This window comes from Pelophylax lessonae, assembly GCF_965119305.1.
Source record: "Pelophylax lessonae genome assembly, chromosome: 1".
Taxonomy (NCBI): Eukaryota; Metazoa; Chordata; class Amphibia; order Anura; family Ranidae; genus Pelophylax; species Pelophylax lessonae.
In genome coordinates, this window is record NC_138768.1 from 186,079,128 (window position 1) to 186,151,216 (window position 72,089).

At 44.0% G+C, this 72,089-nt stretch overlaps 1 protein-coding gene across 1 annotated transcript; it reads right to left on the minus strand.

The window, feature by feature from the left end:
• Window positions 1–13,914: 13,914 nt before the first annotated feature.
• CDO1 (cysteine dioxygenase type 1) lies at window positions 13,915–59,042 on the minus strand. Its single transcript, XM_082243015.1, has 5 exons — window positions 58,829–59,042; window positions 34,515–34,592; window positions 28,843–29,000; window positions 16,459–16,628; window positions 13,915–14,142 (listed from the first exon to the last, which is right to left on the minus strand). The coding sequence occupies exons 1-5, from the start codon at window positions 58,996–58,998 to the stop codon at window positions 14,113–14,115; spliced, it is 606 nt and encodes a 201-aa protein (XP_082099141.1). The 5' UTR covers window positions 58,999–59,042; the 3' UTR covers window positions 13,915–14,112.
• Between the last annotated feature and the right edge of the window lie 13,047 nt (window positions 59,043–72,089).

Consider the following 72,089-nt stretch of genomic DNA (forward strand, 5'->3'; position numbering starts at 1 on the left):
CCAATATACCCCAAAAAATACAGTAAGGCTCCTTTCACACGGCCGCTCCGTGTGAAAGGTCCGCTGCGGGACTTTTTTTTTTTTTACCACGGAGCGGATGACATTTCTGTCATCCGCTCCATGTGCCCGCATATCATCCCATCCGTTTGCGGATGATATGCGGACATAATGTATGTCTATGGCACTGCGGATGTCAGCGGATGACACCGCTGACATCCGATTTTCCTTCCTTTCCGTGTTTTACACGGAAGAAAAAATGGGTTCTGTTCCATTTGTAAAAACGGAACAGAACTGAATGGAGGAAAATCGGGTGTCAGCGGGTGGTATTCCGCTGACACCCGCAGTGCCATTCACTTACATTATGTCCGCAAATCATCCGCAAACGGATTGGATGATTTGCGGACACACGGAGCGGCCGTGTGAAAGGAGCCTAAATGAAAACCCCAAAATATTATCACTTGAAACACAAGACCACCTTTTATAGGAAATTCTGGCTGCAAAAAGGGAGTTTAACTTTAAGTAAAGGCCGGCCGTATAAAAAAACTAATAATAATAAACAATATTAAATAAATATAAGTATTATGTTATATATATATATATAATATTAATATTATTATAAACAATGTACCCCCGAAATGAATGAAAACACCAAAATTCACCCCTGAAACAGAGGATAGACTTGCAGCAAAAGAAAAGGCTGGAACAAGCCCAGATCCCCAGCTCCACCCTCCTTAAATTTGGATACGCATGAAGCACTCCGTCAGTAGGAGGAGCAACCCTTAAAGGGACCTCTACCTACATCCACCTGCCTACATTCACTACAGTGCCCTAAAATCATGCTTTTACGCAGAGAGGCTCTAAATTTTTGTTAAATGAAAGCAGATTTTATTAAAAAATCAAAGGAAAAATTTCTGTCTTTTTGGAGTGGACTTTGAGTGCAAAAACAAACTTAATACATTTATCAAAGGATTTGAACAGGATGGAGAAAAGCTAAAGCCAACAAATGCATTTACAGCTGGGATTTGCTTTATAGCCTTTTGCATTTTGATACAAATGTACAGAACAATTCAATCAATAAAGAAATGTTATTATTATTATTTTATTATTATTAAAAGATATTTATTGTAAGGAATATAAAAAAACACCAATGAAGGCAGTTACATATTAACATGAAATTCTAGACAAAAGGTTAAATCTCCCATTCCTTTCTATGATACTACTAATCGCCTTTTGTATTTTTAACCTTTCCTATTTATTCCTGTGTAATTCAAAATTTTTGTATTTTCTCCAGTTTAATTCTGCTCTCGGCCTGACAACATTATGATTGTTGCAGCGAAATACCGCTGCTGAACGCTACTTCCTATCAGTGTAGTCAGACCCTGCGTTTTTAACCAGAATGAGAATGCACAGGTATCCTGATTTATGACAGAGTTTCAAAATTGTAAACATCTCCCCAACAACATCACTTCCAGTGGTGACGCAAGCACCAAAAAGGTAGACATCCACTGGCCTCTCAGTGTTGCACTGTGTATAGAAATTGCAGTTACTATATATGACCGTGTGATAAACATTAATAAAAAGCATATGAAAATGTTTCATTTGGATAGTTAAAAAAGAAGAGAGATTCAGTTACATGCCAGTGGTCAGTTTCACATATTAAAGTGTTACTAAACCCACAACAGTAAAATAAATCTGTATCGGCAGTAAGTCCCGGTTCAGTGCGATCAGAGACATCACATGTGATTCAGAGCGCACTGCTCTGAAAATCACATGCGATGTCTGTGCGATGTGAATTTAGCCATACAGATTGTATGGCTAAATTCCCATCGCATTCGGACACAACACGCACAGGACCCTTTTTTGGGTCTGCAGCAGAATCGGATCGCATGGTGGTTCACCCCTATGCGATCCGATTCATGTCCGAACTGACAGTTTGCACTGCAATATGTGAACTGATCTGGGGGTGTCATTAACTTTGTATTGACACCTCCAGCAATTTGCATATGGCAGTGTGAACTGCCTGCGATTTGAATGCGGTGCGGAAACCCACATCACATATATGTGAACCGGCACTAAAGCATGGTTGTTATACTCACTGTGGAACCTAAGGGGTTAATCCTCCGCATTGTGTAAAAAGACTGTTTGATCTTGTCTTCTCTGATCCTCCCCTTCTTCCACAGTCCCCAATCCATCTACTGATAGCACAGAGCCCTGGAGTCAGTCTGTTCAGTTTGGTGTGTATTGCTAGAGAGTTGTTTTTTTTTTTTTTGGGGGGGGGGGGGGAGGGTGCATGTGATCAGCACATGACCAATCAACACTGTCCAGACAGAGGGTCAGAAGTCCTGCAGCCTTACAGGACAGTCAGAGGAGAATGAAAACTCCTACAAGCTTTAACCAGTGCTTGGCTGGACACTGATAGAAGTCACAAGACTGCTATATACTGCTGATGAGAAAAGACTGCTATATGCTGCTGATGAGAAAAGGTATTTAGCAGTTTATATTTACTAAAATAATTGCATTTCCATGTTCTGTGTACTGTGATATAGTGAATGCAGGGTCCTGGGTTTAGTAACACTTTAAGGCTTTTCAACTATTTTAATTAACGCACAATTAAAAGTATTTACTTTGTATATGTCCACCTTCACAGTTTGTTCTTTAACTTCTAAGTCTGTTGTCTTCCATTCGTTAAATTTTTAAACCGCACAACGCAAGTCCATTGCTATGTAATTATATAACATATGGAAATGTTATGCAATGAGAGTTTTGATTTTTTTCTCTCTCTAAACTGGGTTTGTGTCCTTTCTGATATTTTTTTCCAACAACGTTGCCAAACATATGTGTTTGATTTTACTTCTGAGCCATACTGAGAACATATAATTGCAGACTGCTGTAAAATTCTTTAAGATGTATGATACTAGTATAAGAAATGAAGACAAAAACTGAAAGAAGCAAAACCAACCAATCCCACCTGGCTTTTAATACTAAAGACAGATATAAAAAACAAAAAACAAATAAAATTATTATTTTAAAATGTACTAAAATATTTAAAAAGCAAACAGGGCAAGGACATGGTAGTAGCACTCTTGCAATTCCTCATATAGCAGCAGAGGGGAAGGGGCAGGGGACATCCTAAATCATTTAATGTGAAAATGGCTTAATGTAGCTTAAAGTGTAATAAAGTAACTAGACCTTAATCAATTGCCCTGAAACTTGCACAACCTACATTTTTAACTTTCCTAATCAATCCTAGAAGTTTTATGCATTTTGGTCTTCCACGGGGCAAACTAGGGACATTACGCTTGTTTTTGGGGAGCTTAATGTGGCTTAACGTACAAAAAAGATCTTAGATGTTAACCAATTTCCCCCAAACTTCACATAATAGAAGACTCTATCTATGCTAACGGATTATGAAAATTTCAGATCATTTGGTAAATCACCAATATCACCAAAATCAGCCAATATCATTGACATGGCCATATTGTGTCAAAATCCAAAATCATTGACGTGGCCATATTAGATCCATAGCCAATATAATTGACGTGGCCATATTTGTTCAAAAGCCAATGTCATTGACATGCTCATATTAGATCAATAGCCAATATCATTGGCATGGCCATTTTAGGTCAATAGCCAATATCATTAACATGGCCATAATAGGTGAAATAAATATGGGGTGGTTTATTTATTAAAACATGTATTATCTTGTCTATTCCTATGATGGTCTAAAAAAGCTCTAATAAGGTTAATGGAGGGTACAATAACAATGCTTGCTATAAAAATAAACACACTGCTTAAATAAGAAAGGATCTAATTTATTATTAACCACTTCTGGACCAGAAGGATTTGCCCCCTTAATGACCAGGCCATTTTTTGCGATTTGGCACTGCGTTACTTTAACGGACAATTGTGCAGTCGTGCGACGCTATACCTAAATAAACTTGGATGTCCTTTTTTCCCCACAAATAGAACTTTCTTTTGGTGATATTTGATCACCTCTGCGATTTTTATTTTTTGCGATATAAACAAAAAAAAGCGACAATTCTGAAGAAAAAAAAATATTTTTCCCATTCTGCTATATAACATACCCCCAAAAAAATTTAAAAAATCAAAATTTTTTAACATTTCAGGCCATATGTTTGGTAAAAAAAAAAAAAAAAAAAAAAAAAATCGCAATAAGCGTATTTTGATTGGTTTGTGCAAAAGTTATCACGTCTATTAACCGCGGGAAAGATTTATGTCATTTTTATTGGTTTTTTTTTTTTTTACTAGTAATGGCAGCGATCTGCGATTTTTAGCCAATATCATTGACATGGCCATAATAGGTCAATAGCCAATATCATTGAACTGGCCATAATAGGTCAATTGCCAATATCATTGACATAGCCATATTAGGTCAATAGCCAATATCATTGACATAGCCATGTTAGGTCAAAAGCCAATATCATTGATGTGGCCATATTTGTTCAATAGCCAATGTCATTGACATGGCCATATAAGGCGTTCTCGCAGTGCATTGATTGCTGATGATTGGCCAAAGCATGCACCTGACCTGTATGCTTTGGCCAATCACAGCACAATGTACTGTGAGAGCCATGATTGGCCAAAGTCAGGGTGATTTTGGCCAATCATGGCTCAGGGTCTATGTCCAAGCCCCACACTATGTAAGGCTGCTTACATGGCAGCCCTGTGTTGTGTGTTAGCTGTGTGTTGAGATTAGGCAGGGTAGTTCGTGGATTGTGTGTTCAGTGAGTTTAGTCAGTCAGGGGCTATGTCCACGCCAGGTGATCTGCTCCAGCCTGCCTCTGATTGCCAATGGGGCAATCTGACCGTCCCGAACCTGATGACCCTACTGACCTTGCTGAGCCTCTGCCTGCTGCCCAGCCTGATGTGCCTCTGCCTGCTGCCCAGCTTGATGTGCCTCTGCCTGCTGCCCAGCCTCTGCCTTCTGCCCAGCCTGATGTGCTTCTGCCTGCTGCCTAGCCTGATGTGCCTCAACCTGATGTGCATCTGCCTGCTGCCCAGCCTGATGTGCCTCTGCCTGCTGTCCAGCCTCTACTTGCTGCCCAGCCTGATGTGCCTCTGCCTGCTGCCCAGCCTGATGTGCCTCTGCTTGCTGCCCAGCCTGATATGCCTCTGCCTGCTGCGCTTCTGCCTGCTGCAGGTGTCCCTGCATCCTAATCCTGGACCCTGATCCCGACCCTGCAGGCTGATCCCTTCCTACCTGCTTACTCCATCTCCTGTTACCCTCTCCCTGTCCTGTCTTGTTCCCAGCTTCCTCTGCTTGATCTCCCATGTATGACCCTGGCTCTGTTACAATTATGATTTGTTTATCCTGTTTTCTGTATATACTTGGTTTGGGCAGTTGTTTGTTGTGTGCCACTATTGTTTGGTTATCTGATTTACACAGTTTAAAAGCCGGTTCACACAGGCGCGACCCGACTTGCGGGGGCGACCTGTGAAGTCGCGGTGCGCAGCTCGCACCGCGACCTCGGAGCGGCCGGCACGGACTTCATATCATTGAAATCAATGCAGGTCGCTCCCGGTCGCCCGAAAGAAGCTCAGGACCCTTTTTCTAAGTCGGAGCGACTTCTGTCGCTCCTATTAGAACGGGTCCTGTGCTACTCTGGCAGGCGACCCACGGCGCCTTACAAGTCGCCCCAGTGTGAACGGGGTCTTAGTTTATTGGAGGTGCGTTTTCATTTGTGTTATTCACCTATTTTTTAAATAAATTATATTATTCTACACTTTACTTGTGCCTGATATTCTCTGTGGAAGTCCTCACATTTCTGGTCACACCTGTTACTGACAAGTGGTTTTCTTTTTTATTTTTTGTTTTTTGGCGCAGCAACACTAATAATATTTAGGGCATAATTGCTGTCCAACCTTCTGCATCACAGGTGTTCCTCTTTCTGCGTCAGCAGTGGTTTCTTTTTTTTTTTTTTCAAAGCAGCACTAAAAATATTTTGGACATAATTGCTCTTCCTCAATTCTGCATTGCATGCATTCCTCTCCTGCATCAGCAGTGGTTCCCCCTTTTTTTTGGCTTTAATTTTTTTTACGTTTACGTTTTACATCCTCTGCAGGTGGGGCATGCTTGTTCTTTTTTTCCGGTGCTGGCGGTGTTATTGAGCCACAACATGCAGAAGAGTTGGTGGAGTGGATAGCTAAGCTGTCCTCATCCTCTGTCACCCAGGCTCATACTAGTTTGCCTTCCTCCGCAACTTCCAAAGCAGCCTATTCCACAGGCTCCTTGTCGACAGCTACTCCTTCCATAGCCCCACCATCATGCATGGAGGAGCCACCTGACTTATTCGATCATAGTGTCAGTTACATGCTTCTGGAGGATGCGCAGCAATTTGAGTGATTCAATGTTAGTTCTGAGGTTGAAGAAGGGAGTAACATGAGCCTAGAGAGAGGGGGTGCCAATGACAGACAAGGAACTAGCAGTCATGTTCCCCCACCTGCAACATACTGCCAAGTTTGCTCCAGTGACGAGGAGGGAGGGGATGATGAGGTCATTGGCTGTACTTGGGTGCCTGAGAGAACAGAGGAGGAAAGTAATGAGGCACAACTTCAACGAGGCAGGAGGTCATGCAGTAGCTGGCTTATGGGCAGCCCCTCTATTGCATCACACCACAGAGCTCCACAGGTGCAGGTCGCTGCTGAATCCCTGCTGACTTCCAAATATTCATTGGTGTGGGCTTTTTTTCAACACATGTGCAGCAGACCGCAGCATTGATATATGCAATCTCTGTCGGATCAAGTGTGGCCAGAACAGCAGCAGCTTGGGCACCACATGCTTGACAAGACAGAGGAAGACCTGCCATGCATTCTGTTGGCAATTGCACCTAAAACCCACATCATAAAATTCAGACTTCTCCTTGCTCCTCATCTGTGATCTCTACCTCTAATAGATCCTCAAGTCTTCTCAAAAACTTGCACTGAGAGGGATGATGGTATAGCAATGGGTGCCACATGTACTTTCACCCAATCTGCTAGCAGTACACCACCTGTTAAATTCACCAGGCAAATTTGGCTACCCCAGTTGCTGAACCGTAAAAACAAAAACTGTCCCAGCCATTCACAGGCTCAGCATCTAAATGCTAGCTTGACCAAATTGCTAGCACTACAACTGCTGCTTTTTCATCTGGTAGACTCTGTCCCCAGTTGTGAATTTGCAGAATGTGCTGTACCACAGTGGCAGCTTCCAAAAAGAAATGTATTTTCACATAAGGCCATTCCAGCTCTGTATCATCATGGACAAGGCAATGTTTTGGCCTTGTTGGACAGAGTGGTCAGCAGCAAGTTTCAAATTACTGCTGACTCATGGTCCAGTTTTCAGCAAAAAGCAGTCTAAAGTCCGCTCTCTGCTGACGTCACAGATCTTGGTCCAGGCACCAGGCCATCATGACCATGGAGTCGGGATCCACCAGGTGCCTGGACCGACACCAGGCTCATACTCTCAGCGAGCCACTGAGAGCCTGAGCTGGCGGCTCCCCACCTCTCCACAGCCCACCCCTCCAATGAGTGAGGAAGGGACATAAAGACAGTCAGCAGCACTGTGCTCGGGGAGGTGTCAGAACCAAGCGATCAGTGGTGTTCGATCACTCGGTTCTCAGTGCAGAGGTGCCAGGGGACAGATGCAGCATCGATCTGATACTGCATCCACCCAAGTATAAATATGCAATAACCCCCCAAACCCCATACTTCTTTAATTATGAACAGAAACAATGCAATGCTACATTTTACTAGACACAGGGGGTAAACCTTTAACTTTGCCTGGCATATCTCTTTAAAGCGGAGTTCCGGCCACAAAATCGACAACCGATTTTGTGGCCATCCGCTTGCTTTTCCTCACCTGAAATAGAAATGGATAGTTAGGATTTTTTTTTTTTTTTTACTTACCTTGTAATTGTAGAAAGATATACTCACCTGTCTTCCACTTCCTCCCTCGGCGGCCACGGCCCGCGCCATCACTTCCGGTTTGCAATGATTCCTGGGAGCTGAACGTCATCGCTCCCAGGAATCAATGCAATGGCACTAGCCCTGCTCGTCACTTCCGGTGCGACGCCGCATTCCTTGCTAGACAGCTTCTGGGCATGCCCAGAAGCTGTGGAGTAATGCGGCGCCACACCGTAAGTGACGAGAGGGGCCGGTGAAGGCGCATTCTGGGAGAAGAAGACACGGAAGAGGACGCAGAAGAGGATCGCCCTGGCTTCAGCTGCCCACAACAGAGATGGCAACGCTGGAGAAGAAATTTTAAAAGTGAGTATTTTTTCTTGCAGGTAAGTGCGAACCGGGACAGATCAGAGGCTAGCCATTGTGGAATGTACTAGCCCTGACTGTCCCGGGGGTAGGTTTATTGAAATTTTTTTTGTGGCCGGAACTCCGCTTTAAGTGGTTTCACTGGGTATTTCTGCAGAAAAACAAGATACATATAGTATATTTAAAATGGAAATGCATCTAAACTAAGGAAAATGCTGGGATTTCATTTCAGTGAATGAAAACAAAGTGTACAGTATATAAACTCTAGACTAAAAATTGATTTCAGCTTATTAATCCTTAGATGCAATTGCTGCATTTCTATTTTTCCATAATTTTTACTTGTGTTTGCCAGTAAACACATTTTTTTGTCCTAGGGGGGACAAGAGTCATTCACTGTACTGTATCTCTGGGCCCCAGACATGACTACAGAACACCACCCCTCCTCTCCATAAGAATGGGGAGGTATTCTGACATTCACATAGGTAAACTAGGCAAGACTAATAACATAAATTTGAGATCTTAGAAAAAAAAAAAAAAAAATTTGAGATCTGTGTCAGCTCACAATAAGAAGTTACAAGCCCACCGAATTTGGCAGGAACAGCAGATTTCATTTGTTCGAACAGATTAAAAAGGAATGGTTCGGTTTTACATACACTAATATGAATGTGTAGTGCTTCATGCATAGATTTTCTATTTAGGATGTTCCGGACTAAACAACAACATGTACAGTCATGTGAAAAATTAAGTGAACTTCATTGTTATGATTGACTTTTGAAAAAGAAAACATTTAAATATTATTCAAACAGTGACTTCAGATAAAAAGTGATATACTGTATGTTAAGAAAACAAGATCAACTTGCCTGATCAATCATTTACTGAACAAAAATATAGTTAGGTAATTGTGTACTGTGGGCCGTTGGCATCAAAACCTGGCAATCTTAAAGTGTTACTAACCCCAGAACCTGCATTCACTATATCTAGAAATGCAATAGTTTAGTAAATATAAACTAATACCTTTTTTCATCAGCAGTAATGCCCCATACACACGTGCAGATTATCTGAAGACTTTTGTCTGCAGACATACCAAAACCATATAATAGGAGGTCAAACCTAAACACTTTCAATTTTGTATGCAATCCGGCAGGCCCTTGCACTACATAGAAAAGGTAAGTCTGCAGACAAAAGTCTTCAGATAATCTGCACGTGTGTACGGGGCATTAGAGCAATCTTGTGACTTGTATCTGTGAGTGCTGATAGATTGTAGGAGTTTTAATTTCTCCCACGATTGTCCTATCAGGCTTCAAGATCCCTGACCCTCTGTCTGGACAGGGCGTAAAGTCAGCACAGGGCCAATCAGCACTCTCCCAAGAAAAAAAAAAAAAAACTAAAACAAAAAATACCAAAAAACGCAATACACACCAAAATGAGCTTGTGCAGCATGACTCCATAGACTCTAAACATCAGGGATTTTTTTCAGAGTCTGTGGAAGAAGGAGATGATCAGGAGACAGGATCGAACAGCCTTTTTACACAACGTGGAGGAATAACCCCTTAGGTTCCACAATGAGTAAAACCACAATGCTTTACTGCATATACACACTGATTTTACTGTTGTGGGTTTAGTAACTTTAAATTCATTGCCAGACTCCTAGACATCAAAAACTTTTTTTTTTGAGGGTATTGTATAGCTTTTGTGATCTTGGCATGACATCACGTCAGTAGGAAAGATCCCAAATGCCTGAGGTTTTAAATAAGACTGCTTTCCACAGAAAGTTCTAATCACAGACCCCCAATTTGGAACACCAGATTCGGTTTTAATGAAAGTGAAGTGTTGGTAAATGTAGGGGTGCATTTACTTTTTTTTTTTTATAAATCTCTTTATTATATATAATAACAACAAACCATACCAACAACACCTAACACACGCTGAGCATATCCTATTAATAACAAAACAGTTACATTAGAACCAAACATAGTCAAATACCCGCTACACCATACCAAATATATTTAAATTCAATTAAATCAAAACATCATCCACTCTGATAACATCCTCTAAGAAATAAAATTCCTATGAGATTGGATGTGTGGGGGCGCTCCAAGCCGTAGAGGGCCCCGCCAACCTTTTAGCCCAAATCTTATTGGCAGGCTATTATTTATCAATTGTTTCCAAAATGCAAGTGGCGGAAGCATAGGTTTTTCCCAATAAAGAGCAATGGCCGTTCTAGTGTAAAATAACGCAACAGTCGCCAACAAACACTACGCCCTTGTGGGAAAGATAGAATCTACCAACCCCAACAGGCATATAGACATCGAAACCTGCAAGGGGGTGGAAACAAAGGAGTTCAAAAAGGCTACAACCTCATCCCAAAATCCCACCACCAATGGACAAGTCCAAAAGATGTGGGAGAAATCCCCCGGGATCCCACCACACCTCCAACACCAAGAAGAGAGCGTGGGGTTCATTTTGTGGAGTCCATATGGTGTAAGATATGCACGATGCACCACTTTAAATTTAAATAATAGGTCCCTTAAAGAGACCAAGGATTGAAAGGGGAATCCCACACATCATCCCAGTCATCATCATCCTAATCAGGATTATCTAACTGCCAACTAGTCCCAAATCTCTCCAGCATCGGGAGAGAAACTGAAAGAAGGCGAGAATACAGTCTGGAGGTGGACCTCTCCAAGCAATCAGACCGCACAGCCATCTCCAGTGACGACTGCGCAATCAGCAGACCTTCCCTCTGAAACTAGACATGAAAGGCATGGGAAAGCTGACAACGACATATATAGGAATTGGGTATGTTAAGGTCTGGCTCCGTGAACACCAAGGTAATAATTCCCGACCATCGAGGGGTGTATTTACAGCAAAGGTATGGTGATCTATGAATCAATATTTGCCTGCTCAAATACAGGTACAGTAAAACCTTGGATTGAGAGTAACTTGGTTTGAGAGCGCTTTGCAAGACAAGCAAATTTTAAAAATAAATTTTGACTTGATAAACAAGCGATGTCTTGATATACAAGTAGCGTCATGTCACAACTGATTATAAAAGAAGAGAGCGCCTCCAAGTGTAGCAGTATTGTTACATTTAATGAAGGTTCAATATTTAGCAACTCACATGGTTGATGATTAAAACAGGCACATCTAAGTATGCAGGCATCCGGGGTAAAGCTGTCCACATAGACCATCCTCTGCACTGACACCTTCATCATCCCTTCCACGCTGCGCTCCATGAGCGATTCAAAGCCTCGCATTCAGATCGCTCTACTGCAGGGCAGTCTTTCAAATTACAATTGACAGCAGTGACAGCCATTGGTTCAGAAAATGGGCTATGTGGACAGCTTTACCCCGGGTGCCTGCATACTTAGATGGGCCTCTTTTAATCATCAACCATGCGAGTTACTAAATGTTGAACCTTCATTAAAAATGTCCCCATACTGCTACACTTAGAGGCACCTCTCTTCTCTTTTATACTGTAGCTCCTGCTAATCCCCTTGTGGATGTGCCATTTTTGAATGGACATTTTATGGTTACACAACACACATTGCTAGAATCTTTGTATATAGACTATAAACTGAAGGACTTACTATAAACTGAAGGACTTACATGACCTGGGCTCCCTGGATACACTTCACAACTCTTCCTGACTTTCAGAACCTGACCACTGTTTCCTAGATGCTGGGCGCCTCGGGTACCTTTCCCCATTTACCTGTTATTAAAATCTCGGTTGAATCCCTCACACCGACACCACGAGCCTCACGCCCCTTTTCTTTTTGAGCCTCACTTCCCTCACCCTTCCTTCTCTCCATCTTACTCTCCATCATCCTTCCCTCGTGTGCTTTCCCTCAGCCTTCCCTCCCCCCTCTTTCCCTTCCCACCCCTCCCCCCCCCACCCTGATGCTCCCCCTCTCCTCCCCAAGCCTCAGACCCGACCCCCCCCCCCCCATGGGCTGGCGCACTTACCGCCATTGCTCCTCTCTGTGGGTATCTCGGAATTGCCCACCCCAAGATGGCGTACACACATTTGATGGTTGCCCCCTTTGCCCGGATACAGTGTGTTCCCCCTTGGGGGTGTCCGGACGCGGGGGGCACCACCACTACCCTCGATTGTGCCTTATCCGTTACACACCCCATCACAGTGGAGGTCACAACGATTTTTGACTGTATGTCCTCCCTAAAGCCCTACACCAGAGTATGGGAATCAGGACAGTCCTCGCCCTACTGAACTGTTTACTACCTGATTTGTGATGATCCTTTATATTCCTGTACTCCACTTTATGACTATGTTGTGGTTTGCTCATCCACTCCTATATTGTGTTCGTATTTTTACTGTTTTTTTATTGTTCTTGCTACGCTTTGTACCACCCAAAGTGATGTTCACTTGTTCTATCATTTTATTTTATCTCAAAAATGTTTTGGCAAAAAAAATAAATAAATAAACTGAAGGACTTCTGAATAAATGATTGTGGAACAGATCATCTGAGTTTCCATTGTTTCTTATGGGGAAATTTGCTTTGAATTACAAGCACAATTACAATTCCGGAACGAATTACGCTCGCAATCTAAGGTTTTACTGTATGTTGGAAAAGTAAATTTCCTTAAAGTGTACTAACTTTTTCACAGGTCTGGTAAAATGCTTTTGTTTAAGTCAGGTAAATATGAAATAGTGCATACATACATCTCTGACAGACACAGCTAAAGAGTTAGTGAATAAGCACCTAAAAAGTTAAAGTGGGGGGGGGGGGGGGGCGTGACCAGGCTTAGCATGTGAGAGGGCATGCTCTCCTGCTCTCCTGCAGAAGACTAGCCCAATAACCAGCAAGAGGCATCTCCCGGCGCTATTCTCGCTAGCAAACATCTGAAGAACACCAGTGGGATGGGAACGACACTGCAGCATCATCCGCTCACCAGGGCAATGGCTAAGCGGCTGAAAGATTGGAGTGGTGCCAGATCCAGGCCCCCATGATCGCGCCGACCCACTCCTGTCCCCTGACCAAAAAGTTAAAGCGTATCTATAGACAAAATAATAAATACATTTGGATAGATTGAGAAGTGGTAACAGTCAGGTTCTCTTATAAGAAGTGTGTGGCCAAGCCATAGAACATTAATATGAACAACAGAAACCAAAATAATGAATTCGAATTTTATTGCTTCTGAAGATTTCAAATTCACCACGTTTTTTTTTTTTTTTATTTTCTAAAAAATATACATAGATCAAAATGTACATTTCTCCAGAACAGTGTTAAAATCTATACAAACAAATTAGGGCAGTTTCAAAATCGTAAACTAATCTTACATGTCAGGAAACGTCTTGCTATTTTTTTAAGTCAAGGACATGCACAATTATACAGATCCTTATAAAAAAGTAAAAATAATTTGTTTTAAAAAATAAAAGTTTTTCTAGACTAGGCGTAAGCCCTGAGGAGGAACTTGCTAAAAAAAACATTTAATATTCCAAAACTGCCATCTTGTAAATCCTACTGAGGGTGTTATGTACAGTTTGGTCAAGAAATTTCAGAGGCTTGCAGATGACAATAAAGGCAATAGGCTGTTCACTTTCAAGGGAAGTTGCACTCTTGCAAGTAAATCTGCCCCAGAGCTTTGCGATTGTAATAAAGTTTCACTTTGCATCAAAGCCCAAATCAAGTTCATGGAAAAAAAAATAAAAAATTGTTTGCACATGATTGGATGATGGAATTCGGCAGAGCTTCACCTTATTCAAACAAGCTCTGAGGATAGTTTTCTCGCAAGTGCAATTTCTCATGCAAAGCAAATCAACTCCAGTATTTTAGGACCCCACAGTTTGTTTTCATGAAGGCTTCCAATACAACATTCTGGGCATATCTAGTTGTTTTCCTGTGATTGTATGGTTGCCTGTTAAAAAAAAAAAAAAAAAAAGCGTAAATTTTAAAAAGCTTGATTAACTAAACAGTCTTTATGTTAAGATTTTCAGATCTTTACATTTTTTATATCATATACAAGAATACTTTGGTGGAGTACGTTAGTGGAGGTCCAGTGCTCTGGGTGGATACATTATCATCAAAACTGTTAAGTGGGGTACACACTATAAAAAAATCGGGCGAACAATATCCATTTTTCTAGTTGTTTCACAGCAAATCAGAACCGATGAAAGAAAATTCATACGAAAATTCTCGCACGACAAAGGCTTTTTTTTTGTTGTTGTTGTTGTTGTTTATTGTTTCTGATCAAGCGCAGTCTTTCTGATTTTTCTTTTTCTTGTACAAAAACGGTACACATTAAAACAAAAATACAAACTCCAAAAATGTTTGTACGGCAAACATTTTTGGAGTTTGTATCTGCGAGAATTTTTGTACGAAAATTCTGAATCGGCTGTAGAAAGTTGTGTGCATACTATATGAAAATCGTACGAAAAGGTTCGCCCGATTTTCTTAGTGTTTACTAGCCTTTAAGTGCCGGTTCACACTTGTGCGATGCGGGAACGCTGCGAATATGCTGCGTGATCCCGCATCGCATCCGCCCCTCTGGCAGTTCACACTGCCATATGCGATACGCAGGGGGTGTCAATTAAATGTTAACGACACCCCCAGTTTGATCGCATATCGCAGTGCGATCTGACAGTTCGCACAGAATCGGATCGCACAAGTGTGAACCACTGTGTGATCCGATCCTGATGCGGCTGAAAAAAAAAGGGTCCTGTGCATGTTTGGTGCGGATACAGTGCGAATTCAGCCATACAAAGTGTATGGCTGAATTTCGCATCCGCACATGAGATCGCATGTAATGAAGGAGCAGTGCGCTCCGAATTACATGCGATCTCGCAAGCTGCACAAATGTGAACCGGCACTAAATGTTGCACACTTGTGTTGCTGATAGATGGAGTGTCAGACTGCATCTATCAGCAACATAAAATGTCCATACGTGTTATTACATTTCCATTTATACAATCTTTGGTCCAGATATAAAGCTTTAGATAAATATTCTATAAGTATAAGTATTTTATTTTTAACTGCAGCTAAAATAAAGTTTGGCATCGGATGCACATAGAACACTGCATGAAGTCACTTAGGTGCATCCATCAAAAGAAAAGGCTGGGGCTAGAATTTAGATCTGTGAAAAACAATTCTATAGATCAGCTTCATCCTGTAATGTCCCCTTCACCTGTGGAGAGTTGCACATGGCTTACCAATTCCTCTTTCCCCACATACACTATATTGTCAAAAGTATTGGGACCCCTGCCTATAAAACGCACATGAACTTTAATGGCATCCCAGTCTTAGTCCGTAGGATTCAATATTGAGTTGGCCCACCCTTAACAGCTTCAGCTCTTCTGGGAAAGCTGTCCACAAGGTTTAGGAGTGTGTCTATGGGAATGTTTTTCCAGAAGTGCATTTGTGAGGTCAGGCACTGATGTTGGAGAAAAGGCCTGGTTTGCAGTCTCCACTCCAATTCATCCCAAAAGTTTTTTTTATTGGGTTGGGGGCAGTTCCTCCACCCCAAACTCACTCATCCATGTCTTTATGGACCTTGCTTTGAGCACTGGTCCAAATAACTGGTGGAGGGGGGGGGGGGGAGAGAGATAGTGGTGTGGGGTTGGGCTTGACCCCTTAGTTCCAGTAAAGAGAACTCTTAAGGCGTCAGCATACCAAGACATTTTGGAGAACTTCATAATTTCCCCATATTTGTGGGAATAGTTTGGGGTTGGCCCCTTCCTGTTCCAACATGAATGTGCACCAGTACACAAAGCAAGGTCCAAAAGACAGGAATGAGCGAGTTTGGGGTGGAGGAACTTGACTGGCCTGCACAGGGTCCTGCCCTAACCCAATAAAAAAGCTTTGGGATGAATTGGAGTGGAGACTGCGAGCCAGGCCTTCTCTCCATGATCAGTGCCTGACCTCACTAATGGGCTTCTGGAACAATGGTCAAACATTCCCATAGACACAATTGTAAACCATGTAGACAGCCTTCCAAGAAGAGTTGAAGCTGATATAGCTGCAAAGGGTGGGTCAACCCAATATTGAATCCTACAGACCAAGTTCGGGATGCCATTAAAGTTCATGTGCGTGTAAAGGAAGGGGGTCACAATACTTTTGGCAATATAGTGTACCTTATATCTCACTCATTTTCTTCATTTCGTTGGATGTGCAACTTCCCTCGCCTGGCCAACCAAACATTTTTCCTCATACTACACATCCCTACATTTACACTTACCACTGGAGTTCGTTCTCCATATTTGCTCCAAAATGTCATTTTCACTGTGTTTTTGTGTCCCGTTCGTTGGTCAAAAGTTTGACAGTGGTTAAATGGAGGGCTATACAAGTGGAGGCTCACGGCTGTTTCTGTGTGGCTTGGGTTTTCCACTCTGTGAAGGCCAATGGAATCTAGGAAGAAGGATTGACAGATTAATTAGAAGATACAAATAGCAGCCACTAATCTATTCTATGTATCCAGGCTAAAGCAGTGCTGGGGCTACAATTTAAGTGTTTATAAAAACGTTTTTTTTTTTCCCTTTTACCTTAAAGCATTGTCTGCATTAACCACTTAAGCCCCAGAAGATTTTACCCCCTTCCTGACCAGGGCCTATTCTGCACTGTGTGACTTTAACGGACAATTGCACGGTCGAGGGACGCTGTACCCGAAATGAAATGGACGTCCTTTTTTTCCCCCCCAAACAGAGCTTTCTTTTGGTAGTATTTGATCACCTGTGCGATTTTTTGATCATGCGCTATAAACAAAAAAATAGCGACAATTTTGCAAAAACAACAATATTTTTCACATTTTATTATATGAAATCTCCCCCCCCCCCAAAAAAAATAAATAAATGTAAAAATCAAAATTTAACATTTTAGGCCAATTGGTTTTCTGCTACATACGTTGGTAGAAAAAAAAAAAAAAAAAATTCCCCTGGACTGTTCATTGTCTGAGCCAAGAACTGTTAATGCCGTATATCTGCCATCAGTTGCTAGTAGTAACCCAGGGGACCCAAGAACATGTAATTCTCAGTGGCTCCCTAGGGGGCAGTGCTACACAGGTATCCTACATACACAGCCCTGCCATGCCCCAAGTGCCAGGGTAAAGCACTTTCATCTCTATTACCATTTCAAAATATATATTAAAGCCTTCTGCAGGAATCCCCCAATCCAAGGGGAAAAAAGGGGTCTCCTAAAAAGCAAACCTCTAAACTGGCCACAAGACTGCTTTTATGCACAGGGCCAGGGTGCAGCCATCCAAGCACTGGATGCAGTTTCCTAGCACAAATTCCCTCGTGCACTGTGGAAATCAAGTGAAAAAGGTGTGCAGTTACCTAGCCAGTTTGAGAGGTTTGCAGCCACTAGGAGAACACGAAAAAAAAAAAATATTCAGAGAATGTGCCATCATTGCAAAGGCTGTCAACAAATGGCTAGGACATGTCTGACAGGAAAAGACAAATACTATTCGCACTCTGCTGCATTTTCTCAGCATACAAGTCACATATGATGTTCAACATGAGGAGATTTTTACCATGAGAAGGAAAACAAGTTAAACATGAATCTAATTGTGCACAGTTATTCAGTGACAACCAATTTTTTTTTTTTTTTTATTCACACAGGCTTAGTGTTTTTCAGTATTTCCATGCAATTGTAAATTTTTACAATTGTATTTTTTTTTTTTTTAGTTTGCCATTTTATGGTAGAATTATTGTTTGTATACTGTCTGTGAAACTTTATTTGCCCTAACCTCCACATTTTCAGGACAAGCTTTTGGGGTGTACCCCCTTCAAGGTGCTGCTTAGACTTTGAAGAACCTGGTCCTGAAAATGTAGGCGTTTGTACAAAATTAAAAAAGTATCATGAACAGTATCCAATTGTTTTTGTTGCACGTGTGCTAAACACAGCTACAATCAGTGGCGGCCCGTGCATAGGGGGCGCCGCCCCCCCTACCCCTAAAAAAAATAAAAAAAATTACAAAAAGAACAAATAAAAGCTGTGAAAAAAAAAAAAAAATTGTGTTCGCCGGCCTATGTGGTGGCACTGGTGGCTATGGGGGGGGTTTACATCCCAGAAGAGGCGCCGATTGGCTGCCTTCTGGGGGCGTAACCTGGGCGCAAGTCATTGCGCTAGGACACCCCCACTTTCCTGATATCCTGGCTGTGATTGGTCCAGTCTACAGCCTGGACCAATCATCATCCAGGACATCCCATGGCCCCATACTGACGTCGCGTGCATCAGTCACGCTGCCGCACCGAGTCCGACTGCAGTGGACAGACGGTAACGGCGGGAGACGGGAGTGACGGCGGCAACAGCAGAGAGCGGAGCAGAGCGGAGACCGGAGTCACCGGACCGGAATCTGATCCATCCGTCCAGACCAGGCACAGGCAGTCACCAGGCTGCGCAGCGTCTCGGAGGTCATCTGGAACTCCAGTCTGGAAGAGAGAGACACCACACCAGTGCACCACTCGAGTCATGAACATTCGGTCACCACCGGTAAGTGCTGCAAGTCACTGCATTGATGGGGACATGCTGGTCACTGCATTGATGGGGGCATGCTGTGGTAACTCTGCATTGAATGGGGGCATGCTGTGGTAACTCTGCATTGAATGGGGGCACGCTGTGGTAACTCTGCATTGAATGGGGGCACGCTGTGGTAACTCTACATTGAAGGGGGGCACACTATACTTTGATTACTGAAGGCCCCTTTCGCACTTTTGTGACCTCAAAGTCACGCAATTTTTTGCCACAAAGCAATGCCTATTCGATTTTTTCTGTTTGCGCCCCCCCCCCCCCCCCCAAATTTTGAGCACCAGCCGCCACTGGCTACAATCAGTGTATAAACTTAAATTGGTTATAAAATGACTGCCTGGACTTCCCTCCAGCCTCTTGTAGGCATTAACTGTGAAGTTTCATTATATATATTTTGCAGAGAGCAGAAATGGAAGCCATTTTAGCTGGAGATAAATGAGTGATCCTCAAGAATTCAAAGCTTGCAATGGTTTAAAAATGAAGCACAACAATTCAAAATCTATGCAATATGCATATGAACTGCATATGGTTATGACATAAAGACGTTTAAAATAAGCTTTGTGAAAGGACCCCAGTGAATTTGTGCTGAAAACTGGTTAGAATGGGGCAATGAAATTAGATGTCAACTATGTGAGCTCGGATGTTGCCAGGAAATAAAAAAAAAAAAAAAAAAAAAACAAACAAACAAAAAAAGTCCACACATGCTTGACTGGTTTTACTGTACAAGCCTAAAGGCCTCTATGGTAGGGGAGGACTGAGCCAGGGGGAAATTGCCCCCCCCCCCCCCCCCGGGCCACTCTGATGCCCTTTAACCACTTCAATACAGTGCAATTTTACCCCCTTCCTGCCCAGGCCAAGTTTCAGCTTTAGCGCTGTCACAATTTGAATGACAATTGCACGGTCAATATGAAATTTTTATCATTTTTTCCCCACACAAATAGAGCTTTTTGGTGGTATTTAATCACCACTGGGTTTTTAATTTCTTAAGAAAACAAAAAAAAAAAAATTTCTGTGAGTAAATTTTGAAAAACAAGTCATTTTTCTCCTTCACTGATGTGCGCTGATAGGCTGCACTGATGGGCACTGATGAGGAGGTAATAATAATATGCCGCACTGATGGGCACTGACAGGCGGCACAGATGAGTACTGACTGGCAGCCCTTTGGGCACTGATTGTGGGCACTGAGCACTGATGGTGGGCGCTGGTTGGGGGGACGTATGGGCACATTTTTTTTACTTTCCTGTAATCAGGGCACTGAAGATCAGTCCTTAGCTTCCCTTTGAGGAGGAGCCACTGATCGGCTCTCCTCGCCACACACTCTGACAGTGTGAGGCGAGGAGAGCCGATCAATGGCACTTCCTCATTTACATGTGACCAGCTGTGATTGGACACAGCCAATCACATGGGTAAAGAGCCATGTCAATGGCTCTTTACCAAGATCGGGGTCGCGCCATGTCCATGCAACACGGCGTGGCCACGATTGCCACACTGCACGCCCCGTGGGCACGCAAGAGTGGCCGTTCTGGTGCGCTGTCATATGACGGTGTCCCAGAACGAGAGCTGCACCACTCCACTGTCATTTGACAGTGGGCAGGCAGTAAGTGGTTAAAAAGGCTGCACCGCTTCTGCCACAGACATGCCTAAAGAATTCCTGGTGAAGAAAAGTAAAAAGTCCCCACCGATGATCTACTGAGTGCGGGATGAAGACATGGAAAGAGCGCAGGCCTCTCCCCCAGCATGGATGGTGTAAACTGTCTGAGCAGAGGCTGGTTCCATGCCCCACTGGAGACTCTATTCCCCCAGGCAGCCCCCCATCGAGCTCCCCCAACTACTTCCTGCTGGCCAGGTCGGGAACCTGGATTCGGCCAGTGAGTACAGAGTACCTGGAGCCAAGCTTCAGCCTGGAATTGGGGGTCAGGAGGAGACAGGGAAGAGGGAGAGTGGGAGGGGAGCCGAGTTGCTGCACCATGGGCCTCGGGTTTGTACTTGCCCTCTGAACCGAACATTGCCAGTCAGCCCTTGCTCTATGGCTTTCAGATCTTTCTGGGTATGGCACAATATAATTTTTTAATAAAAGCAGACCAATGTAAGCAAATATTCCAATCTTCTACCACTCTAATCTCACAACTGCTTATGTGCAACAATTTTATGACAACTGAAAAAGAAACAGATGTGTGATAAACTAGATGGTTATGTTGAAACAGTTATGGCCATGTAAACATGAATATAAAAAGGTTTATTCACTTGTGACAGTATAATATAAGGCATAAAATGAACCTAGACTAATCCTTTAAACAAAACTACAAGTGATTGGCTTGTGCAAAGGGAGTTTTCGCAAGCCAGATATGTAGAAATATGCATATAATCAATACTTTTACCTTGAACATAAACCCTTAGATATCAGTACTGTTGAGGATTATGTAACAGTTCAGACACCGTATGGTTGTAAAATATGTAGAAGTCAAGCTACTTGTAGCAATCTTAGATAAATATTTTTCAAGCCTTCTAAATGCAGTTATGTAGGGCACAGACAGATAAAACCTTATTGCATGACACATTGAGAATATCTTGTCAAAAGATTTCTGCCAATGTAGCAATTGTAGCTACTGCTGCTGATGTCTTTTAAAAAGATCCAGGCCACAGGGCTGTTGTGGCTTTACTACCAAGTGAATAACAAACCTCTAAAAAGCCTGCAGTGTAGGTGTTCACACATTATAGACTTCACTGACTACAGGTTTGTTACACAAACCAGTAAGTCAAGATCTGGATGACAACAGTGGAGCCTACACCTTAAAGTGGAGTTCCACCCATTTTCGTAACTTTAGATGCATGTAATCCCCTTTAAAACGACTTTTACCAATGGAAATTTTTTTTTTTTGCTAGTAAATACCTTATTTTCTTGTTTATTCCTCCTCTCCTCACTTCCGGGTCCGATCGGCGATGACGTCATTCGGCGATTCGCAGTGTGAGCTGGGATTTATTCCATGCCAGAAATCTCGCAGTATTACCCAAGAGCTGAGCTGTACTGTGTGTATTGAGGCCGTTCCCTGCCCCGCCTCTGCCCCGCCTCCTCTCAGTGAGTTGTACTGTATGCATTGTATTTAGGCCGTTCTCTGCCCCGCCTCCTCTCAGTGAGCGAGGACTGAAAGCATTATATCCTCACTGAGCTCACTGAGAGGAGGCGGGGCAGAGCACGTCCTGAATACAATGCATACAGTACAACTCACTGAGAGGAGGCGGGGCAGAGAACGGCCTAAATACAATGCATACAGTACAACTCACTGAGAGGAGGCGGGGCGGAGGCGGGGCAGGGAACGGCCTCAATACACACAGCACAGCTCAGCTCTTGGATAATACTGCGAGATTTCTGGCATGGAATAAATCCCAGCTCACACTGCGAATCGCCGAATGACGTCATCGCCGATCGGACCCGGAAGTGAGGAGAGGAGGAATAAACAAGAAAATAAAGGTATTTACTAGCAAAAAAAAAAAAAAGTTTCCATTGGTAAAAGTCGTTTTAAAGGGGATTACATACATCTATGTAATCCAACGTATTAAAAAATGGGTGGAACTCCGCTTTAAACACTGAGCCAGTCACATCAGTCTCTTCACCAGAGTGGTCGTTTGTGCTGCATCTCTCCCTCTCCAGACACCAGGTGAGTTACCTGGCCCCAGTGAGGATGGAAGATTCTGGGGGAATGACCCAGGCGATGGTCCCCCTGAGGGATCTAATCTGCGATCCCCAGCTTCAAACTTAATCTAAAGACCTCAGCTATGGCCCTAAAAAAAAAAAAAAAAAAAAAAAAAAAAAAAAAAAAGGAGGAATCGACCCCTGCTTCCAGAGAGCAGGTTGCTGAACATCTAAAGAACATTAAAAAAGGATGAGGAAAATCTGGTAAGCCTGAAAGCCGACTACAGGAAAAAGAAAGCCGTGCATAATAAAACATGACGCAAGAAGAGACAGTCTGAAACCGGAGGTTAAAGTTTTGGAGAACGCCATAAAGCCCCAGCAGAATCTGGTTAGGTCATTAGGAGCTTTTAGGGAAAGTTCCGGAGAATGAGGGAGGAAACGGAAAAGCATCGGCGGTGACAGTACGGGTGGAGAGTGAAGAGGGGGGTCCTGGATGCTGCGCCCCTTAAAAATTCCATCCACCTCAGAATCGGTTTAAGCGGAGGAAATGTCAGCCTCTGCCTCCCTCCCTCCCCAGCAAGCTGGAGGAACAGGAAAAGGGCAGAGGGCTGCTTAAATTTTTTCAGGAAATGGAGAATCCCTTAAGTGGAAGAACCTTTTGCTTTTAAGTGGATTCTGCGGATGAGAATGATGGTGAGGACTCTGAATCTGGACCTGTAAAAAGTAAAAATTTACCGAGAAGCTATGCTTTGCTAAAAACGGACAGCATGGACTCCAGCATAAAGAGCAGCATGGAGAGCAGTGTTTTGGAGGGAAAACCTCCTGTGTATGCACAGGGCTCTGCAGTGAAGATGGCTGCTGCACCTGCAGGACTGGACTCTGCTACTAAGAGGTCTTGGATTCTGACCTGCTATGAATACTATGTCTCTGGACAATGACAGTAAGCCAACTGATTGAACTCTGCTGGGGGGGGGGGGGGGTGTGTAAGTGATCTACCATTTTTGCTACACAATCCGCACTGGTTGCTGCAGGTATAGCAGATAATGGTGGGAAAAGAAATGTCAGCTGCACTGTGAAAGGTGTTCATGAAATCCCAGGAAAAGTGACAAGGAGTGGCAGGCTTTTACCCAAGAGGGGTATGTTGGAGGAGGAGGAGATGAAGGCAGCAGCACCTGGTGTGAGTGGGTCTACTGGGAGCAGTAGTGCCACAGATGGTAAAATAAATATGTGAATGATAAAGCCATTTGTAATGCTTGAAAGGGGAATGTATGCGTGTTGGTGGATGGAGTGACAGCTGTTACTGCCTCTGGTAAAGATTTGCAGAGCGGGGGTTCTGAGGCCCCTGCAACTAATGGTGCAGCTTTGAGATCTGGCATGTCTAATCCTGCTAGTAAAAAACTTATGCTGGGGCTCTGACTGGTATAAGGGGGGGGGGGGGTCACATTAGGCAGGCAGCTCAGGAGGGAGATGTGCTGCAGGTCTGCCATCTGCACCCCTGTCTTTTAGGTGGAGGAATGTAGTACTTAGGTGGGAGGATGGGGCTGCCCCCCCCTATAAAAAGGAGGGTTGTTGAACAATATTTTGGCTATGGCTTTCAAGGCAGATTAAATCTTTGCTCTGATCAGTCTGGTAGGCTCCTAGAAGTATGATCTGTCCCTTGTTCACCCGAGTCTCTCGATATGTTTTGGGAGAAGAATGAGCGTGTGTATAGGGGTCTGCTGGAGTGGGAAGGACTCGTCCCAAAGCTGGTCTCACGCCACCCTCTTGTAAAGAATGTCACCATCCTGGTGAGGAATGAATCCATTTCTTCTGCTGACCTGTCTGGCTGAGATTTGGAGAGCTTCTGACCCCATTGAAGAAGACTGGATGAAAGGGGCATTCGGACAGGTGGGTGGTTGGTGCAGAGGAGGTTGCATGCGTGTGGGAATGTGGTCCAGCCTCCTCAGCCTTCATTGGGAAGGATCAGGTTGTCTGGTTTTACCCTGGGCAGCCCAAGCTCTGTAATAAGTGCAGTTCTCTGGGTCATTTCGCCTCCTCATGTCCAGAGATGAAGTGCTCTCTGTATTAGGGCCTGGGGCATTTGGCTAAGGATTGCAATAAGATCAAATGCAATCTTTGTGATAAGTTTGGGCATGCATACAGCCAGTGGCATGAGGCCTTGCATAACCAGTAAGCTTTGGTGAAAGTTTTCGCCCGAACATGGAGGCAGAGGAGAGGGGGGCTGTGCCAGGGGTCCCCAATGTCTGTCCCCATTGTCTCAGTGCAATCAATGTCTGATGGTCCATCCAATGTTGTGCCCCCTGAGTCAGTGTCCGTGGTTGTTGTGCGTGATCCTCCTGTGTCAGTCTCCCCAGAGGCAGTAGGGCTGTGGAGGGAGCTGGACCAGTGTGCAAACTGACCCCCACTCCCCTGCGTCTGAGGACTAGAGGGCGCAAGGTGCCGGGGGATGGAGTGAATGAAGGTGTGGATGCTGGGGTGAAGGGGGGGGGGGGACTCTTGTGAGTGGGGTGGATGTGGTTGTGGGTAATGGTGAAATGGAAGGGAAGGGGGAGGTGGCTTTGCTGTCAGAATTGTCCCACAAAGATATGGTGTGGTTTGAGGCCCAAAAAGTCTGGGAAGAGCAACAATGTGCCCGTACCTGAACTTGGGAGGGTGGAGGTGTCCAATAAGTTTGAAGTGTTTTCTGAGGTGGAGGATGAGGGTTCTGCAGGTGAGGAGTCCGATTTCCATGGAAGAGGAATCACAGGGAACATAAAAGAGAGTGTAGGGACTGAGTAGGGAGGGGGGTGGGGGGGGGGGGGGTAAGCAGGCTAAGAAACGTGTACCTCAATCATCAAGTTCGGCTTTGAAGGTGGCGACCATTAACGTCGTCAGCATAAAATCAGTAAGTGCTCATAACATGGCCTTATTTTTGCTTAGCAGGTTTGATATGGATATTCTTTCTGCAAGAGATGCGGTTGTCTAGTTTGGCTGATATTCATCTGGCAAAGAGGGAGTGAAGGCGCAGCCCCTCCTTCTGGTCTCTTGTGGCCAAGCCTTACACTGGAGTTGTGGTACTTTTTTCTGGCACGATAACCTGTTTGTAGAGAATTGAGATAGAAATGGGGAGATGGTCTTAGACCTCTCCATGGGGGGGGGGGGGGGGTCAGGACCTGCACCTGAACAACATCTATTGGCCCAAGACAAAGTCGGACAGGAAATATAGCCCAGCAAGTTGTCTTCGGTGGTGATTTCAACACAGTCACTATGGTGATTTCAACACAGTCACTAGGACTAAGGACAGGAGCTAAGGAGCCAGGCTGGACTGGGGCAGCTTTTTGAATATATAAATAAATAAAACAAAAATAGCTAGAGAAGCAGGTCTGGTTGATGTGCACATTCATTGCTGCCCAGACGACACGGGGATTCACTTCTAGCAAGGTAGTAGAGTAGAATAGATCAGGTTTTTTTTTTTTTTTTAAAAAAGGGGAACTCTGCCTTCTCGGCACCAGTTTGTCAGGTGGTGGAGTTTTCAGATCACTGTATTTTGTCTGACTCTGAACAGCCCTGATACACCACCTAGGGGGAGGGGTACCTGTAAGCCGAACTCGGCACTCCTGGATGATGAGAAGGGGATTCAATCCTTTAAGGATTTTTTTTCAGGCACAGGTATTGATCATGGACTTTTGCAGCAGTAAGTCAGAGGATCGTTGTCACCTACCAGCATTTGCGGAGGAAGCTTGATAGGCTTGTCTAGAATAATGGAGGTCCGGAGGGGATCTCTGAAGTTAAACTCTTGCTCAGGCAGTGTCAATATTAGAGGGATGCCTCTTTGGTTCTCGAAAAGGATTATGGGAAATATTCACCCGACCAACCAGAATTGCAAAAAAGGTAGAGCAGTTAAGTCAGTTGTAGGCCTGGTTGACAGTACGGGTTCCTTGATCAAGTCAAAGTCAGGGATTCTGGAAACCGCCAGGTCATATTACGCTGACCTCATGGGCAGGCGGGACCTTGATCGGGCAGGCATGCTATTCCAGCACTTGGAAATGGCAGTTCTCTGGTGAGTTTTGACAGAGGACATCACTGCAGATGATGTGGTTAAGGCGAATAAGCTGGTCATGAAGTCGCCTGGACCTGATGGATTGACAGTCGATTTTTTAAATTTTTTTTTTTTTAAGCACTTTAAGGTTACTCTGGCCCCGTAGTTGGTGGAGGCTTTTAATAGCTGTCAGAGAGGGTACGTTCTCTCAATTCATGCGACAATCTGCGGTGATTCTTCTGTCAAAGGGTAAAGATTCTTCAAGAATTGAGGATCGGAAGCACATTAGCCTTCTCAATGATGATAGGAGTACTGACATGGGTTAAATGTGTAATCATTTCTTAGCCTGAGTGTGTTTAGGTGGAGGTTAGGGCTTTGTTGTGGTGTGTTATTGTTCTAATATGATCATCATATGTATTGGGCCCCTTTCACAAGGGCTTTCCGATCAGGTCTGATCGGATGCTCCATGCACCCCTATGGCGCAGCGGATGTCAGAGGTGACATCTCCGCTGACACCCGCTGCTATCCGATCTGTGAAATCCAGAGGAATGGAAACCCTATTTTCCATTCGTCTAGAGGATCAAATCGGATGAAAATGTACAGGCGGTCCGTTTTCATCCAATCTCCCATAGAGAAGTGCGGGGACGTGACAGGTTTGCAAAAAACTGAGTCCGCCGGGCAGAAAGCCAGTGTGAAAGGGACCTTGGTTTGTAGGTTTATTCTGTTGATGCCCCCCCCCCCCAGTAAAAAAAGCCAGTTTGTTTACTATGCTGAAGTAAGCGATCTTTGTTTGTTTATATAGAATGTTATTTATTTTGTATAGGGTATATACTCGAGCAAAAACCGAGTTTTTCAGCATGTTTTTTCATGCTGAAAAAGCCCCCCTCGGCTTATACTTGAGTCCCGGTCTCACTTACCTTTTCCCCGTCAGTGCACATGCGCCGCCACTCGGGAAAGCCTGTACATGTTCGGCTATTCCTGGGCAGGCGGCACATGCGCAGTGACGTGTTGGCACCGGGCGGCGCCATTTTTAAATGCAAGGCGGAAAGGTAAGGGAGACTCCTCAGCAGCACTGCAGGTAAAGTTAAGTGAGACTCATGTACCATGCCGGCAGCACTGCCTCACCTGTACCATAAACGTGTCATGCCTGTACCATCTCCTGTGCCATGCCCACAGCCCAGCATCTCCTATACCATGTCTGCAGCCCCTGCACCGGGTCTTGTGGGGATCCAGTTGGGTCAAGTAGCTTCTGCATTTCCCACCCTAGGCTCATACTCAAGTCAATACGTTTTCACAGTTTTTTGTAGTAAAATTAGGTGCCTTAGCTTATACTCGAGTATATGCGGTATATAAAAATATGTTGTATGTTTGTAAGATTTTTATTAAACAAAAATGTACACCTTAAACACCAGTCATGCCAGTTCCCACATTTCTGCCCTCCCATTTCACTTCAAAAACAAACATTTATGGTAAAAAAAATAAAATGGGTGTATATAATTAGTATTTTTAATTTTAATATAGTGGGTCAAGCCTGACTTTCCCCTCCCACTCAGTCTGCAGGCAGAGTAGCAGCCGTTGCTGCATGGGGAGACAGAGCGGCTGTTAGGGTCTCCTTTACCCGCCATTTTCTCCCGTCTGCAGTGTAGGACATGAGCGAGATGGTAGGGTCTGTGTAGCTCTTTATCCCCACCCTTTTTCTACATCAAAGGCCTTTCGCTGGGAAACCCCCTGTTTAACCAATTCAATTTTGCTTGTCATTGCACAGCCTTATCCTTGGGCCCCGTCAGTTCTCTGAAGATCTCGGACCCCCTTACTTCAAGAACTCTTCCACCCAAAGGAATTAAGCTACAGAATCTGTTACTGATTAAATTGTCCAAAGTGTAGGATCTGTAAATTTTAGAGGGGAACTCTTACCCAGGTTTCACATATTGGGTTTGTCATTTGTTTTCACCTGTGGCATCAGGGCTTGGAGGGAACTGACTGAGTCTCCCCTCTTGCGCCTGGGATCATAGGACCACTTGAGGTCTATTGGCTCACGGACAGGGATGCATTAAAGTGCATGTAAAGACAGGCGTCCCAATACATTTGGTAATATAGTGTATGTGATAAAATAAACCAGGCAAATCTGTCATTAAACTTTTTGATATGCCATTACAGGTATCTTTCCAATATATAATTACCTGCTCAGCAGTAAATCAGAAAAACAGGAATCAAGGCAAACATGCCTCATGATCTTTAGGATTCTCCACATTTCAGAAAAAAAAAAAAAAAAAATCTAGATACATTCAAATAACTGCACTAATTCAACAAAATGTTTCCCTACTCTTAACAGATATCACCATCTTTTTTTTTCCACATCTGCTTGCTGATATATTTTGGTCACCTCCAAAGGAAGGTGTCCCCTTAAAAGTGCAAAGTGTTAGCCATCTTAACTATGATTAACTTACCATTGATGTATGCACATTGATTTAACCTCAGCACCGTCTCAGATTTTTTCACCATTGCTCCATTCAATTTTTTCTGTGGCCATTCGTACATTGTCTCCTTCAGGTTGCCCTGGAGAATCTTCAAGAAGCAGTGCGAGTTGGTGTGATCGTGTATACTGCTGCATGGAGGAAAAATTTTAAACAGCTTAGAATGGCGGATCAAAGGACCATAAAACAAGCAAAGTATTGATTGTTCTATTACTCTGCAGCAGTAAGACACCAACTTTTATGTATCTGGTGCCCTATAATTTTGTAGACAAATTTGGTCTACAAAATGCAGTTGGTTTTTGGTAGGGTTGTGATCAGGCAACTTGAATGCCTTCATACTACATTTTGTGCATAAGGATACAGTTGTGCTGAATAGAAAAATTACCTTCCTCAAACTGTTTCCAAAAAATGTTTGTATGTCGTCAACACATTAACCCGTAACAGGGGTAACACCTGAACTAAAAAATGTGGAGGGGCGTTTGCATACTTTAACATATAGTGTACCTGTAATGCTCAAACAGACTTTGAATCCTCACATCAGCCTATGTTCTGTAATGAGCACACAAGGAAGTGGAGTTTGACTGTGCAGCAATACCCTATATACTGTAAATCTGCAAACTTCACGTGTCAACAAGCCACTCATAACACCAAGTATGCCGGCAGTATTTTGTAATGGGATATGCCATGCATTGTGCCTAAAGGCCCTTAATTCTATCTGTTTTGGGAAAGCTGCATAGAACACACAATATTTTTTATTTTTTTTGGAAATGGAACGCCAGGGAACATAGGGAGAAAGCATTTAGCTGAAAAGAACAATCTACAACACGGGCAATGACACGTAGTATGGTTAGGAGCAATAAAGCATCTTCAATGTCATGTGGAAGTAGATGGATCCTAGACCATTAGTGATTTGTGACTGGTATACTAAAGACTTGCACACAAACCAACACCTATTGTACTTGTTTGACAGAAAATGAGATAGATGTCTGAAATTTAAGTTAAAACTTGCATCGATTGTGGAATTATTGCAGCAATATTTGACAACTTTGACAAGAGAATGTCTACTACCTTACTTTTAAAGTAACACAGCATAAACATTAATGTACGTGAAGGAATGCACATAATTAGAGAGTTTGTACATGATAAGACAGAAGTCTTGAACAGCTCAAGGGAAAACACACACAAACACACACACACACACACACACACACACACACACACACACACACACACACACACACACACACACACACACACACACACACACACACACACACACACACACACACACACACACACACACACACACACACACACACACACACACACACACACACACACACACACACACACACACACACACACACACACACACACACACACACACACACACACACACACACACACACACACACACACACACACACACACACACACACACACACACACACACACACACACACACACACACACACACACACACACACACACACACACACACACACACACACACACACACACACACACACACACACACACACACACACACACACACACACACACACACACACACACACACACACACACACACACACACACACACACACACACACACACACACACACACACACTACTTTAGCTCATTGGGGGAATAAAATAAGATAAGTTCTCCCTCTCTGATAAAATTGTCCTTAGCAACAAATCTATACACACACTAAATTAAAAAGGTAGATTGGCTGCACACCAGCTGAGATATAAAGTTGGTCTCAAACACATTTTTTTACTTCCACCTATGATGCCCTAAGACTTTGAACAGCACCTGAAGATTCTACATTAGGAGCTGGTTCACATCAGAATACGGTGCAGGAAAGGTGCGTTGTGTGTGTGTTTCCCACTCTGCATTCCAAATGCACTGCATTTGATCTGCTGCAGTTGCCAATAGATTGTTATTGGCACCCCAAATGGCACCTCAAACACAAAGTGTAAATGTAGTGAATACGCAGGCACTAGACCGCATGACACCACAGTTACATGAGATTTGGCACGGTACGTTTTTTTAAAAGTAGTGCATGCACTATGTTTTGTGTGGTTTGGTGTAGAGCCCTGCACGGGACTGTTTTATTAAACCCGCACCCGCTGAATGTATGACCGGGACCACCCGCACCCGCAATGTTTGTGTCCATTCCAACGGTTTTGCCCTATACTCGCCATATAAGACTACCTCCTATTCTGAGGCAACACCAAATCATAATATCAGTGGAGCCATCACGTCCCTATTAAATATTTTAGCCCCGCTTCTGCTACATACAGAACTTCTCCATTATTAATAGTTTAGCCCGCTGGATGTGTATACAGTAAGCTTTGGCTACTTAAAGAACATCCCTGTGCTGTAATACTCTATGAACCACGCTGAGCCAATCACGGCAAGCTGTGTATTCTATTGCATAAAAAGCCTGCTCGGATTGGAAAAGGTTGTATAAGCCCGCCTCTCTGACTCAGCCAATCCGAGCAGGCTTTGTATGCATTAATAGAATACACTGCTTGCCGTGATTGGCTCAGCACGGTACATAGAGTATTACAGCACAGGGACCTTCTGTAAGTTGCCAAAAGGTACTGTATACATATCCAGCGGGCTAACATTTTTAATAGGAATGTTCTGTAACTAGCTGAAGCTACAGTACCTGGCGTATAAAACTACCCCCGATTTTTGGGGCATATTTTTAAAAAAAAGTCGTCGTATACGCCGGAAAATACATTACACCAAATTGCACCGTTCCCCGCAATATTTTTTGACCACCCACTCCCGCCCGCAGCAGAGGTAAAACCGCCTGCTCCCATGAGAGCCCAAACCCAATGCAGCCCATTTAAATGAATTGCATTTTTTTTTTTTATTCAGAGCACACAAAGCAATAGTTAGACCTTTACTATACAATAATTTAGAGATTTGTTGTACCCCTATACAACAAAACAAGACTTCAGGCAACACACACACACACACACACACACAACAGGAAACTACAGTTGATACACGGGAGGTTAAATGGATAGCAGAGTTGGGCGATATACAACCTAAAGGATGTAAATGCTGACTTGGATGTATTCCTATTTTTGAGAAAATGCATCAATAGTTCTTCAATGTGTTTTTTTTTTTTTTACAGGTTACAATATGGATGGAAAATAGGGTATAAAAAAAATAGCCTTTGAGTATATTGTAATTATACAAATGCCATCTTTAATGCTGCTCTGTGAGAAGTTCTGCATTCACAACTTTGTGATGAATTTCTTTCACACTTTTTCACTTGAATTGGCTGCCCAACGCACAACAATCAAGTCAAAGTAGCTCTTGTACTTTTTGGCAGCAAGCCAAGCATGTTTTTGCAATGCACATTTTTCGCACAACATATTGCGTGACTGCTACCCATGTTTGGGATACCATTAACCACCACAAGTGCAATGAGCGCTTTTCTTGCTTTCATGGGAAAACCCAGTTGAAAAATGCATATTTCTGCCCACATTCCCTAAACCTGAAGGTGTTTCAGGTTACCAATTGAAATGAGCAATTAAAGTGGTTGTTACCAAAAAAACAGCCTGAAGATATATCACAAAAAGGTATTTAGAAGCTTTGTTTCTTACAAACAGTAAGGGTCCTTTCACACGGCCGCTCCGTGTGTCCGCAAATCATCCCATCCGTTTGCGGATGATTTGCGGACATAATGTAAGTGAATGGCATTGCGGATGTCAGCGGAATACCATCCGCTGACATCCGATTTTCCTCCTTTCAGTTCCGTTCCATTTTTTCGAATGGAACAGAACCCTATTTTTTCATCCGTGTAAAAAACGGAAAGGAAGGAAAATCGGATGTCAGCTGTGTCATCCGCAATGCCGTATACTTACATTATGTCCGCATATCATCCGCAAACGGATGGGATGATATGCGGACACACGGAGCGGATGACACAAATGTCATCCGCTCCGTGAAAAAAAAAAAAAAAAAGTCCCGCAGCAGACTTAAAGCGGAGTTCCACCCAAAAGTGGAACTTCCGCTTTAGGGAGTCCTGACCCCCCGACATGCCACATTTGGCATGTCATTTTTTGGGGGGGGAGCGGGTACCTAGTTTTGACAGGTACCCGCTCCCACTTCCGCTCGGAGCGCCGCGGCGCCCTGAGCGGAAGTTCTCCTCTCCCCCTCCCTCCCTGCAATCTTCTGGGACACGTCAGAGGTCCCAGAAGATTGCCGGCCAATCACAGCGCGCAGCGCGACTCGCGCATGCGCAGTGGGTACCCGGCTGTGAAGCCGCAAACTGTAACAGCCGGGTGCCCACAGCAGTGATGCCGGCGCCGAGGGAGAGGATCGAGGCTTCCGGCGGCCGCATCGCTGGACCGTTGGACAGGTGAGTAAATGGCTGGAACTCCGCTTTAAGCAGCGGAGCGGCCGTGTGAAAGGAGCTTTACACAGTGCAGTATGGGGGAGCTTGAAAGAGGGGCTAATAGCAAAGTAAAATTTTGGGAGATTGGTAGCTTCAGTTTCATGCATGCTTTAGGCCTCGTACACACGATCAGATTATCGAACGAGTTGTCGTCCGTTTTTTGTTGCATGCTAGTCTCATGTGGAAAGTGAAGAAATTACTTTCATACAAAAATTCCCGTACGACAGAATTCAACTTGAGAAGTGTTGAATTGTTTTGTATGTGTTCTTTCGTTTCTGAGCATGACTAGTCTTGCTCTTACGATTTTTTTTCGAACTAAAACTGTACTAATTAAAACGAAAAATCGGACGTTGTGTTGACGTGCGATAAATTTTTTTATAGCCTGCTGTCAAAAGCACTATACTGTACTAACAATCCAAAATCGGTAAATCGTTCGAACTAAATTTTCCTTCCGATTTTCGTATCATGTGTACGGGCCTTTACTTGAGGAAGGACCCTGAGGGAATCGAAACAGCTGTACATACTGCATGGATTTATCACATGGGAGAGCATGCGGAGTTGTCATGAGGGTTTGGTCATCGGGTGGCCCCATCCCTCAGCTATTGAAGAGCTGTAACACAGCAGAGCAGGCAGATGGCGGTAGCCTTCATCAGAGCCGTAGGGTTTTTTTAAATGTCTTTCGCGTCTTTACTCACTTTTTGGTGAATACCCCATGATCCTTTACATTGGGGGGTGGGATCTGGGGGTTAAAGGGGGCTTCCAGATTCCAATAAGCCCCTGGCCCTCAGACCTCCCACAACCACTGGCCATGGTTGTGAGGGGGGGGGGGGGGGGGGAGGGAGGAAAGAGGCCCTTGTCTCCATCAATATGGGGACATGGTGCTTTTGGGAGGAGGGGGGCTGCATGCCCGGATAAGGGTCTGTTTTTTTTTCCACTGCATGCATGGGGGGGCATACTATTTTTCTTTCCATTGCGCGCATTGACAAGTCACACACAAGCTGCACCCAAGATTGCATCTGTATCATGCAGGTGCGATTTTCATGTGACTTGAGGGTTTGCATTGAGGTCTATGGACCCCAAGTTGCATGAACCGACCAAAGTAGTGAAGGAATTACTTTGAAGTTACAGATATGAATAGTTATCATTGGAAAATGTGGGATCCAAAGTCACATGACAAGTCGCACAAGTGTGAATGGAGCCTAAAGTTCTCATTTTTACCTGCCATTTCCTTCACCCCAGCATAGAATCATCAGATTAAACTTTCCATTTCCTTCATCTACCAGATTCCGTGTGTACCTGAAATGAGAGAAACCATACAAGATCAATTTTTTTCTAGCATTCATAGACAAACATTTCAGGTTTTTAGAGTTAAAAGTAAAAGAAGAATGGCTATGTATGAAGTACACAAGCAGCTTTTTTATACGTTTAATACTACTTTAATACGCCCAGTGCATGTTGTGTTAAATTTACCTAGCTTGAGAATAACGGTCACTTTATAAGCCATTTAAAGTAGGAGTGAAGGCAAACTGCAATTTTATCTGTAGTATCCTCCAATCTATGCATCTTACTCTTTAATTATGAATCCGTAAAGAGTTTACATAATACCCACACAAAATCAGGGAATACACCCCAATCCCACAAACACATACATAGTAACTACCATAATGCTTTAGGTTATATACACCAATCGTAGCTAAAATAGAAGACTTTTACCTTCCACTGTTACATCCCCAAAAGCATTATGTAAAAAGGATGTCAATAAATGGAAACCGACATCTACCCTTCTTTTCATGCTTTGTTTTTTTTCCCTAAAGTTATCTGAGAATTATCATGGTTTTCTTCTACCACATCCACACTTTTAGAGCCCCTGCTATATGGGTATGCAAGAACAAGGAGATACTTATCACTGTGTATTTTGAATCTGTCAACCCATTAAATACGGCTATGAAGTTGCACGAGATGTGTATGTAAAGAAACATTGATGGTCAAGAAGAACAGGAGCTCCTTTACCGTCCGGTCCATAGGTGTGCGCAGCCTATTGCATTAGGGTGTGCACCCCAAAGTTTGAATACAAATGCGTGCGTTTGCCTACATGTATATGGCCCGGTACATTACTCTCCCTGCTGGCACAGTGAAATAGAAGTGTGTGGCACTTCTCTTATGGCAGAGCAGGTCCTAGAGAGATCTTTCCCATCTCCTCACTGGCAAACAGAGCAATAATGCTAATGTGCCCTAGGTGATTAGGGTGTGACCAGGCACACCCTGTGCACATGGCTATGGTCCGGTCACGGGTTTGGGGGGACAGGACAAGGATGACCATGTACGGTTTAACAGGAGCAGAGAAAGGATCAGATCACCCACTTGGCACCACTGGTTAAATCCTAGAGCTGGATTGCCAAATATCCAAAATACATTTTTTACAAAACAGTAAAAAATTATTTTCATACTATTACCACTTGCCTAGTGTAAACTGTAGGACTTTAGTGGTTGGTTTATAAAAATTCAGAAGTGATGTCATGTGTTGTACTGTATTTTTGGACAAAAATCATACGATAATTTTTTGTGTTTTTCCCCCCATCTAAAATTTTAGATGAAACCTGTGTACCAACAATCAGATTGCTTTGAAAGCGGTATTTTTTTTGTATGATTTTCTGATTGTGTACACAGGCCTTAAGAGTGTTTCTGCGAAAGAAGAAAAAAGAAGAAGAAGAAGAAAAAAAGAAGAAGGAAGAAGAAAAAAGAAGAAGAAGAAGAAAAAAAAAGAAGAAGAAGAAAAAAAAAGAAGAAGAAGAAAAAAGAAGAAGAAGAAGAAGAAAAAAGAAGAAGAAGAAGAAGAAAAAAGAAGAAGAAGAAGAAAAAAGAAGAAGAAGAAGAAGAAGAAAAAAGAAGAAGAAGAAGAAGAAAAAAGAAGAAGAAGAAAAAAGAAGAAGAAGAAAAAAGAAGAAGAAGAAAAAAGAAGAAGAAGAAAAAAGAAGAAGAAGAAAAAAGAAATTTTTGGCAGCACTGGCTTGATGCTGACTGGGTTCACACAGTTGCAGTGTGCCCACGCTATGCTATGCTGCACATTCCCTTCAGTTTTTAGTCAGAAAATTCAATTGACTGGGCTGCCTAACACCAAAAAAGTTGCTTGTGCTATTTAAATTGCAGCAGTCCACAACATGGTAGTGCATTACTGTGCTGCAAAATAGGAAAGCTCATAAAGTGTGCTGGGGTGTCATTGAGAATGACTGGCCGTACAAAGAGGACAACAGTGAAAAACCCAGTCTTACCATTTATTATTTTTCAAAGATTCTTCCCAAAGCAGTCTAACTTGCAAAGGTTTAAAATATGGGGGCTTCATCTTGACAATCTGTACAAACTTCCTGCACATGTTAGATCAAAGCCATATTGTTGCCACCTTCTAATCTTTTTGATTTTGTGTCTAGGTCCGCTTTAGGTACTATAGGTGGGTTTATAAAGTATATACACAATCAAAACTCACTCTAACAGCCAATGGAGACCACAGTATGGCTAGACAGAAAAGGCAATCTAGTGTCAAGTAGCAATTTAGCAAATAACCTTGATATGAAGTTTAAGTAGTAGTATTATTATACCAAAACTATATGTTTTGTCGTACTTAAAGCAGAGTTCCAGGCTCAAAATCCACTTTGGCCCATCCGATTGCTCTAAATAACCTGAAAAAGAATTAGATAATCCCATTTTTTTTGTTTGATTTACTTACCTTGTTTTTAAAGAAAATATACTTACCTTCCTTCCACTTCCTCCCTCTGGCCGCGGCCTGCGCCGTCACTTCCTGCTCTGCAATGCGTCCTGGGAGCTCTTACTCATCACTCTCAGGAGGCAATGGGCAGTGACGTGGAAACCCGTACTATGCCGATCGCATAGAACTGCGCATGCGCGAGATTTTGCGGTGCATTCTGGGTAGCCAGAATGAACTGTAATCAGGAAGAAGGCAAAAAAATGATTACACTGCGGCTTCAGATGACCACAGCAAAGATGGCCGCACTCAAGACACAGATTTTAAAAGAATTTCACACAAATTATGCACAGTAAAACTAATAAATATGGGAATATCGGTTATTTAAAGGGCGATGGATTACTATTTATGGAGTATTTTTTTCTAAAAAAGGCCGGAACTCCGCTTTAAATGCAAACTTACGTGCATTAGCAGAAATACTAGTGTTTATTAACATTTCCTTTTTACAAAAACTGCCACTGTTTTAGAGGACTTCTTGATGGTCATCCTAAAAAGTTTTACCCTGGACTTCAGTTTTCGTATAATCGCATGCTAAAATGTTTTACCTTTGACCCAGGCGTTAACCTTTCAACAAATGATTAACAAACAAGTCCTTAAGCCAACAAGGAAAGTCAAACACCTATTGATCATGCCCAAAACCGGAGCTACAAATTTTACAGTTTTTTTAGAATGCGCCACAAGACCCAAATACTTTTATAGCAAGTCTGAAAAGACAACCTTTCAGACTAAAACCAAAGCCATTAAAAAGCAAACTGTATGGATTTATACAGATATAAGATAGCAGAAGAACTATGTAGACAGGTAGGGCTGTCAGCGCATAACTTCAATTATCTCCTGGAGAGAACCAAAATCCCTGAATTCAGGAATGTTCCATTATGTAAATTATTGACTTCAGCTAGAACAGTCTGTCCAAAACCGGTCCTCAAACTCGTCACCAACAGTCATAATTTGTGTAAGTGGATAGGTAAACATTACTAGACCTTTTCATTTAATTGTTAAAAAAAAAAAAAAAAAAAGCCTGAAACTCATTTTCTAACGTGTCAGAAAGGTGTAAAGTCATGATGTACAATTCAAGACAAGACTTGCTTCAGTCTGTCACCTATATAGACACGCACAGCATGTAATCCCCTTGGCCAAAAGGACCACTGAGTGACAAGTTACATAAAGCTCCGTACACACTATCAGAATATCGTACAAAAAAAAAAAAAAAAAAAAAAAAATATATCACTTACGAAGCGATCGTAAGATAATCTGATTGTTAGTACACAGCTGTCGTCCGAAATTTTCGAAAAGGGACAAATATGAAACTATCCTCGTACGATATCAGATTGTACGATTTTTGTTTAATCACAGTTTTTGCCAGAAAATACAAATATAAATACACTACAGCGCATTACATCACGTCGTACAAGATTTTTTTCCTACTTAAGTAACCTATTCATTTTCGAAATGGAGAGGGGGGGGGGGGGGGGAACGATCATTCATCCAATAATCTCCTCTTGTATATTAGGCTTAATGCTTGAAGTCACATTTTTTTCCCCCTCCATTGGGAAGATTTCCCTTCATTTTCGGTCTAACATTAAAAAACAAGTTAAAAAAAAAAAAAAAAAAAAAAAAAAAAAAAAAAAAGGGGGAGGAAAACTGGTGTCTAGGACAGGTAGGAACAGATAGTGAAAGTTTTATTTTTAATTCAAAAAGTTGCTTGCTCTGTTAAAATGTTTTTTTCTGTCTCTGTCCCTAGCAGAGATATCACCTAGGTAGAATGCACAGTTTTTTGGGTTTCTCTGCTTACCAGGGCAACTGTCAGGCAAATTTAAGTACTCTCTGCCTAAATGGGAGCAGTGATCCATTTTATAGGGTCTGCTTAGTGTGATCAGATGCTGCTCAAATTGTCTGCCCAATTCACACTGGTCCAATAGGATGGGGCATATTGGACAGAGAGAGGAAACTTGACAAATGGGGAGCATGGGTGTAGGATATAGCCCTGGCCAGGAAAGGGTCTCAAGGCATGCTGAGTAACTGTATTTATACTAAGATCATATGTGCAGGGAGTCTTCGACTGAAAAACAGGGTCCCAGAGGTAGGGGGCTGCTGCCCCTCTAAAAGCTGCCATGCATCCTCAGGTCGTTGACCTGAGGGCCGGAGTTACAGAAACTGCAACCCTGATGTCTGGCAGAACTGACCGAGAAGGAGATATACCTGGAAGGATTGGTTTCTGCGAGTACAGATCTAGGGACCTGTATGGCGAGAGCCAACCCTTCATGCTAGTGAAGTCAGTGGATGGGTGCCAGCTAAAGAGGATATCGAGCAGTGTCCTGAAGAGTCAGTGTTCATTGAGTCTAATGGGCCATACACACTATAAGATTTTCTGAAGACTTTTTCCTTTAGAGATTTACCAAAACCATATAACATGAGGTCAAACCTAAACACTTTCAATTTGTATGCAATCTGGCAGGCCCTTGCACTACATAGAAAAGGTAAATCTGAAGGAAATCTAACCAAAAAAGTTGGATAGTGTGTATCCAGCTTGAGTCTGCTGCCAGAGTGATCAAAAGACTTTTCTTCTATACAAATCCTGTATGGTTCAGCAGAGGATTGGCTATCCAGTTCAATTAAGTGAGAGTTGTCCTCTTTTGTGCATAGTTCAAGTTGGAGTAACCCGCTAATCCCTTCTTCGTTCTACCAATACACAAATCCCCTGGACTGATAATTGGATAAAGATTGGATAAAGATTGGATAAGTGTGCATTGACTGTAAAAAAAAAAAAAAAAAAAAAAAAAAAAAAAACAACATCTGGCTGCAGGATAATCAGAGGGAGACCCAGGGATCTTCATACACAGAAACCCCTTTGGGAGCAGTGCTACATAACCTACCCCACTCTGTTGGCTTGCAAGGTTTGGTGTGTTTACAAAAAAAAATAAAAATATAGGTTACAAAGGCCTCTCAAGTTAAATATACGTACAAACAATGTTCTCCATTATGCTACGGTTTGTCGATGAGTTGGAAAACAGCCACAGCCCAAAAAGAAAAGGCTGTCCCCAGCTAGCGTGATTTGGAATAGGACATTTGCTCTACATGGAATAAGTGGTCACTTAACCACTTAAGCCCCGGAGGATTTGGCTGCTAAAGGACCAGGGGTTTTTTTGCGATTTTTTACTGCGTGACTTTAACGGACAATTGCGCGGTCGTGCGACGCTGTACCTAAACGAATTTGACGTCCTTTTTTTCCCACAAACAGAGCTTTCTTTTGGTGGTATTTGATCACCTGTGCGATTTTTTGATCACGCGCTATAAACAAAAAAAGAGCGTAAATTTTGCAAAAATAACAATATTTTTCACATTTTTTTATATGAAATTCCCCAAAAAAAAAAAGTAAAAATCAAAATTTTTTAACATTTTTCGGCCAATTTGTTTTATGCTACCTATGTTTGGTAAAAAAAAAAAAAAAAAAAAAAAAAAAAAAAAAAAAAAAAAAAAAAAAAAAAAATCGCAAAAAGCGTATTTTGATTGGTTTGCGCAAAAGTTATCGCGTTTACTAACAAAGAGAAAGATTTGTCATTTTTGGTGTTTTTTTTTTTAACGCGTAATGGCGGCGATCTGCGATTTTTTTTTCGGTACTGCGACATTGCGGCGGACAGATCGGACCCTTGACTGACATTTTTGACACTTTTGGGGTTACCAGTGACATTACTGCAGTAATCAGTGCTATACATATGCACTGTTACTGCAAAAATGACACTGGCAGGGAAGGGGTTAACTTATTGGACAGGGAGGGGTTAAGTGTGTCCTAGGGGCGTGCTTTCTACTGTGTAGGGACATTCCTATTGGTGTAAAAGCAAAGATCAACCGTTCTACATAGTAGAACGGTCAGATCTTTACTTTTACACAGGGAGAACTGACAGGCAGCTTGTTTACACAAGCTGCTCTGTCTTTCTCCCTTCACAGGAGCGATCGCAGTGTGACTGGCGGACATCGAGTCCGCCGGTCACACGCACTGACTTGCCTGTGAACGAGCCGCGGCCGGCGCGCGCCTCGGCAGGCGCGCGCCCGCTCGCTATAGGCTCGCAAGTCAGTGACAGGCGAGCGACGTACCGATACGTCACTCTGCCTGGCCGGGGCTGACCGCCGCAGTATATAGTCGTGCGGCGGTCGGCAACCGGTTAATAGAAGACCTGATGTATTATCTGTAAAGCCCCATACACGTACCAATTGTCGGCCGTAAATATTCGGCTGACGACCGATCGGCCGATTGTAGGCTTGTTCGTATGATGCTTCCGACAGCGCATTTTCGGCCGAACATAATCTGTCATGCAGGCATTAAAATTTTTGTTGGCCAACACCAGAATGGCCGATTGTTTGTCAGTCAGTACAGATTTCGGCCGACAGACAGCAGATTTGCAAGACTGGGCATGCTCAGAAAAGAAAAAAAGACCAGGAAAGTTAACCATCACGTGACATCACTTCTGTAGTCGGCTGTTGTTGGCCGACAAAATTAGTGTGCAGTCTTTTGCAGTTTTCAACAGACACGACAGCCCTGGACAAAAGACGGCCGATCATTCGGCCGAAGATCAGTACGTGTGTACGGGGCTTTAGAGCTCTCCAATAGCAGGGAGCATAGGTTTTGCTGATTGCAGACTTATTGATCTGACTTAAAGGGGGTGTCAGACCCCTGCAGATGGATTCTGGCTTCCACGAAGAACAGGGGCCCTTCTCTTCCTCAGCATGCTGGCAGGGGATAGGCTTCCCAACATAAACATAGGGAGAAGGGGGGGGGGGGAGAAACCAATCCAAGAATGCAAAATCTGCACCTCAGCCTTTTCTAGAATATGTACAAGCTTAAAAACCCACTACTCTGTATTCGGTCAAATCCAAGAGGTCGGTTTACTTCTTTGTGAACAATGAACCCATTTAACAAAGCCAGAGGGTCAGTGTTCTAATTGCAGCTACCAAGGTTGTTGCCTGGATAAAAACAGAACACCCCCCCCCCCCCCTACATATTCTTGTACCAGAGAGACTGAACACATTTTTTTAACAAAGAAATCACAATGTGAAAATTTCTCTTTATTATTTATTCTATCAGACTAACACTTAGATTAGACATCGCTTCTCAAGTGCAGCATCAAAAGATTTTTCGGAACTTGAATAAATATTAAAGCTGTATTAAACCCAAACATTATACTGCAGCTTAATGTAATGGCTGCATTGGTTTTCTTTTTTAGGCTTTCATTTCACCTGGTAATCTAGCCAGTAAGTCTCCAGTTTTTTAAAAGAACAAGCTCTCTTGCAGATGTGGTAGGGTTAGAGGTTGGAGACAAACTGTTTACCACTGACAGGGGTGCTTACACTGATCAGATTTATATAAAACATTTATCCCAAAAAGGGAACATAAATGAATGTAACTGCTAATAAAGTGTGAGCTGGAGCTTGGCTTCAATTTGTTAGTGTATCAAAAACTGCTAGCAGATCTAATATTACCATACCCCAGACTGACAGTGCTGCTGTCTGCAGTGCCTCCTGTTCTTCATCCAGAGTGGGGGCTCTATAATACAAGGTGTATGTTACTGGCTGGATCACCAGATGAAAACAGAGCAGAGGGGCTAAATATAAAAATAATGCAGGCACCACATCCAAGGATTGGAAAGCTACAGTATTAATTTTGTTTTGGGGTTTAATACCACGTACACAAGCTAGTTACAGTCAATCTATTTTTTCCAAAATGTACCCCAGCCCTATTCCGATTTCAAACTAAAACACTTTCTGAATGGGACTACACTTAGTCCAAGGAGCAGAGCCATGTGTAAAGCTATAAACCATAGGAAAAAAACAATTAAAATGCATGCTTTCTTTAATACTTTGAGATATTTCCTATGCTAAATTTAAAATTCTTTTTAATATACACATAGTTCAAGCAGCTGGAAAAGTTGAATACTATTCTAAAGCCTTGTACACATGAGGAGAATATCAGTCAAATGATCTGGTGTGTTTTTCTTTTTTGCATGCTAGTTTCACTTTAAAAACCAAATAGATGTTAAAGTTACGAACATTTTCAATACAACAGACTACAACTTCAGAAGTGATGTAATGGGTTAGATTGTAGGCTTCCGTTTCCGACCATGTGTGGTCTTGGCCTTTAAATTTTCTGGAAAACTGTACTGATTAAAAAATTCGCACTGTTCAGTTTATTTTGTTTTCGTACGATTGCTCTGAAAGGGGTAGTTTTCATCCAATTTTCTGATTGCGTGTACTAGACTAAAGCCGAGTACACATGGGCTGACCTGGCCAACATTCAGCCTGTGTATATTTTGGTCTGTCCAACAGAAGATGGTCGTTTGCCCAGTATTGTTCTCCCGAAGGGGGTCCATGACAGTCCCTAACAGCTCTGGCCACCACTAATTATGATGGTTTCCAATCATTTGATTACCATGACCTCTAAACAGGGTAAAGGAGGACAAGCATTTTGCTCAACTGGTTAACTTCAGTTGTGCTTGTGCTCAATTTTTGTATCGGACCTGCTATTTTCTCTGCATAAATACCAAACTTGAGACTCCATTGCAGTTGTCCCTGGCTAGCTGACTGCCAATGCGGCTCTCCAGTTATCTGACCTTGGTTTTCTCTTTGATAACATACCTTAGCCGCTTGCTCAGGCTCTGGCTTATGACCAGACACAAAAAACTAAGCTGCTTACACGTACGTGGCTTATGACAGTAAAATGGGACCTGGTTCGTATGGACTTGTAAAACCAGAATCCTGAGATGTTAGAGATAGAATGCCAAGGGAAGGTTTGTGAGAGCAATAAGTAGAAGATTTAAGAAATTAGGAAGATTTCTAAAAAGAACAAGGGCTCTGCTCTACGTAGGCAAAAGTGTTTGTTGAAAGTTAAGGGGGGGGGGGGGTCATATAATGTGAAAAGGAGTAAAAAGGCTGACGATGTAGTCTCCGGGAGACCAAAGTAGCTAAAAACTTCATTATGCATGACTGAGAGGTGACACTACCCATCTTTGGATTAATACTGGTGGGATAGCATAAAAAAGGGGACTGACTTACATACAGGAGCATGGACAAAAAGAGACCTTTACTCCTGTATACCTTGATAAGGTGATGTTTTAACGTACTAAATAAAGCTGAATGCCAGGTAAACAGCTAAATACAACATGCAAAAATGCTTCAAGAAAATGGTCAGAGACCTGCTATAGGGGTGTTGGGGACTAGGGACATGCTTCAGGAGACAGGCCTACTAGAGATCACCACTATTACAGCCTCACATGGGCTTCACTGGCCCATGTATGTACCTAGATGAGATAAACACAAACCTCTGTCTGCAGGCACCTTGAGGGACACAGTTTAGGTACCAGAAAGCTAATCAATAGAGCCTGGTCACTGCCCTGCCTCAGCTTGTGATTGTTGCTGCTCCTCCCCTGTCCAGACTGATGAGGTCATCTCTCTGCTCTATCCTCCCTCTCAGTATGCTCCTTGTCAGCACTTGCTCATGCAGCAGAGCCTGATTGGCCCTTAGTGCTGCTCCTCCCTCTTCCAATCTGAGTGCTGCTGTAGATGGGATTATAAGAAGCTAAAGTGACGTCAAATTTCTGTATGTATGCATGCATGTTAGTTGCAGTCGTTTTTAACATATAGAGAATTGCATTAATTGGTGTTTTTGTACATCTACCTGGAGTTCAGCCAAAGTACAATAGGGAAAGATATATTAGTTGTTTAACATATCATTTACGATGAGGTGACAGATACCTCTGCAGTTTGTCTTCACACATTCTTGTATTTAATCTGTACAGTTTTTACCTGCTTGAGAACTTTGGCCTACATCCAGATACTCAGTGCGTCAGACACTTCTGTCTTGCACACTGCACATACAAACCTCAGGTGCCACTGCAATTGTAAGAATTTTTCTCCATGCCAATTGTTTACCCCAGGGAACATTACATTAGAACATCTAATATTTGTCTACACAAAAGTAAAAGTCTTATTTGAACATTATTGGCCAGCATAACTACTTGTATTTAAAGCATGCTAAAGAGTGTAATGCTTTGCCATAGCTTTTGCCAAGGACAAAGTCTAAACATTTGAAAAAAAAAAAAAAAAAAAAAAAAAAAAAAAAAGGGCCAAAGGAGGCCTGTGCCATGGGAAAAACAAAGGACACCATTGCGGATCTTCTTGCAAGTGGCTTGTTCCAACAAAATTGAATATGCATGTAGCAAGCAAATTCTCAGAGATCAGATCTGATTTGCCACTTGTTCCAGGTCATGGACTCAAGAAGAATTGGATCATTAATTATGACATCAAGGCAATCATTTTTTTTGTAGAAGAGCTGTGCAATGGCAGGTTACATAACAAGGTTATTTTACAGCTAACCAAGGGTACCCATATAGATAATAGTGACAGTTTGCCATCGCCCATGCATAGGTACAGTATAAACTGATGTTTGCCTAATAAGACAGATCAGAGCAGGCTAGGACTATGTTGCGATTTGCCTGGAGAAAAAGGGAGCTCTACTTTTGCGTAAACGATCAGATTTGAAAAATGTGGAAGATTGCCTTTATGAAAAAAGGGTTGTAGAATGGCTTGTCCTGGGACCAATCCTGTTTAATTTATTCATAAATGATCTAGAGGAGGGGATATCTAGTACAATCTCAGTATTTGCGGATGATACTAAACTAAGCATGCCAATATCTTCTATGCAGGATGTGGAAACCTTACAAGCGGACCTGAACAAAATAACGGGGTGGGCAACTACATGGCAGATGAGGTTTAATGTTGATAAATGTAAAGTAATGTACTTGGGGGCCAGAAACCAGAAAGCAAGCTACTCACTAGGGGGGGAACCTCTGGGTGAGTCTAGGATGGAAAAGGACCTGGGGGTACTGGTAGACAACAGGCTTGGCAGTGGCATGCAATGCCAAGCCGCTGCAAGCAAAGCCAACAGAATACTGGGTTGTATAAAAAAGGGGATTCACTCCAGAAATAAAGAGATTATTCTCCCGCTCTACAAGACTCTGGTCCGGCCACATCTGGAGTATGCTGTCCAGTTCTGGGCACCGGTCCTCAGGAAGGATGTGCTGGAATTGGAGAAAGAGTCCAGAGAAGGGCAACAAAAAATAATTAGGGGAATGGAGGACATCAGCTATGAGGAAAGACTACAAACACTGAACTTATTCTCTCTGGAGAAGAGACGATTAACGGGGGGATATGATATCAATGTACAAATACTGTACTGGCGACCCTAGCATAAGGAACAAACTATTCAGAGAAAGGAGATACAATAAAACACGTGGCCACTCACTAAAACTAGAGGAAAGGTGGTTTAACCTTAAAATGCGTAAGGGGTTCTTCACTGTAAGAGCGGTAAGGATGTGGAATTCTCTTCCACAAGCAGTGGTATCAGCAGGGAGCATTGATAGTTTCAAAAAACTATTAGATGGGCACCTTAGAGACCACAACATACAGGGGTATACAATGTACGGTTAAAAGCAAACACACACACACACACACACACACACACACACACACACCATAGGTTGAACTGGATGGACTGATGTCTTTTTTCAACCTCACTAACTATGGCTTTAATCCTGGTCATTTATTTCCCAAATTTGGTAACCAATCAGGTTCTAACTTCCAACTTAATTCAGTTAAGCTTTGACAAAAAACCTTGAAGCCGATTGGTTTCTACGAACAGCTACACCAGATTTTGTACTCTGCAGTTTTAGTAAATCAACTCCATAATATCTGCAAAGACATTCAACCGACTAATGGCCAACCCACACATTCAGTGCGGTGACTGGCATTTTTCCACTTTAGAAGAAAGCCAGTCTCCGCTAGGACTCACTGAAAACAATTGTTTTCTGCACTTCACACTGCTGCCCCATGGTGCTTAACTGGTTAAAAGCTATTTCAGTAAGAGGAAGGAGCTACTGAGCAAGAAGAGTCTACTGGACTAAGTCAGGTAGCACTGCACTGTGGGAACTTTAGTCCAGAGGAAAGAAAGACTTGACTGTAGTCAAGAGCTTTTGGCCTGCATTTCCCCCAGAGGTGGCCAGGAGGAAGGGAAAGAGCTGCATTTTCTCAGGCTGTAGAGGAGCAGCTTGGGATTACACTGTCTAGTGCAGCCTTTTGCAACCAGGGTGCCTTGATAAAATGCCTAAAAATTGCCCCAAAATGGTCAGTAATTCAGCAGATGGATCAGCCTGCCTTTTTTTTGTTACACAATGCCACAGGTTTTTATTGTGTACCATTACAACCTTGGGCACCATATGGGCCAGCTGCCTTCTTCCTAAAAGCCGCTGATGTCATAGGTCAGTGTTTTTCAACCAGGGTGCCATGGCAACAGCCCAGTCTGAGCTGAATGCCATATGAACATCTGTGCACAGAGAGGAGAGAGAAAGCACAGCCCGCACCTCCTCCTGGCCCTCTCCTGCCATCTCTACTCTACTATTGCCAGCAAAACAAAGCTGCCCACCCATCTCCTACAGTACCAACAGATGACATCATTGGTTGCCAAGGATATGTCAGGCAGTCCGCACAGCTTTGTTTTGCCCGCAATAGTACAGATAACAGAGGGGAATGTTTTTTTTTTTTTTTTTGGGGGGGGGGGGGTTCTGGTAGAAAGAGGGGGGTGTATTTCCTGGTACTAATTCACAGCAAAGTTACCACTTTCATACCGGACTATTTCTGGCACTCTGCTCCTACATGTAAAAATCATAATTTTTTGCTAGAAAATTACTCAGAACCCCCCAAACTTTTTTTTTCTTTTTTAGCAGAGGAATAAAATGGTGGTCATTGCAACTTTTTATGTCACACGGTATTTGCGCAGAAAGGTTTCAGTTTTTTTGGAAAGAAATCAGTTTTATGAAAAAACACCCCACATTAAAAAGTTACCAATTTTTTTTGTATAATGTGAAAGATGTTAGGGCGACTAAATAGATACCCCAACATGTCATGCTTTAAAATTGCACACACTTGTGGAATGACGCCATACTTCGGTATTTAAAAATCTCCATAGGCAACGTTTAAAAATTTGTTACAGTTTACCAGTTTAGAGAGGAGTTCTTGGGCTAGAATTGTTGCTCTTGTTTCAACGTTCGCGGTGCTACCTCATATGTATAGTGAACGCCGTTTACATATGTGGCTGCGACGTAGGTATGCGTTCACTTCTGCGTGCGAGCACTTTCAATTTTTTTTTTTTTTATTGTTTATTTTAATTTTACACTTTCCCTTTCATTTTTTTTTTTCACCACTTTTATTCCTATTACATGGAATGGAAACATCCCTTGTAATAGGACTAGTTCTTCACAGGTCCTCTTTATGGAGATATCTGGGGTCAAGAAGACCCCAGATCTCTCCCTACAGGCTGAAAAAAAAAAAAAAAAACACACAATTCCAGCCGAGATCATAGCAGTATTGACAACTGCCAGGCATGACGTCATAACATCGCTCCTGGGCCTCCGAGAGTCAGAAACTGCCGGGGGCCACCTGGTCCTCGGCAGTCTCAATGGTGTACTTCTGCCCCCGGCGGATTCCTTTTCCGGCTTCCTGATCACACAGGTGAGCGCGGGAGGGGTTGGGGTGTCCCGTCCAGCTGCCTGTAAGAACGATCAAGCAGCTGAACAGCCTCTAGGATTGTTTTTATGGTGTTCTTAAGGTGCAGGGAATCGCCAGCTGGAAAAAAAAAATAAGGATATCTGAATGATGCCCGCAGCTGCAGGCATCATTCAGATATCCCCACTTAACCACTTGAGCTCCCCCGCCGCAGTTTTACTGCAGCAGCCAGCCGCTCCTGGGCAAAGCGACGTTACAAAGTACTACGTCGCTCGCTCAGGAGACTCTAGGGGGTGAGCGCGTGCCGCCGGAGGCGTGCTCCCACCCCCCCTCATTAGCTGGGGAGCCAGTGCATGTGACCGGTGGCTCAGATGGCCGCCGGCCACTCACGATCTCCCGCAGCCGAGAGAGAAAGACAGACGGCTGATGTAAACAGTCGTCTGTCATTCTCCCTAAAGTGATCACAGAGGCTATGTGATCCTGCTGTATAGGATCGCATGTCTCTGTGATTACATCACAAGCCACGTCCCCTGAGTTAGAATCACACCCCTAGGGACACATTTAACCCACTGATCACCAGTAATGTTAACCCTTTCCCTGCCGGTGTCATTTTTACAGTAACAGTGCATATTTTTAGCACTGATTACTGTAGTAATGTCACTGGTACCCCCAAAAGTGCCAAAAAAATGTCAGTTAGGGGTCTAATCTGTCCGCAGCAATGTCGCAGTCCCCCAAAAAAAAAACACCCACACACGCAGATCGCCGCCATTGCTAGTAAAAAAAAAAAAAAAAAAAAAAAAATTAAAAAAAAAAAATGACATAAATAAATCTTTCCCGTAGTTAGTAAACGCAATAACTTTTGCGCAAATCAATCAAAATATGCTTATTGAGATTTTTTTTTTTTTTGTAACCAAAAACATGTAGCAGAAAACAAATTGGCCTAAAATGTTTAAATTTTGATTTTTACATTATTTTTTTTGGAGAATTTCATATAAAAGAATGTGAAAAATATTGTAATTTTCTCAAAATTGTCGCTCTTTTTTGTCTATAGCAAAAAAAAAAAAAAAAAAAAAAAAAAAAAAATTATATAAATAAATTTCGCACAGGTGATCAAATACCACCAAAAGAAAGCTCCATTTGTGGGGGGGGGGGGGGGGGGGAAGGATGTCAATTTTGTTTGGGTACAGCGTTGCACGACTGCGCAATTGTCCGTTAAAGTAATGCAGTGCCGAATCGCAAAATAGGGCCTGGTCATTGAGCAGCCAAATCCTCCGGGGCTTAAATGGTTAAAGCCCTGGGCATCATATGACATCCAGCGGTAAGGAAGTGGTCATTAACCGATCGCTCACTCGAGCTCTACTGCGGCAAAGTGGTTAGTTATTGTCCAGCGACGTAGGCCTACGTCGCTGGACTCCTCCCCTTGTGGGCGGTGCTCATGCGCCGCCGGAGGCTCGCTCCCGCTGTATTCATTCACAGCGGGAGTCGGGCCAGGGGAGGAGCGGCGGCGATCACCGCTGCTCTTCCCAGATCGATGGGGAATCGAGTCTGGAGATCCGCCCGCTTGTGTAAACAGAGCGGGCGGAAGTGACAGGCAGGGTCAGATTGCAGGGTTCAGCATAGCTGAACATGCGATCTGTCCTTGTGTCACTCAGTCACCTCCCCCCACACGTTAGTAAGCACCAGGCATAGATTAACCCCTCCCTCTCCAATAAAATTAACCCCTTCCCTGCCAGTGTCATTTTTACAGCACTGATTACTGTAGTAATGTCACTGGTACCCCCAAAAGTGTCAGTCAAGGGTCCGATACGTCTGCCACAATCCCGCAAAAAAAAAAAAAAAAATAAACACACACACACACCAAAAATGACAGAAATCTTTCCTTAGTTAGTAAACCCAATAACTTTTGCGCAAACCAATCAAAATACGCTTATTGTGATTTTTTTTTACCAAACATAGGTAGCAGAACACAAATTGGCCAAAGATAAAAAAAAAAAAAAAAAAAAAAAAAATTTAGATTTTTACATTTTTTTGGGGGGGAATTTCATATAAAAAAAAAAAGTGAAAAATGGTTATTTTTTCAAAATTTACGCTCTTTTTTTTGTTTATAGCGCAAAAAGTAAGTAAATCGCACAGGTGATCAAATACCACCAAAAGAAAGCTCTGTTTGTGGGGAAAAAATAAGGACGTAAAATTTCGGGTACGGCGTCGCACGACCGCGCAATTGTCAGTTAAAGTCGCACAGTGCCGAATCGCAAAAAGTGGCTCAGACGTAAGACAGCAAAATCCTGCGGTGGTAAAGTGGTTAAAAAAGCTAGCTACACTTGTGTTCCTATACAGTAAGTGCTTGCAGTAACTTCACTCAACCAAGTATGTCCAGAGGAGGCCTGAGGTTGTTCGTGGAGTCAGGGAGCAGAACAGAGAACCCAAATGACCAATTGGCTCCATCAGGGAAAGTGGATTTCTTCTTTTGGAAAAGCACATCTTTCACATCACTGCAAACCCTTATTAATGGAAGGCTGTCCTGAGGACTGCCATTGCTGACTACAAGCTCTAGTTGCCTGGCTGCCTCTGCAGCAATGCTTTCTGAATCCCTGACCCAAGGTAAGCATGAATGGAGTGAAAACCTGAACTCTTCTCTGCAGACTCTTCCAGTGCAGTGGTGCAATTCATTGAAGCCACCGTTAGCCCGATAGCCAGTACTTTGAATGAAGCCAGTACTTAATAACAGTTTACATACTTCTCTCAGGACTAGTTCATGTTAAAGAAATACAGCCATTTCTAGGATTTCCCCTATTATAAAGCTTTCATAGCCAAACATTTTGCATTTTTTTTTTTCCCTTGGGGAAAATGCCAGAACAGCAAGATTCATTTTGGCCATGTGTGAAATCTTAGAAGCACACTCCAGGATTTGCAGCTCTATTGAACTCTATCTGGTTGAAACCGCTTTTTTCCCACAGCTGTAACAGATCCTCCATGTGTAGGCATGTCCGGTCAAAGATTGCTCTGTAATGAATTGTAGCTACCTGCTTGAAGCCAGACACATCAATGGACATTGCTCTGGAATAACAATCACTGCATACTTACAGTAGCAAATGTTCCCTCTGGCATTTATTTATTTAGCTTACAGATTGAAATACAGGTTTTCTGGATGAGGTGCAATCCAAATGACTCTTTATTAAGACTCCAGGTCATTGACACGTGTAATTTCTTCCCTGAGATCAGTCATCCAGGAGGTGTAAATCAAAATTTACGTCCTTTTTTCCCATAAATTGAGCTCTCTTTTGGTGGTATTTGATCACCTGTGCGATTTTTTTTTTGGCGCTATACCCACAAAAAAGCGACAATTTTGAAAAAAAAAAAAAATTATATATATATATATATATATATATATATATATATATATATATATATATATATATATATATAAATAATTTTTAAAAAACAATTTAACATTTTAGGCCAATTTGTTTTCAGTTACATTTTTTTTTTTTAACCAAAAATATTGCAATAAGCGTATTTTGATTGGTTTGCGCAAAAGTTATTGCGTCTACTAACTACAGGAAAGATTAGGTAATTTTTTTTTCTTTTTACACTAGTAATGGCGGCGATCTGCGTTTTTTTGCAGGACTGCGACAGACAGATCGGACCCCTGACTGACATTTGACACTTGGGGGGGGGGGGGGGAACGGACCAGTGACATTACTACAGTAATCAGTGCTAAAAATATGCACTGTTACTGTAATAACCCCTTCCCTGCCAGTGTCATTAACATTGTGAATGATCAAGGGGTTAAATGTGAGCCTAGGGGAGTGATTCTAACTCTGGGGGGGGGGGGGCATGGCTTGTGGAATGATCACAGAGACCCATGTTCCTATATACTGTAGAAGGATCACAGGGGCTCTATGATCATTCCAGGGAGAAGAACGGCCAGCTGCGTTTACAGCAGCTGACCGTTCTCGCTCAGCGGGGGAACGATTGTGGGTGTCAGAAGGCAATCGGTGCCGCCTGCCCGTTGGTGAGCGGCGGTGGGAGCGCGCCACCGGTGGCGCACGCTTGCCCCCTAGCCTCCTGCCCGTGACTGCTGTACAGTTACAGCAATTCGCACAGGAACGGCTGCCTGCCGCAGTACATCTGCGGCGGGCAGTCGTGAAGAGGTTAATAAGGACAGGTTTTAAATGTACTTACAAACTTATTGAATAGATAACGCTCTTTAACCACTTCCCACCTGGCCAATAGCTAAAGGACGGCTGTGCAGTGGCTTTCCTGTTCTGACTGGACTTCAAATGACGTCTATCAACAAGCCACTCGAGTGCGCCCCAAGAAGTGCAGTGATCAGTGGCGCGTTGTGTGTCGCGCAGATGTGCCGCATCTCCAATCATGGTAAAGAGCTTATGACGTGTGCTATTTACCATGTGATCAGCTGTGTCCAATCACAGCTGATCACAGTGTAAAGTTGTAATGCTGGTCATCTGCATTTCTCTATTCATGCTGACAGTGTGTGAATAGAAGAGAGCCAATAAGCGGCTTTCTTATTGCACTGATTATCAGTGCAGCCCCATCAGCGATGCCCACCAGTGATTCCAATCAGTGCCCATCTATCAGCACCCATCAATGCTGCATATTGGTGCCTCCTCAGTGAATGAGAAAAACGTACTTATTTATAAATTATTATAACAGAAACAAAAGGATAAAAAAACAAAAAAACATATTTCAAACTTTTCGATCCTATCATTTGTTTAGCAAAAAATAAACTCAGTGGTGATTAAATACCACCAAAACAAAGCTCGGTCTCAAAAAAAAAAAAAAAAAAAAATGTTTGGCTACCGTGTTGCACGACTGCGCAATTGTCAAAGTGTGACAAACCGATCTATACTCCCGACAAAAAAGTAAGGCAGTCTTTTTCCGCCATCACTTTTCTAGGTTTCTACCTCCCCGAATTGTGTAAACTAAGCCCATTATTCTTCCCTGCACTTCAATTGCTCCACTGGAGTTACACACAATACCCAGTGCTTTCTTTTGTGGCATGATGCACTCTCCTCCTCCCTTCCGTTTGAATGAGTACTCATTCACCAAAAAAAAAAAAAAATTAGACAGTAGGCAGTTTTTGAAAAGTCTTTTATTTAAAAAACAAATGTCCCCTGAGTGCCGGTTCACACTAGGGCGACCTGTGAGGCGACCTGGTGGCCTCACAGGTCGCCTCCCATAGGGAAGCTGCGGACCCGTTCTAATAGGAGCGACACAAGTCGCTCCGACCTAGAAAAAGGGTCCGGAGCTTCTTTGGGGCGACCAGGAGGCGACCGCCATAGACTTCAATGTTATGAAGTCCGTGGCGGCCGCTCCGAGGTCGCGGCACGCACCGTGATCTCGGAGGTCGCCCCTGCATGTAGCGTCGCGGTAATGTGAACCGGCGCTTAGACCCCGTTCACATTGCCGCGATCCAACTTTGGGGGGCGACCTCCGAGGTAGCGGTGCGAGCCGCGACCTCGGAGCGGCCGCCACGGACTTCATAACATTGAAGTCTATGGCGGTCGCCTCCGGGTCGCCCCAAAGAAGCTCCGGACCCTTTTTCTAATTCGGAGCGACTTGTGTCGCTCCTATTAGAACGGGTCCGCAGCTTCTCTATGGAAGGCGACCTACGGCGACCTGTGAGGCAACCAGGTCGCCTTAGTGTGAACGGGGACTAACGTAGATCTATCGTCAATCACGACGCCAGCCACCACCGCTGACCCGAAAAAAATAAAATAAATACAAAAACAAAAGCGGTCCGCTCCTGCTAGCCAGTTCTTAAATAACTAAGGGGTAGGGTCACCAGCTGACGTTACTGGGTGGCCCCTTCCCTTTGTGAGGTCGTCGGCCAGGGGACCGCATTTTTTGGTGCAGGTCTATTACATGCAAAACGCCATCTGCTGTGGGTAAACCAAGTCCCTGACCCTTTCCAAAAACGCACTGGCTGAGTAATGTTTAGATCTGAATGTGTACCATAGGAAACCATGTTAAATGGTCTGTAATAAGTTTCTGCAAACTGCATAGGTGTTAACCAGGATTGAAGATCGATTTGATGTGTAGTGAGTAATAGCAATCTGGTGTAAGATCCTATATGGAATTTACACATGTGCTTCTGAAGCAGGGGAGGACTGGGCCAGGGGGGCAATTGCCCCCTGGGCCGCTCTGATGTCCTGTTAAAAAGGCTGCACCGCTTCTGCCACAGACATGCCTAAAGGATTCCTGGTCCCCAAGTGCGGGTTGAAGACAAGGACCAAGCGCAGGCCTCCCTCCCCAGCATGGATGGTGTAAACTCTGTCTGAGCGGAGGCTGGTTCCATGCCCCACTGGAGACTCTTGTCCCCTGGCCAGCCCCAACCAAGCTGTCCAAGCTCCCCTCAAAGGCCCCCTGCTGGCCAGGTTGGGAACCTGGATTCAGCCAGTGAGAAGAGAGTACCTGGAGCAGGGCTTCAGCCTGGAATGGGGGGTCAGGGGGAGAATGGGAAGAGGGAGAGTGGGGGGGGGGGGGGGGTCACTGCACAATGGGCCTCTGGTTTTTACTTGCCCCCTGGGCCAAAGGTTGCCAGTCTGCCTCTGTTCTGAAGGAACAGAGTGAAATGCATTTTTTTTTTTTTTTTATTATGTACCCAAATTTTGCTCTATAAAACATTTGATATAGAAAAATTTAGTGTTTACATTCAAACAAAATGTAATACAGCAGGACACTCCCTGGGAACACATTATGAACTACTCCTTTGTAATCTAGAAAGTTCTGCTGTATTACAGTCTCTTCCTGGCTGCAGTATGTGGAGTAACTCAATCACCCAGAACAAGCATGCAGATTGAAGGGTGAGCGTGAAGTCTGAATTTATCATCTGCAAACTTGTTCAGTGTGCACACAATTCCTCTACTCTCCCCATTCAGAGTGTTTTTTTTTTTTGTTTTTTTTTTTTTTAAATGAGTTTGTATACACGTATTTCAGGTGTTTTTAGGCTTTAGTATTTCAGTTTTCACCAATTATAAACTAGTTGAAAAATAAATAGTTACCAGGGGGAGAGTCGAGGAATTGTGTGTCAAGTGTGGTTTCAGGTGCACCCACTGAAGTCTATCGGGTACCCCAAAGAAGCTCTTGTGTTTTTATTTTTAGCAACAATGCTCCGATGTGAACAGACACCATTATGCCACTATGCCACATGCACACTATTCTTTGTGACACTTTCGCCTGCAGAAGTTTAGCAACAGAAAAAAAAAAAAAAAAAAAAAAAAAACGCAGTAAAGAGCCGCATTTTTGCATGTGCATTCAAACATCTGGCATTTTTTGTATTCTATTGGCCAGAATAGTAATTTAAGAAAAATACACCTAGTGTTAACATGCATTTATGCACTTTGAGCATTTTATGCTCAAAAGGTCTTATTTTGAGAGCAACTTTTGTATTTTCTTCTTTTCTCTGTCTCTAAACTCCTATAGTGTGCATGAACACATGGGGGTCGATTTACTAAAGGCAAATAGACTGTGCACTTTGCAAAGTGCAGTTGTACCAGAGCTTAGTAAATTAGGTAAAGCTTCACTTTAGCAAAAATTACCCAATCACATGCAAGCATGCTAACTAAAGGGGCACTTTGAGTTTTTTTTTTCTCTGCCTCTAATGCCTGTAAAAGCAGCATTTTGTGAGCTCAAGTGTGCATGTACCCATAAAGTGGTTCTAAAGGCTGAATATTTTTTACCTTCACGCATTCTGTTACCTTCAGTGTGCAGCTCCCCCCTCAGCCCCCCCCCCCCCCCCGAATACCTACCTAAGCCTGATCGCAATCCAGCAATGTGCATGAGACCTTAGGCCCACACCTGCCGCTCTGTCGGCGGACTCTGTTTTTCTCAGCGGGGGATCAATCCGCCGATCCCCCGCTGAGCAGGCGGACGGCAGAGCCGTCAGGTCCCCACACTTCTCTATGGGGGAATCGGATGAGAACGGACCGCCTGTCCATTCTCATCCGATCGACGGATGAAAAATAGGGTTTCCACACGTCCAGATTTGACAGACAGGATCAGATTGGATGTCAGCGGACATGTCTCAGCTGACATCCGATGCCCCATAGAGATGCATTGGGCATCCATCCGGATCCGCTTGAAAAACTGACAGGTGGATCTGAATGGTCCGCAAGGGTGAAAGGGGCCTAAAGCCCCGTACACACGCACAGATCGTCGTCATACAAAATGTTCGTCTTTTCTCCCCGGGATGTCGGTGTCTGTTGAAAAGTGCAAAGACAGCACAAGGACAGCACAAGAATTTTGTCCGCAGACTTCAGCTGACTGCAGAAGTGATGTCATGTAATGGTTAACTTTCCCTGTGTTTTTTATTTTCTGAGCATGCCCAGTCTTGCAAATCTGCGGTCTGTCGGCTGATTTCTGTACTGACAGGCGAACAATCGTCCGTTCTGGTGTCCGCAGACAAAAATTTTCATGTTTGCAAGAAAGACTCTTGTCCGCGGATTGTGTGCAGACAGCTGTCGGAGGCACCATACTAACACGCGTACAATCAGCAGATCTTTCGTCCACCGACGTTTGTATGACGACGATCTGTGCGTGTGTACGGGGCTTAAGGCCCCTTTCACACTATCTGTCCGTTGGACGGATTCCATTTTTCTCAGCGGGGGGGGGGGGGGGGGGGGGATCAAGCCGCTGATCCCCCGCTGAGCAGCAGGAGGACAGCTGTGTCTTTGCGTTGTGTGCGGAGACACAGCTGTCAGTTCCCCATGCATCTCTATGGGGGAAATCGAATGGAACGGACCGTCTGTCCGTTCTCATCCGTTGGACAGATGGAAAATAGGGTTTCCATCCGTCCAGATTTGACGGATCGGATGTCAGCGGACATGTCTCCGCTGCCATCCGATGCCCCATAGGAATGCATGGGGGGGGGGGGGGGAAACCGTTCAGATCCGCCAAAAAAAAAAAAAAAAAAAAAAACGCGAACAGGCGGATCTGAACGGTCCGCCTGTATGAAAGGGGCATTAGGCTCTGCTCCCCCTCCCAATTGGCTGAGATGCAGCAGGAGCCAATCACAGCCAGTGAGGCAGAGGGTGGGGGCAGGGCTGAGGCATGCGCTCTGTGTCATATGGATGAAGAGAGTTGGCTTGGGGAAAAAAAAAAAAAAAAAAAAAAAAAAAAAATTTATATTATATATATATATATATATATATATATATATATATATATATATATATATATATATATATATAATAATTCAGCGCTGAAGTGCTTTGGGCGATGAGCTTCAAATCTCTGAATGGGTTCAAAGCGTTGAAGCCTTTAAATCACGATGATGGCCAGGCAACAGAGGTTTCAGAGTGAGAAGTTGGCAGTGAGACCCTTCACTTTTTTTGCTGTTGGGTTTTTATTAAAAGTTGGATGATAGAAGGAAAAAAAACTTTCCATCCAAAGAAAACAAAAATAGGTGTACCTGAAATAATGAAAAACAAAAAGCGAAGACAAATAAAATCAGGCTGGATCTGGATGAGCAAAGTGCTCAGGCATGCATCGCTGCAAGGCTGATCTGCCAACAGCTGTGTCAAAATCCGTGATGTGCGATTGGCTGGCCCGCACACACCCCCTGCACTCCCCGAGATCGATCTGCGTGGCATCTATACAGACTGCACTGGATCACCAAGGGCTTTGCTACAAGCTCTGCTCTCCTGCTACATAGAAACAAATAACAAAACAACAATAACTAGCAACCCCTTGTTTAAATAAAATAAATAATAACCCATAGATTGAGCAAATAAGAAGAGTATTAATAATACAAATAATCACCAATTAGTAATTAGAGGCTCCTAGCTTTCTAAAACTATTGGGGATGACAATTATTTCATGAAACTCGACTAATGAACTCGTTATACAATAAATCCTTGCAACTGAAAGATTCTATAGAACAGGATCCGCAGCCACTACAAGTCCCTCTATTCCCCTCAGTAGTCACAGTGCAGGATGCCAGCTTCCTCTGGATGTGGCTGGCATCACCAACTCCCAGACACATGCAGCTGCAAGAAAATACATTCTAAGGACTTACATTGCTCTAGCACTGGTCAGCTCTACAAAAAAAAAAAAAAAAAAAAAAAAAAACCACACACAACTTATTTCACTCTAGAACATTGTCACCAATTGATAGATGAATCCATGTCACTTTTAGGTAATTCATTTTATCATAAACAATGCTAAAGTGTAAAAAAGAAAACAGTAATAGCCAGTAGAGTACCTGTATGGGTCAAACTTGGCAAACTTCATCCATTCTAGTGGATTGCTCTCATAGGACTCCACTATATTCTGAACTTCTTCTATATTCACTTTATCACTGGAGAAGATCTGGTGCAGGATCTGGATCAGCTCCTCCAATGTCTGTGGCTTCAATACTTCTGTGTGATCCATACTACAAAGCTGGAACTGAGATGTCTGCTAGCAGATAACTCACACAAACAACTGTGCAGAAGTGCAGCCTTTTTTTTCTCTATTTAAGCTGGCCAAACTTGCAGTGGGATGTACCAAGTTTGCTAGGGGAGGTAGGAAAGATAAGTGTAGTGTTTGTTACACATTCTGTGCCTCTGTTATGTTGTTTTTACATTACATGCAGCTTAATCTGCACTCAATTATCCTTGAACTGATAAAACAGACAATTCCTTAGTTTCCTATCAGTGTCATTAAATTCTATGTGCTTTGATATCCTCCTTTTCCAGAGTACATTGCAGACCTGCTACTTGTCCTGCTGAGCTTTAAAATAAGGGGCTTGTAAAGGGTTGAAGTCTATTAATTCAAACCAGCAGCCATAGAAACCTTTACAGCCCACATAAAGAATTCAATCCTTCAACATTCTTTGCAGCTGAGAAAAAGAGGAATTTCAGACCTGGAAAAAAGTGGAAATGTTTTTCTTTCTATCATTTGTGGCCATCTTTTGTGTTATTGCATGGTCTAAAACCGGGGGAAGCAATCTTTTTCACATTTAGAAATGTTTTCATGCAACTTTCACCCAGTATTTACACATTTTTCTAATTGGCTTCCATTGTAAAATTTTGTAAGTCTTGGATAAAAGCTCTGAAATTTTTCAAGAAAATGATTATAAATCGATCTCTATGTCATGTTTATAAGCACTAGACAACAGGCATGCCAGGGAAAGATAGCATGTTTTAGTCTAATGCTGGCCATACACCTGCCGAAAAATCGTTTGAAAATCTGTCATTTGGTCCGATCATCCGTTTTCCGTCCAGTTAATGGGTAAATTGGCACAAAAAAAAATCGTTTTCAACTTTTCAGAGCTGAAAAATCGAAGGAACAGTTTTGGAAATCTGCCGGCCGAACGATAAACGAACAATAAATTGTGACAAACTGAATTAATTTATGTCCATTGAATGATTTATCTTTCGAAATTCGGTCATTACATGATGGCACGATCGTCTGCTCTCACGGCTGAGTTTTCATTTTTCGAAAATGAGTTTGTCCGATATTTTGGATAGTGTATGGCCAGCATTAGGCTGGCCATACATTATGCGATTTTCTTCTTTTCAACCACAGGTTGAAGTAAAAAAAAACACTTGATACTGTGTTGATGGCGGATTCTCCCACTCTGTGCTATTGTATTCTGACAGCGGGAATACAGTAATCACTGGCAGTGATCGTACAACCAGCCTATCCATAGATGGAACCAGACTAATTTCTATCCGTCTTGGCCAGCTTTAGTTTGTTTCCCACTTTGGCACTTGTAGCTTTTTTTGCTAATAGCACGGTAAACTTGTTAAAGCAGAAGTGCAGCCTAAAGCCCCGTACACACGTACCGATTGTCGGCCGTAAATATTCGGCCGACGACCGATCGGCCGAATGTAGGCTTGTTAGTATGATGCTTCCGACAGCCGACAGCGCACTTTTGGCCGAAAAGAATCTGTCCTGCAAGCATTAAAATTTTTGTTGGCCAACACCAGAACGGCCGATTGTTCGCCAGTCAGTACAGAATTTGGCTGACAATCAGCAGATTTGCAAGACTGGGCATGCTCAGAGAAGAAAAAACACAGGGAAAGTTAACCATCACATGACATCACTTCTGCAGTCGGCGGACAAAATTCGTGTGCAGTCTTTTGCACTTTTCAGCGGACAGGACATCCCTGGACAAAAGACGGCCGATCGGTCAGCCGACGATCGGTACGTGTGTACGAGGCATAATACCTTAAATTCTCCCCTGCAATCATAATGAGTGGAGTTCAGCCTTATGTGTCAAAATGAAAAAATCCCAGTTTTTCTCCCTTTATTCTGCAGTATTCAGTGCTGCCACATGACTTCAATCCCTCTTCCTGCTCAGTCCAAGAGCAGCATGTGAGTGTGGTTACTGAAATCTAGGTGCATATATACGAACCAAAAAGGAATCAACAGTAAGAGAAACATCCGACTTCACGCATGTCTGCCAGTATCATATACAATGTGAGTGATTTCAAGTGCCCCCTTGTCCTCTGTGTTGACCTTTAAAGTGAATAACTCAACACCAAGTTCACTATATGGACCCCTTATGTATTTATACATGTTGATCATATCCCCCCTTAATGTCCTCTTCTCAAGAGAGAATAAATTCAGTTCATGTAATCTTTTCTCATAGCTGACATCCTCCATGCCTCTTATCAGCTTGAATGTCCTTCTCTGCACTTTCTCCAGTTCCCCGATATCCTTTTTAAGAACTGGTGCCCAAAATTGAACTGCATATTCCAGATGAGGTCAAGGGGATGCTAGAGAGTATCCTGAAGATAATGCAGTTCACAGAGTTTATCACTTGAGAAGACTATTTGCCAAGTCTATTTGCTTGAGAAGACCTAGCGTTACTTGGGCAAATACTCGGCCATTGCCGATAGCAACCACTGTTGTAACTCAGACGAAATCCTGGACGATGCCCCTAAATGTGGCACTGTCCCCGCAGGGCTTGCTGTATGATGACTTGTTGGGTCTCATCTGATTACCCGCAAACAGTCACTTAGGGTACAATTCACACATTCATCCTTACTCCCAATGGCTCGTTGCTCAATAAACAGTCCAGGGGTAATGGTTTTTAGTATTTATTGTAGAACTTGGATGGGAGAAGGGAACAGTGGGATAGTCCAACTGGAACTATGTACATTGGATAAGGACAACTCTCACTTGGCTTCACCAGGTTGCTTGTGGAAGCAGCTGCACTGCTTGAACCATACTGCCACATGTATGGAAAGGGTTACGTTTCCTTGCTCTCTCTCTCTCTCTTCAGCAATAGACTTGGTGAATTAAATTATCTTCAGGATACTCTCTAGCATCCCCTTTACTGACATCCATCCACTGACTCGTCTAGCTTAAGGGGTGGCCCCCCTCAGGTCAGGCCCCTTGACATAGATCTGCACTCACTGTACTACAAAATCAGATCCTTCCAGTGTCTCCCCTCTCAGTCAGCTCCACATGATCTCCTGGTTCAGTTCCTCTCTAGCTCTCTAGACCCTCAGGTCGGCTACCTGAGGCTGCATGGCACCTCTACAGAGGAGGAGGCAGCCGACCCCCTCCCTTCGGGATTCCACTATCCAGACGAAAGACCCCGAGCACATGTGCTCCTGGCTTTTATACAGTATCCCAGTGTGCACAGAGGCACTTTCCTCTGCCAAATCACCAGGGATGTATTAAATACCTGTGCACTCATTCATCAGGTTTCCTCCCACTGTCCAATATGCCTCCCTAGTTGACCAGTGTGAAACACTCTGCAGACAGACTGAATTGCACCTGAGCACATTGAGCAGACCTCACTAGCAGATCCTGCTCTCTGGTAGGCAGATAACAAATCTAGATTTACCTGCAATCCCTCTGGTAAGCAGACAGGATTCATAACTATAGTCTCTCACTAGCACCTACCAAGGAGGGTGCTACAGACACATAGGATAACAGACTGGGGAATTTACTGGCTGTATAAAAAAATGCCAGAAGCCAAAAAACAGCATCTGTATAAACATACAGTGTGCATGGGGGGGGGGGGGTCTAATAATAAAAGTAATTTACTTAGCTTGGTTTAGAGAGGTAAGTATTACAGGTGATAAAAATAGGTAAAAACAGCATGTTCATTCCAGGGGAGTTCACAACTTCTTCATTTGACGTTTCTAGAGGCGATAACTCTTGATTCATACTTCTCTTCTGAAACCTTTATTCTATTCTGAAAATCTTTATTTTATTTTTTTACAATGTCACTGACTGTGACTCTGTCCATTCAGAAAAGGAGGGATCTGGGAAATTACATAAAGGAGGACAGTGATTTCTCTACATGATGCCCCACCGCCCCTCCTATCCAAGTGTACAGGAGAGCTGCACAGGCCCCCTGGAGCATAGGGCCCGGTTGCAATTGCAACCCCTGCAACCCCTGTAGTTAAGCCCCTGCTTAATCCCATAAAAAAACATTTCCACTGCATTTGTGAAGAAGGCTTCAAGGTGCCCAAGAAAGTCCAGCAAGTGCCAGGACCATATCTTACAGTTGATTCAGTTGATTCAGAGCAACTTCTCCCAACCATCCAAGGACAGTTTGTGACGAACAATGCCTTTTCCAGCATGATGGAGCACCTTGCCATAAGGCAAAAGTGAAAAAAGGTGGCTTAGGGAACAAAACATCAACATTTTGGGTCCATGGCCAGCAAACTCCCCAGACCTTAATCCCATTGAGAACTTGTGGTCAATCCTCAAGAGACGGGTGAACAAAAAGAACTCCACAAATTCTGACAAACTCCAAGCATTGATTATGCAAGAATGGGCTTCCATCAGTCAGGATGTGGCCCAGAAGTTGATTGACAGCATGCCAGGGCAAATTGCAAAGGTCTTGAAAAAGAAGGATCAACACTGCAAATATTGACTTAATGTAATTGTCAATAAAAGCCTTTGACACTTCTGAAATGCTTGTAATTATACCTCAGTTTACTATAGTAACATCTGACAAAAAGATTTAAAAATACTAAAGCAGCAGACTTTGTGAAAATTAATGTAGCACCCTCCTAGGTCGATGCTAGAGAGAGAGAGGGTATAGTTTTAGATCTTTTCTGCATACTAGAGAGATTGCCAGGTAAATCTATATTGTTCTCTGCCTGCCAGAGAGCAGGATCTGCTAGTGAGGTCTGCTCATGGTGCTCAGGTGCAGCTCAGTTTGTCTGAAGTGTTTCACACTGGTCAACTAGGGAGGCATATTGGACAGTGGGAGAAAACCTGACAAATGAGTGCACAGGCATTTAGTGCAGTCCTGGTGATTGGCAGGGAAAGGTGCACTGGTGCATGCTGGGACACTGTATAAATGCCACGGGCACATGTGCTTGGGGACTTTCAGCTGGAGAGTGGGATCCCAGAGGGAGGGGAGGGCTGCCCCTCCTCTGTAGAAGTTGCCATGTGGCCTCAGGTGGTCGACCTGAGGGCCTGAGAGTTAGAGAGGAACTAAACTCGGAGGTCCTGCAGAGCTGACTGGAAGAGAGACACTTGAAAGGATCTGATTCGGCATATAGTACAGATCTGTGTCATGGGGCCTGTCCTGAGAGGGCCATCCCTTCAGCTAGAAGAGTCAGTGGATGGGTGTCAGTCAAGAGGATGCTAGAGAGTGTCCTGAAGATAATGTAGTTGTATCAAGACTGCTGCTGGAGAGCAAGAAGACTTAACCCTCCTGTACAAGTGGCAGTATGGTTAAAGCAGTCTGTCTGCTTTACACAAATAACCTGGTGAGGCCAAGTGAGAGTTGTCCTTATCAACTGTAAATAGTTCCAGTTGGAGCATCCCACTATTCCCTTCTCCCATCCAAGTTCCACAATAAATATAAAACCAAAAAACCTCTGGATTGTTTATTGAGTATCGAGCCACTGGGAGTAAGGATTGATGTGTGAACTGTCCCTAAGTCACTGTCTGCAGGTAATCAGAGGAGGCCCAAGAAGTCATTACATAGCAAGCCCTACGGGGACAGTGCTAAATTAATATTTCTGTCATTCTCAAAACTTTTATATGGATATAAGTGATTACTTATACACTAACATAATTTGTAACTACCACTAAGTTTCTTGTAAATTAATAACTTTTAAAAACCTACACTACAAAGGATTAAAAAGAAGACTGTGTAAAAGATAAAAGATCCTGAAATGATGAAGAAGGCTTCTCTTACACCTCTGACTCGGGGGCCCTGGTAGTGTGAGCAGAAGGCGAAGGAGTCCAAAGTGACATGAGTGCATGTAGGTCTTGCCAGTAGCAGAGCAGATATCCAGGCCAGGCAGGAGGGGTGGTCAGTAGTCTTCAGTGAAGCAGGCGGGCTGGTAGACAGCTGCAGGCTGGTACTGGGACAGTGGGCAGGTGAGGCATGCACTGTTAGCAGACTGTAGAACAGCAGGCGCAGCTGGATGTATGTGTCAGGAAGCGGAATCAGGCAAACAGGGTCATATCCATGAAGGACAGATCAGGTTCAAAGGGACAGGCAATAGTGTGGGCTGGGTACAAGCTGGGTCAGGAGCCAATCGGTGCAATAGAAGCAAATGTAGCAGACAGAGGCAGAGGTCAAGGACAACCCGGGGTCGGTGCAGACTGAGTTCAGAGAGTAGTCAGACAAGCCGGGTAAGCACCTCGAATCAGGATACAGAATAACAGGAACACAGGATGCAGGGAAGGCTGAAAGAGAACGCAGCACTGATCCTGAGTAGTGTTGAGCGAACACGGACTGTATTATTCGTGTTCGTACCGAATAATTGGATTTTTTGTACCCGAACACGGACACGGACACTTTACTGTATGTTCGGGTAAAAATCCGTGTTCGGTCGTTTTATTTCCGGGTTTTGCATGCTTTGGCGCTCTTTTCATGGCGGGCTTTCAACAGCCAATCAACAATCGTTTAACTGGTGTGCCTTAAGCCATCCCAGCCATGCCTGCAAATGTCTCAGTAGCTGTGATTGGCCGTCTGAAGCATGTGACCAAGTCTTTATAAGTTCGAGGCAGCCGCAGCGGCGTCATTATGCTGCTTAGATTCAGGGACAGAGCACACATCAACGTGCTGGCTGCTGATTAGGGAAAGATAGGCAGGAAAAAACCATTTGTGTCCGGATAGAATTGAGGGACAGGTCGGAGTGTTTAGGCAGGGCGAGTTGTAGGCATTTTAGGGATAGAGTCTGCTGAATTATATAGGGTCAGTGTCTTCTACAAACTACAATCGATATTGCTGTGTGGGGGGTGGGGTCTGCACTCAATCCTGATCTACGATCTCTTCTCAATCCTGTTAGGGACAGAGTCTGCTGAATTTTAGGGAAACTGTGTTCTACAAACTACAATCGATATTGCTGTGTGGTGTGGGATTGGAGATAGGCAGGTGTCAGTGATCCACATCCATTTTTCTGTGTGTGAGCTGCAGTGAACACAATCTTTTTGGGCTGCAGTGAACACAATCTTTTTGGGCTGCAGTGAACACAATCTTTTTGGGCTGCAGTGAACACAATCTTTTTGGGCTGCAGTGAACACAATCTTTTTGGGCTGCAGTGAACACAATCTTTTTGGGCTGCAGTGAACACAATCTTTTTGGGGTGCAGTGAACAAAATCTTTTTGGGGTGCAGTGAACACAATCCTTTTTGGTGTGCAGTGAACACAATCTTTGTGGGGTGCAGTGAACAAAATCCTTTGTGGGGTGCAGTGAACACAATCTTTTTGGGGTGCAGTGAACAAAATCCTTTTTGGGGTGCAGTGAACAACATCCTTTTTGGGGTGCAGTGAACACAATCTTTTTGGGGTGCAGTGAACAAAATCCTTTGTGGGGTGCAGTGAACACAATCTTTTTGGGGTGCAGTGAACACAATCTTTTTGGGGTGGAGTGAACAACATCCTTTTTGGGGTGCAGTGAACAAAATCCTTTTTGGGGTGCAGTGAACAAAATCATTTTTGGGGTGCAGTGAACACAATCTTTTTGGGGTGCAGTGAACACAATCTTTGTGGGGTGCAGTGAACACAATCTTTTTGGGGTGGAGTGAACAACATCCTTTTTGGGGTGCAGTGAACAACATCCTTTTTGGGGTGCAGTGAACACAATCTTTTTGGGGTGCAGTGAACACAATCTTTGTGGGGTACAGTGAACAGAATCTTTGTGGGGTGCAGTGAACACAATCTTTGGGGGGTACAGTGAACACAATCTTTGTGAGGTGCAGTGAACACAATCTTTGTGGGGTGCAGTGAACACAATCATTGTGGGGTGCAGTGAACTCAATCTTTGTGGGGTACAGTGAACACAATCTCATACTGAAGGTTTGAGGGTGCTGCCTGTTCCATACTCCCCCTACTCCTCATCTAGCCTTTTAGGGGTACAAACAATAGTAATTGGGGCCTAGTGTGGTTGTGTACGTGTGATATACATACACTTTTTTGGGATCATATTTTCTATTCCGCTATTTAATCAAAAACCTTTGGGGATCAGTTAAATTGGGGGATAGTCTGTGTTGGTACGTGTGAGAGAGATCCACCTTTCCAAGTTGTTGGGGTTCATCTCATACTTCTGAAGGTTTGAGGGTGCTGCCTGTTCCATACTCCCCCTACTCCTAGCCTTTTAGGGGTACAAACAATAGTAATTGGGGCCTAGTGTGGTTGTGTACGTGTGATATACATACACTTTTTTGGGATCATATTTTCTATTCCGCTATTTAATCAAAAACCTTTGGGGATCAGTTAAATTGGGGGATAGTCTGTGTTGGTACGTGTGAGAGAGATCCACCTTTCCAAGTTGTTGGGGTTCATCTCATACTTCTGAAGGTTTGAGGGTGCTGCCTGTTCCATACTCCGCCTACTCCTAGCCTTTTAGGGGTACAAACAATAGTAATTGGGGCCTAGTGTGGTTGTGTACGTGTGATATACATACACTTTTTTGGGATCATATTTTCTATTCCGCTATTTAATCAAAAACCTTTGGGGATCAGTTAAATTGGGGGATAGTCTGTGTTGGTACGTGTGAGAGAGATCCACCTTTCCAAGTTGTTGGGGTTCATCTCATACTTCTGAAGGTTTGAGGGTGCTGCCTGTTCCATACCCCCCCTACTCCTCATCTAGCCTTTTAGGGGTACAAACAATAGTAATTGGGGCCTAGTGTGGTTGTGTACGTGCGAGATACATACACTTTTTTTGATCATATTTCCTATTCCGCTATTCAATAAAAACCTTTGAGGATCAATTGAATTGCGGGATAGTCTGTGTCGGTACGTGTGAGAGAGATCCACCTTTCCAAGTTGTTGGGGTTCATCTCATACTTCTGAAGGTTTGAGGGTGCTGCCTGTTCCATACCCCCCCTACTCCTCATCTAGCCTTTTAGGGGTACAAACAATAGTAATTGGGGCCTAGTGTGGTTGTGTACGTGCGAGATACATACACTTTTTTTGATCATATTTCCTATTCCGCTATTCAATAAAAACCTTTGAGGATCAATTGAATTGCGGGATAGTCTGTGTCGGTACGTGTGAGAGAGATCCACCTTTCCAAGTTGTTGGGGTTCATCTCATACTTCTGAAGGTTTGAGGGTGCTGCCTGTTCCATACTCCCCCTACTCCTCATCTAGCCTTTTAGGGGTACAAACAATAGTAATTGGGGCCTAGTGTGGTTGTGTACGTGTGATATACATACACTTTTTTTGGATCATATTTTCTATTCCGCTATTCAATAAAAACCTTTCTAGGGCAAGATCTTAAATTACAGAAATATGAGGAGACCGTCAAATAAGGGCCGTGGCCTGGGTCGTGGTGCTGCTGGTAGAGCTCCTGTTGCAAGGAGAGGACATGGTCGATCTGTGCCAGCTACACGCACAAGTGAAACACCTTCCTCAAGTGTGAGTAGGCGACAGAACCTGCATCAGTATTTGGTAGGGCATCAAACGCCCCTAGAAGTGATGAGGCCAGAACAAGTTGAGGCGATAGTAGATTGGTTTGCTGCTGACAGTGCCTCCAGTTCCTTCACATTGTCTCCCACCCAGTCTACTGCAGAAAGGTCAGAGTTGGCACCTGCAGCCAATGTCCAACCGTCTTTCACCTCACCCCCTTGCAAATCAGGCCAGCAGTCTGAGCCCCAAGCCATACAGCAGTCTCTTATTCTTTTTGAGGACTCTGTCAGCAGGGTTTCCCAGGGCCATCCACCTAGCCCTGCCCCAGAAGTGGAAGAGATTGAGTGCAGCGATGCCCAACCACTTATTTCTCAAGATGAGTACATGCAAGGATCATCGCAGCACGTCTCCGATGATGACGAAACGCAGGTGCCAACTGCTGCGGCGTTCAGCATTGTGGAGACCGACAAGGAGGGCAGGGGTGAAGACTGGGTGGAAGATGATGTGGAGGACGATGAGGTCCTCGACCCCACATGGAATGAACGTCATGCAGGTGAACTGAGTAGTTTGGAGGAAGAGGCGGTGGTCGCACAGAGCCACCAGCACAGCAGAAGAGGGAGCAGGGTGCAGAAGCGGAGCGGCCGTGCCCTAGACACTACGCCCGCTACTGCCCAACGCAGCAAGGGAACGAGCGCACCAAAGTCAGCTCAAAGGAGTTCTCTAGCGTGGAAGTTCTTTAGAAAATGTGCTGATGACAGGACACGAGTGGTTTGCACCCTGTGCAATCAGAGCTTGAAGCGAGGCATGAACCTTCTCAACCTGAGCACAACCTGCATGATCAGGCATCTAAGTGCAAAGCACGAGCTGCAGTGGAGTACACACCTTCAAAACCAAGAAACGTCTCTGGCTCATCCTGCTTCCTCTTCTGCTGCAGTCTCGGCCGCTCCAGCCACATCTGTAGTGATACCGGCACCTGCCACCCCGCAAACAGACGATCTGTCAGCAACACCACCACCTGGGTCACCAACAACCATCTCCACAATGTCCCGTGGAAGCGTTCAGCTTTCCATCTCCCAAACACTTGAGAGGAAGAGGAAGTACCCCCCTACCCACCCGCGATCCCTGGCCCTGAATGCCAGCATTTCAAAATTATTGGCCTTTGAAATGCTGTCATTCCGTCTGGTGGAGACGCACAGTTTTAAAAACCTTATGTCGGTGGCTGTCCCACAGTACGTCGTGCCCAGCCGCCACTACTTTTCCAGGCAAGCCATCCCTTCCCTGCACAACCAAGTGGGGGAAAAAATCAGGTGTGCACTGCGCAACGCCATCTGTGCCAAGGTCCACCTAACTACGGATACGTGGACCAGTAAGCACGGTCAGGGGCGTTATATCTCCCTAACGGCACACTGGGTAAATGCAGTGGCGGATGGGCCTGAGGCGGATAGCAATTTGGCGCATGTCCTTCCACCACCGAGGATTGCAGGGCGCTTCAGTTTGCCTCCTGTTCCTAACTCCTCCTACTCCGCTTCCTCATCCTCTACCGCCTCCTCATCCGGACAGCGTAACACCTTCACCACCAACTTCAGCACGGCCAGGGGTAAACGACAGCAGGCAGTTTTACAACTTGCCTGTTTGGGGGACAAACCACACACCGCGCAGGAGTTGTGGAGGAGCATGGAACAGCAGACAAATGAGTGGTTGCTGCCAGCGAGCCTCAAGCCCGGCCTGGTGGTGTGCGATAACGGGCGAAATCTCATAGCAGCTCTGGGCCTAGCCGGTTTGACGCACATCCCTTGCCTGGCGCATGTGCTGAATTTGGTGGTGCAGAGGTTCCTTAAAAACTACCCCGATATGTCAGAGCTGCTGCAGAAAGTGCGGGCCGTTTGTGCGCACTTTCGGCGTTCTCACCCTGCTGCTGCTCGCCTGGCAGCGCTGCAGCGTAACTTCGGCCTTCCCGCTCACCGCCTCATATGTGACGTGCCCACAAGGTGGAACTCCACCTTGCACATGCTGGAAAGACTGTGCGAGCAGCAGCAGGCCATAGTGGAGTTTCAGCTGCAGCACGCACGCGTGAGTCGCTCTGCGGAACAGCACCACTTCACCACCAATAACTGGGCCTCCATGCGAGACCTGTGTGCCTTGTTGCGCTGTTTTGAGTACTCCACCAACATGGCCAGTGGCAATGACGCCGTTCTCAGCTTAACTATCCCACTTCTATGCCTCCTTGAAAAAACAATTCGGGCGATGATGGAAGAGGATGTGGCACAGGATGAGGAGGAGGAGGAGGATGAAGAGGTAACATTTCCAAGGCTTTCAGGGCAGTCATTCGCAAGGGGCTCCGAGGGTGGGTTCCTGCACACGCAAACGCCAGGGACGCAATTGTCCAGCAGGGGCACAGTTCTGGAGGATGAGGAGGATGAGGAGGAGGAGGAGCTGGAGGAGGAGATGGAACCATGTTCACAGCAGGGTGGCACCCAGGCCAGCTCATGGCCATCACTGGTGCGTGGCTGGGGGGATACAGAGGACACGGACCATACACCTCCCACAGAGGACAGCCTTTCGTTGCCTCTGGGCAGCCTGGCACACATGAGCGATTACATGCTGCAGTGTCTCCACAACGACCGCCGAGTTGCCCACATTCTAACTTGTGCTGATTACTGGGTGGCCACGCTGCTGGATCCCCGTTACAAGGACAACGTACCGTCCTTAATTCACTCACTGGAGCGCGATCGCAAGATGCGCGAGTACAAGCGCACGCTGGTAGACGCCATGCTGCTGGCATTCCCATCTGACAGCGGGGCCACAGTGGAAGCACAAGGCAGAGGAGGAGGAGGAGGAGGTCGCCAACGCAACCAGGGCACCGCCAGCACCTCAGAAGGCAGGGTTAGCATGGCTGAAATGTGGAAAAGCTTTGTCAGCACGCCACAACAAACAGCAGCACCAGCAGCTCAGATGGAACGTCTTAGCAGGAGGCAGCATTTTACCAACATGGTGGAGCAGTATGTGTGCACACGCCTACATGTAGTGAATGACGGGTCTGCCCCCTTCAACTTCTGGGTCTCCAAATTGGGCACATGGCCTGAGCTTGCCCTTTACGCCTTGGAGGTGCTGGCGTGCCCTGCAGCCAGTGTATTATCTGAACGGGTATTTAGCACGGCTGGGGGCGTTATAACAGACAAGCGCAGCCGCCTGTCCAGAGACAATGTGGACAAGCTCACGTTCATTAAAATGAACCAGGCATGGATCCCACGGGACTTTTCCGTACCTTATGCAGAATAGCAATGGATACCGACCTTACCCACCCATTGTTCCATTTTTGCTCTTTCTCACTCTTTTGGGGTGTACCCTCATTTAAAATTTGTGAAAAGAAGCAGTGTTGGCTACCTCGTCCTCCTCCTCAGGGCCAGATTAATGTAGGGGCTATTGGAGCTGCAGCTCCAGGCCCCTACCTTTTATATAGGCCCCGGGTTGGCCATATTCACTGTTACCGCTCTTCTGTCACTTGTAAACACAGAAGTCTGGCTTCTATGCTCGCTTCCCCAGGCAGCACCCTCAGAACCTCCCCACACAGCGTGAAGGCCGGACAAGGAGGGACAGTTGGCGATGCATGGATGTGTTTATGGGCTTCAGAGACAGCATCCCATGTTGAATTAGGCATGCATGGCTGCACCCTTCCTCCTCTGGGTGCAT

Coding starts and splice junctions, on each gene's coding strand:
- CDO1 (XM_082243015.1), bottom strand. CDS start 58,998: ATGGATCACACAGAAGTATTGAAGCCACAGACATTGGAGGAGCTGATC. Junction 34,593..58,828: donor GCCAAGTTTGACCCATACAG/GTACTCTACTGG, acceptor CTCTCATTTCAG/GTACACACGGAATCTGGTAG. Junction 16,629..28,842: donor TCAATGTGCATACATCAATG/GTAAGTTAATCA, acceptor CCTTCTTCCTAG/ATTCCATTGGCCTTCACAGA.